The sequence below is a fragment of the Rattus norvegicus genome, chromosome Y (genome assembly GCF_021556685.1).
Source record: "Rattus norvegicus strain SHRSP/BbbUtx chromosome Y, alternate assembly SHRSP_T2T, whole genome shotgun sequence".
NCBI lineage: Eukaryota > Metazoa > Chordata > Mammalia > Rodentia > Muridae > Rattus > Rattus norvegicus.
The window spans coordinates 50,796,703-50,868,791 of record NC_141555.1 but is presented as its reverse complement, the minus strand read 5'-3'; the positions used below and the strand labels follow the sequence as shown (position 1 = coordinate 50,868,791).

General features: G+C 36.8%; 1 long non-coding RNA gene across 2 annotated transcripts; it reads right to left on the bottom strand.

Moving 5' to 3' along the window:
- Positions 1-12,613: 12,613 nt before the first annotated feature.
- On the bottom strand, positions 12,614-55,191 carry LOC134484393 (uncharacterized). Of its 2 annotated transcripts, none has more exons than XR_015647450.1 (4): positions 55,111-55,191; positions 31,691-31,755; positions 27,040-27,099; positions 12,614-13,098 (listed from the first exon to the last, which is right to left on the bottom strand). It is a non-coding gene; the product is annotated as an uncharacterized LOC134484393 (long non-coding RNA). The 2 variants fall into 2 exon arrangements; XR_015647451.1 differs by lacking the exon at positions 55,111-55,191 and adding an exon at positions 32,045-32,129.
- Positions 55,192-72,089: the final 16,898 nt, after the last annotated feature.

Here is a 72,089-nt window from a genome sequence, read left to right as displayed (position 1 = left end):
AAAAAAGAAAAAAAAACAATTTAGGGGACAATTTGAAGTTCGGAAAAGCTGGGACTTTTTAAGATCTGGCATCAAGTACAATGGTGGCACCGGCTAATGGTGTGACTGTCACAGAGGCTGGACTGCTGAGGACTGATTTCTGTCCCAGTTGTACCCTCAGCTTCCTGATAGGACTTAATAAGGTTTGACATTCACAGGTGTGCATTCTGATCATTTAAAGTAGATATGACATTTTTATAAAGATATTTAGATTTGTGCTTTTTAAAAGATTCTTATTAGAGTATATTTAAAGATAAATAATACAATATTAAACCATTCCTCTCTAAATTCAAATTGCTTACTTATGAAGTTACGCTGGCCTTGGGAGTAATTTGTTTTCTTTTCGTGTACTATGTAATATTTGTTCTCATACACTATTGGGTATCACTTTTCTCAGCATCAAGGACAAGAAGAAACTAGAACCTGATCACATTTGCAATTTTACATGGATTTAAAGATATCTCTAGGATATCAAAGCTACTTGTTGTGGTTTGCCATGAAGTTATCTGTATTTTGATGCTAATTCCACTACCCTAATGACAGCTGCCTACTCATGTACTCAGAACTCAGGTGACTTCTCCAGAACCACCTCCCATTGAATTTTAAAGTACAGGTGAAGGTCAGGTACAGGATAGAAGGAGGCCTGCCATTGAAGGAGAAGGAAGGATGGGTGAGAGAGATGTTTGAAGGAGGAGGAGGAGACTAGAGGAAAAAGGAGATATAGGAAGAGAGGGTGAGAAGCCATGGCAGGTGAAGTTACTATTATGCTCTGTGTATTTACAGGTTGTTATTAATATTCCTAAGGGATGGATGGTAAAGTGCTTTGTATATTTAAGTGGGCAATTATATCTTATCAATTGGGTCAAAATGATTGTGTTATGTGTTCTTCTATGTGAGAGTTTGAATATAGAAAAGTGTGTGGCGGCAAGGGAAACTGGACGGACAGGGAGTAGGGATGTGTTTTCACCAAGATATGTACCAGATATATTGGGACACTCCGGTGCTAGTGATAGCAGGGTAAAAAAAACAAGTTTTCTTTTTTCTTTTTTCTTTTTACAACAACAGATGGCAAACCAAGGTGATGGGCAAGAATCCACTAGTAATCATAAAAATAAAATTTTTATTTTCTAAGTAAGAGGACTCTGGTGCCCTATTAATTCTTGATAACTTAAGAGCAGAAAATCAAACAAAGAAATGGGGAAACATCCTGGGCTGACAGGATGTTGGTACCATTCTGTGTAATAAGTAATGGCAGCTCAGAGAGTTAAGATATTAAAGCTGCTTTTTAAATAAAGTTGTTTAGAATGTCTTTCAGGATACTCATTTTCTTTTTAACGTGGGCTCCACATGGGAATTTTGGGTGGAAATCCTAGTTACACAAGGTATTTCTTCTTTTCAGGTATTATTAACAAGTGATTAAGTTTGTTTTTAGAAAGAAGAGAGTAGAGAGATTACCTGAATTAGGTGGGGATTTTCATCTACTGCTCAGAATTTAGGGAAAAAAATAGGCACTACCAAGTAGAGAGTTGTGATGAAATGTCTGTAACACCAGGGAAAGTGAATGCAGACATATATTGTAGAAGTTATTAAGGGTAAAGAAAAATCTGTGGCTTCCAGTTAGAGAGCTTAACAGATTGAGATATTTTGGGCAAAAGTCCTGGTTTAAAGTGTTCCTTATTGATATTAGAATTGATAGAAGGTATGAATTACCCCACTATATGGCTCGTTGATGACGTCTAGCGATGGTTTTCGGTTACTTTTGATATTTACGACAATAGCAAGCTCAAATTCTCTTAACATGGGCTCCATGGGAATTTTGGGTTTATTTCCTGATATCACCAAGAACGGATTTATATCAGAATCATTTTTACATGAATTCCTTTTTTAAAAATTGTTTAATCTTTATGATGGGTGTGAATTTGAGTTTTATGCTTATATTATTACTCTGGGAGGGAGTGTAAGATACAAGCTTCTCTTGTTTCAGATTAAGTAACAGATTATTTTGGGAGAAAGATTTTGTCCTTGTGTTTTTAAAAATTTTGCTTAGGATTCTGGAAACCTCACAGAGTCATACTGATCAGGTTTGATAGTGGTAGACCGCCTGAAAAATATATTCAGGAGAATCAAACAAAAAGATATCTCGATTCTAAACCTTTGTCTTGAGAGTTGTGTTTTGCAGACTGTGACTACTTGGAATCCTGGTCTCAATGACTTTCAGCTGGGACCAGTCAGGACATATCGGCTATTGCATTTGCTTCATTCTTCCTACCCCCTACCCCTAAGGACATCTCAACGCCCATGTACAACTCATTTCCCTGGAATATTTGGGGTGGGGCTGGAAGTGTTTATTCTAAAGTTGTTTTTTATGAAGAATTGAAAAATTGGTTGAAATTTAGCAAGGAGTAATAAGCTAGATTGAGTTATACAGTCATAATCGCCTTTGGTAACTAAGCTTAATCTTTTCTTTGTTTAGGTATAGAAATTATTGGACAGAAAAATTTAAAATTACAAGAGACAGTCCTATCATTGTTTTCATTACAGACTTCTGAGGTGCTTACACCTGTGAGTTAAGATTCAAATAGCGAAGTCATGGCTCTGACTTTGTAAGAGTACTATCAAAACAAAATTAATATATAAAGACAACAGTCCAGATTGTCTTAGATAGATAGATGCTTTTCAAAAATGTCAGAAATCCACAAAATTTGAGATTTAAAGTTATTACTTATCTTTTGTTATTACTTATCTTCTCCTAACTGTTCCCCTTTGGCAGATTTAATGATGAATTTGAACATCTCTACCTCCAAGTGAGGCAAAACTTTGTGGCTAGGCAGTCACTGGAAAAAATGCCTGTTTCATCTGCAGATTAATACTATCCAGAAAAGGACAAATTATCCAGAGGATTTGACTGATAAACCCTGCCAATACAGGACAGTGAGCCCTTCCGAGTCTACATTTCAGTAGGCTGTCAGTTGATCTTGTGTCAGAAGGCTGAAGACTTAAACTCACCTGTTGCTAACAGGGGATTGTGCTAGTGGAGATTTGTCTCTACAACCTCTCAGTTCTAGAAGTCCTCTTAGGCTTCCTATGTGTATAGATATTTGGTCATTCTCAGATTTCTGACAGGGTTGGATACTGATTATAGTCTCATTGTTTATCAGGCTGTATAACTCTGACTATACATATTTTATTGGATAGTTATCAGATAGTATACAAGCTAGCCAAGACATAATATAGATTTTAAGCCTTGATGAAGCTGGAATGAAAAACTGAATGTACTTTCTAACTGGTATAGTTTTGGACTGGGTGTTGAGTATATCAAATGCTTTATAAATTGCAGAACGGTAATTATCTTACTCAATTGATATATAAATGACAAGTCTGTTTAACTGGACAAAAAGGGAGAAACGTTGTTTACAGTGAAGTTATCTGTATTTTGATCCTGATCCACTGCTTCAAGGACAGCTGCCTTGTCCTGTACTCAGAACTCAGGTGAATTCCCCAGAACCACTTTCCCATTAAATTTGTGAAGTACAGGTGAGGGGCAGGTACAGGATAGAAGGAGGCCTATCATTGGAGGAAAAGGAAGGATGGGCAGGAAAGAAGTTTGAAGGAAATAGAAGAGACTAGAGGAAAAAGGAGAGACAGGAGGAGAGGTGAGAAGTCATGGCAGGTGAGGTTAGGATTCTGCTCTGGGTATTTACTGGTTGGAATTAATGTTCCTAAGGTATGGATGGTACCAGGTTTTGTATGCTTAAGTAGGGTATTAAATCTTATCAATTGGATCAAAGTTTATTGTGTTGTGTGTTCTTTCATGTGAGGTTTTGAGTGTAAGATCATGTGTGGGACTATGAGACACTGGGCAGCTGAGGAGTGGGGATGTATTCAACCAAGATATTTAGCAGAGACTTGGGAAACTACAGTGCCAGAGATAGCGGAATATAAGACAATTTTTGTTATTTTTATATTTTTGCAACAACACATTCACTTCTGTATTTGACATGCTCTTGGTGTGTCCCTTAGGAAAGATCTATATCTGGTTCCTGACAGAATGTGCTTCTTAAGATCATCAATCTTATCTAGTTTTGGTGGCTGATTATGTCTAGCTACAGGAGGCAGACTCTAGTGGTTATATCTCTTTGTTGCTTGGTATTTCAACTACCATCATCCCATTAGGTTTATCAGAACCTCTTGCATACCTGGCACCTGTGACTTTTCTGGGGATACCCAAGTTCACCCCCAACCACTTATGTTTATTGTCATTTATTCCACTTTTCCTACAGCTATGAGATTAGATGGAATTTAACATGGACTCTGAGCAGGTATATCAAGAATGTAGAATCCACAAATGGCAATGCCAAATAGACTCGCTCCTGTTCTTATGATACTAATAAAGTTGAGGTTTCATTGGAATTCAAATTCTTCCCTCCCTGGCAATCCTCCTGTATCTTATCTTTGGCCTGAAGAAAGAATCATCTTAAAACATCCAAAATCCTGAAATCTCACCCTTGGAACAAGGGAAGGTAGATTTTACAGAAATGATATCTAATGGGACTACATAGTCCACGCTGTCCTTTGATTTACTCAGGCAGTTATTTTTTTGCATAAAATAAAAATTTGGGAGTTTATCATTTTATGTAGGTACACAATATTTACACTGTTAAATTCACCTCATAGTTTGGCCATGTTTGTTTCCAAAATCATTGCCAAAAAACTGGAATTTGAAAACAGTATATTTGAGTACACATTCAGGAAAATCTATAAAGTCCCCTTTCAAGGAATGAACAATTAGAGAATGAAATTAAAAATTCACTCAATTAAACATCTGTAGAGAAAAAATAGCCTGTGGGAAACAGGGAAAACCTAGGAAATTGAACTGTTTGTCACAGGAATGGACCTGGGAATAGAATTATTATCCAGAAGAATCTCCTACATCCCATGTTTCTAGATCTTTTCTACTCAATACAAGCCCGTAACTGACTTTCTCCATGTAGATCCTGTAACCACTGATGAAGCAAGAGAAGTTTCCAGCTGTAGAGAGGTGTAGTACATAAATGTTACCACTGTGTCACAGTAGACATTCCTGGAAAAGGCAAACTCGAACCTGGTGAATGTAAAGAAAGCTGTTTAGCAGGTAGGTCATGGCAGTTCTAAGTGACATCATCATTTGGCCCTCCCTGAAAAATATCTTGTACCCTGGAGAGCCCTAGCTTTTGTGATGTCACAAAAAAAAATGCATAACATATATTCCCGCAGTACCTCTAGGGATTACTAAATGGCCTCTATTTCAGTGCAAACAGCCATTTGGGAAAGAGAACAAAGACGATGTACATAACAAAATGAGTAGAAGAATGTTGGCCTTCTGTTTCAGTTTAAAAAAATGAAGAAATATGTGGAAATATTTGGGAAATACATGGGAAAGCGCAGTGAGTGCTGAGCAGGGTTTGTGAGGGTTCACTGAACACACAACCTTGATTTGAGCCTTTCACATATGGGATTGAGGAAGTGGTAGCCTTTTAGTAGCATCTGGATTTCCTTGTTTGTTATGGTTCCTGGAAGTCAGAGATTTTATTATCATTAATTTCATTATTACAAAAGCCAGGTGTTGGGATGGGTACAGTTTTTTTTTTTTTGTTTGTTTGTTTTTTTGTTTTTGTTTTTGTTTTTGTTTTTTCTTTCTGAGAGTGCATGGGTTTTATTTTTTCTCCCAGAATGAAAAAGTCCCAAGGAAAGAGGGAAAGACAAGTATTGTATCCTCAGCTCATAGTAAACTCCTCCATGTTTTTGATTCCTACATCGCAGTTTGTGTCTGACACAGATATCTGGGAGAGAGAAATACTTCTAGTTGAGAGTTCATCATCTCAGTCTTTCCACTAGTGTTATGCTGACTACCATTCCCTGACAGTGTCCCTCTAGATTTATGAATCAATATGTCTGATTACCTTGCAGTTTTATTTACTTTTATTTCTTTCATTTTTTTTTAAATTTTAAGCTAATTTTAATACTTTTTGGATATTTCTATATCTATATTTAAATGTTATTTCCATTCCCAGTTTCCTCTCCGTAAGAGACCTAAATGTTTCCTTTCCTTTACACTTAAACCACCCTTACTACCCGTTGAAATTTCCTTGAACTGGGAGTCAAACCTATGGAGAACCAAGGGCCTCTCCTTCCTTTGGTGTCCAACAATGCCATCCTCTGCCACACATGCAGTTGGAGCAATAGGTCTGTCCATGTACAGTCTTTGAGTATATTTATAGTACCAGAAGGTTCTTGTTCATTCGCATTATTCTTCTGATGGGGTTGATAATGTCTTCAGCTCTTGTAATCCTTTCTAAAAATTTAACAACAAGAGGTCCGTTACACTTCTCTGGTTTGCCACTAGAATTCACTTCTGTAATTGACATGCTCTAGCTGTGACTCTCAGGGAAGATATATAACCTGTTACTGGCAGCATGCACTTCTTAGCTTTATTAACCTTAATCGTATCTAGTTTTGGTGTCTGATCTATCTATCTATCTATCTATCTATCTATCTATCTATCTCTGTCTCTGTCTCTGTCTCTGTCTCTAGCTCTATCTCTTCTCTATCTCTATATCGATTTATCTATATTACATATATATATATATATATATATATATATATATATATATATATATATATATTTGGTGGCTTATACATCTATGAATTTAGTTGAAATTTTAACATGGATTCTGAGGTCCTAGGTCAAGAATGGAGAATCCACAAATGACAATATCAATCCTGGTCTTATGTGCCTATTGAAGTTTAGCTTTTACTGGACCTCAAGCCATTCCTCTCCCTTCCCATCATCCTGTATCTTTAGTATGGCTTGAAGAAAGAATCATGGTAAAACATCCAAAAGCTTGAAGCCTCACCCTTGGAACACAGGAAGGTAGATATTACTGAAATGATATCTAATGGGACTACATAACCGCATTGTATAGTCCATGCTGCCCTTTGATTTACTGATATCAGGTAATTTTTGCATAAAATAAAAATTTGGGAGTTTGTCATTTGAAGTAGGTACACAATATTTACACTATTACGTTCACTTTTTAGCTTTGCCAGCTTTTTTGCAAAAATCATTGCAAAAAACTAGAATTGCAAAACGGAATTTTTGAGGACACATACAGGAATATCTATAAAGTCCGCTATCAAGGAATGAACAATTAGAAAATGAAATTCAAAATCCACTCAATTAAATATCTGTAGGGAAACAAAGGCCTTTGGGAAACAGATAGAACTTAGGAAATTGAACTGTTTGTCACAGGAATGGAAATGGGAATAAAATTATAATACAGAAGAATCTCCTACGTCCCATGTTCCTAGATATTTTCTACACATGCCATACCCTTTATAGCTTTCTTCATTCAGAGCATGTAACCACTAATAAAGCAAAGAGAACTCTCTAGCTTTAGAGAGATGTTCTACATAAAGTTTTCCACTGTGTCAAAGGACACACCTGGAACATCACCCTAGAATCTGGTCGATATAAAGAAAGCTCTTTAGGAGGTAGGCCATGCCAGTTCTCAGTGACATGATCATTAGGCCATCCCTGAATAATCTCTTGTATACTGGAGAGCCCTAGCTTCTCCTGTTATGTCACTAGTGTTTTCCTGACTGCAACTTCCTCTCAGACATTCATTCAGTACCTCTAGATTTTATTAATAGGCCTTTATTTCAGTGTAAACAGCTATTTGGGAGGGAGAACAAATAGAATGTAGATATCAGAAATGGGGAGAAGGAAGTTGGCCTAGGGTTTTAGTTTAAAAAACGAAAAATATATGGTACATGGAAAAGCACAGTGAGTGCTGTGTAGGGGTTGTGAGGGTTCACTGAACACATAGACTTGATCTGAGCCTTCCACATATGGGATTCAGAAGGTGGGACCCTCTCAGTAACATCTGGATTTCCTTGCTTGTTATTTTTCCTGGAAGTCAGAGATTTTTTATCATTAATTTCTTTATTCCAAAAGTCAGGTATTAGGAAGTGTACAGTGTTTTTTCTGATAGCTCATGGCTTTCATTCTTTTTGCCCAGGATAAAAAGGTCCTAAGGAAGGAGGGATGACAAGTATTGTATCCTCAGCTCAATGTAAACTTCGCCTTGATTTGGATTCCTATACTGCACTTTGTTTCTGACACTGATATTTGGGACAGAGATGTGCATCTAGTTAATACATCGTCATCTCAGTCTTTCCACCTGTATTACTCTGATTACCATTCCCTGATACATACCCTTTAGATTTCTGCATCAATATGTATGATTCATTGATAGTTTTCTTTTCTTTTACTTCTATCATTTTTTTTAGGAATTTTTAATGCTTTTTTAATTGGATACTTCTTTAATTACATTTCAAATGTAATTTCCTTACCCAGTTTCCTGTCCATAAGAGCCCTAACCTGTCCCCTTCCCCTTTTTCTATAACCCATCTTACTGTCTCTTTACATTCCGTTGAACTGGGAATCAAACCTAGGGAGGATCAAGGACCTCTTCTTTCATTGGTGCTCACGAAGGCCATCTTCCGCTTCATATGCAGTTGAAGCCATTGGTCTGTCCATGTGCAGTCTTTGAATATAGATTTAGTACCAGAAAGGTTTCATTCATTGGCATTGTCCTTGTGGGGATTAAAGCCCCATTCAGATCTTGTAATCCTTTCCCAACATTTACCAACAAGAAGTCCATTTTCATTCAGTTCATGGGTTTGTCACTATCATTTACCTCTGTATTTCACATATTCTAGATGTGTCTCTCAGGAAATGTCTATATCCGGTTCCTGGCAGAATGCACTTCTTAGCTTCATCAATTTTATATCATTTTGGTGGCAGATGTATATATATATACTTTTGGTGGCTCCTACAGCCAGGTGGTTAGTTGGAATGATAACATAGAATCTGCCCAACTAGGTCAAGAATGTAGAATTCAGAAATGACAATGTCAAATAGACTCCCTCCTGTATTATGAACATATTGAATTTGAGGTTTGACTGATAACCATGCCGTTTTTCTCCCTGCCTATCCTCCGGTATCTAAGGTTTCTACTTAAGAAAGAATAATGATAAAACATCCAAAACCCTTAAGTCTGGCCATAGGGACACAGGAAGAGAGGTAGTGCAGAATTGATATCAAATGGGACTATAGAACCGAATTCTGTACCCCATCTTGCCCTTTGCTTTGCTGATGCCTTGTAATTATTACATAAAAGAAGCATTTAGGAGTTTAATATTAGAAGTGAGTACACAGTATTCATACCATTATGCTCACTCTAAAGATGGGCACACTTTGTTGTCAAAATCATTGCAGAAAATGGAATTGGAAAACAGAATTTTTGAGTACACCTTCAGGAATAATTATGAATTCCCCTGTCAAGGAATGTACAATAAGAAAGTGAAATACAATATTCATTTAATTAAAGGTCTGCACGGAAAATACTGGCCTTTGTGATACATAGATAACGAAGAAAATTGAACTCTATGTCTCAGGAATGAACCTGGGAATAAAAATATTATCTAGAATTATCTCCTACACTACATGTTCCTAAATCTTCTACCCATGGCAAGCCCCTGACATACTTTCTCCATCTCAAGTAACAGCTAATAAAGCAAAGAGAAGTCTCTACCTTTAGAGAGAGGGAGTACATAAAGGTTTCCCCTGTGTCACAGGAGACATATGTGGAATGGGCACCTTTGAATCTGGTCAATGTAAGGAAAGCTTTTTAACAGGTAACATCTCAATGACATAATCATGAGGCCCTCCCTGAAACATCTTTTGTAACCTGGAGAGGACTAGCTTCTTCAGTGATGTCACAAGTGTTGTTGTTACTGCAACTCCATCCAGATATCCCTTCAGTACCTCTAGTATTTACTAATTAAACTCTAATTCAGAGTATCCATTGTGGAGTGAGAAGAAAGAGGATGAAGAGACCAGAGATGGGAAGGAGGAAGCTGGTCTTCTGTCTTGGTATAAAAAAAGGAAGAAATACACGGTCCTTGGGAAAGCTCAGTGAGTCCTTGGTAGGAGTTCAGTAGGATCACTGAAGAGATAGACTTGTTCTGAGCCTTCCACATATGGGAATCAAAAGGTGTGAGCCTCTCACAAACATCTGGACTTCGCAGTTCTTATGGCTCCTGGAAGTGAGAGATTTTATATCATTCATTTCTTTATTCCAAAGTTTTTGGAAGGTCACAGATGTTTTCCTGAGAGCTCATTGCATTTATTCTTTTTGTCAATTATAAAAATGTCCTAAGTAAGAAATGAAAGACAAGTATTGTGTTGTCTGCTCAGAGTAAACTCCTCCATTCTTTGGATACCAATAGTGCAGTTTCACTCTTACACTAATATCCTGGAGAGAGAAGTGCTTCTAGTTGAAACATCATCATCTCAGACATTCCACAATTATTTCCACTGAATAAAACTTTAGATTTCTGAGTCAATTGGTGAGATAAGCTTGCAGTTTTCCTTTATTTCTTTTCTTTCCTATTCTTTCTTTCTTTTTTTAAATTTTTTAGCAAAACTCTCAAAACTCATCCTTGGTGATGATGTACATTAGACCCATCAGATGAAATGAATTGAAAAACTCTCTAGGGAATGAGAGTGGTAAGGAAATCACATTGATGTATCATAAATGCAGTGCTAAGAGCAATATACAGACTAGTCTGTGGAGATGCTGCCTTCATCAGAGACCACAGACCTTTAGTGGAGAATGATTCAGAATTAAACTGGGAAGGGAAAATGATGGTTGATATTGTTCTAGTAGATCTCACAACATTAAATAAGTGTTTCTTCCAGATCACTGAATGATTACTGTAAAGCAAATCCCGGAATGAACTTATGAGACCCACCATCAGAAATAATTTGTGAAAGAAGAAATCTGTGTCTCTCCAGGGACGAACTGTTGCTTTCAAACCAACAGTAAAGTGTCCATTCTATGAATGATACATAGATATATACATATTATAGCAGGATGGATACAGAGTTTCTTCAGGTCCATGAATGAAGTATTCAGCAATTGTCCTGGCTCAGAAATAAAGGTAATTTTTGCCAACTCTTGAGAACTGAGCTCCTTCACTAGGAGCCCCATGATTGAAGGAAAGAACAAACTTCAGACAACTTGTTTCAGATTTTTATGTAGTTCAGGTTTCCTGGTCTTGGTCCTCAGAAGGAAGGACATCTTGCTTTCCAATTCTTGTTTATCCTATAATCCTTCTCTCTGCTGCACTCATGCAAATAAATTACTGTGCATTTCTTTAATAGGATACAATGCTCTTTTAATTCGGTTGACAAGAACTATAGAATATAAGTATGACTGTATCAAAGCAGCGTATGAATATCAGACTAAGGGTATGTGGCCATTGGAAATTTGTAACTGAGCTGAAACTCTTGCTAGACTCAAACTGCACTAAAAGGTCTTCTCTAGATACCTGATGTAGTAGTTCGTGTTCCCTAAGAGATAGTAAAGGATGAATCTCTCTGTACAGAGCTATCGAACTAGTCACAATTATCACACACTATGGACCACATACTTTAACACTGGCTGACTATTTTTAAAGTCCTAGAATCCATTATTTTATTAGTTCAAAAGGCTAGATGTCACATCTGGTCATTTGTATATGGATACATCTTCAGTATGCAGGTTCTAATGTCTGTGAGTGTTTGGTAGCATTGTTAGTGCAAAAATGAAAAAGTAAATGCTTCTTTCTTCCATGTTTTCTATAGGGATTCAACTAGAATGCATGGTTTAGAATACATTGGGTTTGCCACTCTCAAACAGACCAGTATCTTCAACTGAACATTCTATTCTGGGAAGCTGCACCCTGTCAGCATGGCTCATGTGTATGTGAACTGCAAGATCTAGTCTGAGAAAGCGGTCCTGTTCATCGATCCCACCTGCCCCTATGAAAGAAATACACAAGACTTCCTCAATCAACTCCTTTGCAAACATGGTCTTCTGGGATTTGAAGACATTACATCTACTAACAACACCAATGCGATTCAAAATTACTTTCAACAGCTGCCTGGAGTGAGATTTGTTCCTTGGGTCTTTATATGTAGAGAAAGACTGCATAGGCAGACACAGTGATCTAATCTACCTGCAACAGAATTAAGAGATGATGATGTGGCTGAAGCAGATTGGAGCTCTGCAGTTATAAAAGGGATGTCAGTAAAAGCCCATGCTGACAGCAGACATTCAGACATCCTGAAACCATGCTGAGAGTTGATGTTTGTCACAGATGATTTCAGTATTTTCTTATGATTGGGATTTTCAACAAATTGGCTTTTATTCTATTCCTCAGTGCAAAAAATCTGTTGCTGTTGGCCTCAAACCATGGGTTAGGGAAACTTAAGAGACAACAGTGGTTTCATTATCCAGTCTTCATGTGCTGACATGTCTCTACCTCTAAGTCCATGTTTCACAATCCAGTGGATTTAAATCTCCAGGGAATCAGTTACTGTTTTTCTACCATGCTGGTCTGCTGAAGTCATTTTACAGAAGTTTACTTCCTAGTTATTATTAAAGTATTGAATATTGTGAAGTTGTTTATGATCTACACACAGGCCTTTCATGATCCAATCATGTACCATCCCACTTCTGCATTTGCAGCTCTCAGCCAGTGTTCTCAACCTATCCATCCAACGACCCACAGAAGTCCACAGTTGCATGAGGATGCTGTTTGAAAAACAGATGAATAGCTTTAGCATAGTTGTTCTTCACTGTAGCCATATTAACACATACCGCAGAGCACTGATTCATTCAGCTCTGTTTGTAGTATTTAATTGCCCATAAAGCCCCAAACAGTTGTGAGTTGATTTTGTCAGAGTACCAGCAAAGTCAAATATGAAATGCAAAATTTCAGAATTCTCCTTCCAAGGCTGTTTGTGAAAGAAGTTGTTTGCAAAACACTGTACTAATAAATTTATTCCATTCTCACTTTGATATTTTGATTTGATATCTTGAAGTGCCATTTAATTATCATTGAAGTGCAGGTTCCGTCTATTGTCTCCTGAGAAGGATTCATTCCTCAAAAGGTAGTATCTGCAGATGCCTGAAAAAATAAATATAAAGACGAGATATTGATGAAGTTCTAGGTTAAAGAAGCAACATCCCACCCCATAGATCCATATAAGAAATACATTTTACATTGACCTTATATTATGCAGAAATTATTCACATATTCCCTCTATCTCTGGGGTATAATTAATCTCAGATGAATAGTTGACAACCAAGAGTAGCCTTTAGTATCATTTTACCCTCTTCACTAATAATTTTGAGCAAATGGAACACTAAAAGATCACAAAGAAGAAATGGTTTTATCAAAAGATACATGTGGGTCAGCTTTAACTCTCATGGTCAAGGTGACTTTGGACACGGTCGTTATGGTCATGGATTGCTCTCATAAGACTCTGCAGAAATTGTTCCTACTGCCTCACTTTAAGCTCAAGGAAGTCCAAGCTCCCAGAGCTGATTAGGTTCCCTTATAATGCACTTGAAAGCCACATACGCTTAAGAACATTTGATGTGCTTTAGCTCTATTTTCAGGATTTTTAAGCCTCTACCAAATAGCAAACTGTCCTTTTTACTCCCTTCTCAACACCTCTAAATCTGCCCTATCTCAATTGCTCAGTTTTCATTAGTCATAGCGCAGCACCCCAAATATGAGCTTATCTTACTGTGTTTTTAACATCCTGCCTGCTACACCAATGGCCACTCCATACTAGATCTCACATGACTGGTAGCTCTTACTCCACCCTTAAATCCTTTCTCCACCCTTGTGTCTACTAGCCTGTTTGCAGGAATACTAGATATCCTCACAACTGGTTGGCCAAGAGCATCTTTATTGAACTATAGAGAATCAATTTGGGAACAGGACCTTCAGTGTTTGCAGGAAGATTCCCAATCTAAGAATCAAAACGTGACCAAACAAGACTCAATCCATGTCTCTGGTTTTGTGTGGGAGATAGAGGAGTTAGAATTTCAGAGTTGAAATTCAAATAATTATAATATACATGTAGTATTAATTATGCCAGGATAAAAGGATCCAAAAAGTGGAAATGGGCAATATGAAAGGCAAGAGAAAAATCCCTAGTACAGCAAACAATGTGGACCTGTTAGAGAGACTGGGCTCTTTCCAGCCATCTGAATTTGTACTTGAAATTCTTCTGACCACTTCTTGATCTCTGCATGTAGAAAAGAACAAAAAGAAAAAGAAAACATAATAAAACAAAAAAAAATCACCAAAATGAAACTAAAAGCAAAAGCAAATGCGAATCAACCCCAATCCTAAAAGAAGAGGACCAAGTGAAGATTGCTTGAGGTCCTCATTTTTAACTACAACTACAAGCGACCTATAGCTTTCAATTCAAATTTTTTTTCATTATTTTATTTGAAACTTCTCTGTGGGTCAAAGAAACAAGGTTTATAAGCTGCAAAAACAGGAAACAGAAACAAACCATACTATAGAGCTCACCACTGGTATTACTATGGTGACTGTGGGCAATGCGGAGAATACTGCTGTTTGACAATGGGTCTTTTGGTTTTATATATGCTGGCAATATCTATGATTCTGAAATGAATTAGAGTCATCACCGAATCATGACTAAATCAACTGTTCCTTTTCTTTGGATAACAAGATATGGCAAACTGTTGACTATCATTTGTATTTTGGACCTAGCCTCTGTGGTAAAGCTAAGGTTTTTGATGGAAAATCCTCCACCAAAACACTGTTTTGTCAATGGTGCTGCCAGCCAAAAACCATTTCCTGAGGCTAATCTGCAATCTCCAGAAGAGGAGATTTTATTTCTAATAATAATCTTCTACCAGAGAAGATTTCTTCAAATCCCAGACATACAAGAGAGAAAAATTTAAAGCAGGTCCACTACAAGCAGCAAGAAGACAAGAATATACACTGGTTTCACAACTATGTATTACAGTCTTTGGAATTTTAGCTAGAGGAATATGACAACCGAAGATGATCCAGGGAATACAAATGAAAAATTAAGAAATCAAAATGTTCTCGTTTGCAGATGTCATGACACCATTTTAAAAACTCTAAAAATGTATCAGTCTCTTAAGACTGAAAAAATACGGTCATAAAATCAGAATATCATACGAACACACAAAATTCCTTAGCCTTCCTTTATTAATTAATCAAAAATTGACATTATTATACTATCTACTTATTCTTAAAACTATAAAAGTTTGATTTATTCAAGTCTTTTAGGTCCTTCAGAACATCAGCTGGAATGTTCTTATATGTTTTCTGGATGGATCATGGTTACTTCGTATGTCTTCTCATAGTATGCTTTATATCTATGCGAATTCAGGGTATTTTGTTATATATTTTAAGAGTGTTTCAAGTGGAATACTTCTCTTGTTTCTCTCCCGTGGTTTGAAATTGGAAAACAGAAACGATAACGTGTTTTGAGTTTTCACTTTGAATTGTGAATATATTTTCAGCTTTAAGAAACTTAAACTTTTAAAGAACAATTGTCTCTATTCAGGATCACGTCTAGCTAATTCATAGTGGTCTTTGCATTTTTAATATTTTCATCCACAATATTTTATTTTATATATTCAGATTATTGTGAGGGGAATTTGACCCATATTTCCTCAAAGTATGGTTTGGATTGGCATAAAGGAAGGCTAAGGAATTTTGTGTGTTCGTATGATATTCTGCTTTTATGACCGTATTTTTCAGTCTTAAGAGACTGATACATTTTTAGAGTTTTTAAAATGGTGTCATGACATCTGCAAACGAGAACATTTTGATTTCTTAATTTTTCATTTGTATTCCCTGGATCTTCTTCGGTTGTCATATTCCTCCAGCTAAAATTCCAAATACTGTAATACATAGTTGTGAAACCAGTGTATATTCTTGTCTTCTTGCTGCTTGTAGTGGACCTGCTTTAAATTTTTCTCTCTTGTATGTCTGGGATTTGAAGAAAGCTTATCTGGTAGAAGATTATTTTTAATGTTGACTTGAATCTGTTCACAAGTATTTTATTGAGAATATGTGTGTATAGGTTTAAATTAGTGTGTAAAATACTCCCTCTTCCTCTCTTTGTGTCAGTGGTCCGTACCTCTTTCTCCCTCTCTCATTACCTTCCCTTTTGCCAGATTGTCCCCCTGTCTCACTCTCTCTCCTTATTTTCTCTATCATTGTTAGATAATACCAGATTCAAAATAGAATTTTAATGTATTAAATCCTTTTGTCTACTTTATGAAATAGTCCTAAAAACTTTAAATGCTATTTAAATGTATATTCATTTCTTTTCAACTGAATACATGTGAATCTATGATATTTGAGGTGGGAGAAATTAAATACCTGATTCTATGTAATTATTTAGTATAGAGCTGTTTTAATTATGCAAAGTGAGCTGATTTAATATTGCTATATCCAATACATCTAGTATATACTCTCACTTCCAACCCCGACCAGCAGGAAAGGAGCAACACCACACGTTCTTCTCAAAGCAGTTTATTCAGGAACCCTTTTGTCTGCAAGCAGGAACAATGCCTCCATCCAGCCCCCGAGGCCACTCCCTTATATCCTCCCTCAACCACCTCACCAGTCTGTGTAACCTCTGTTCATAGGTCCACGTCATATAATGTTATGGTGCGCCTGCGCAGTTCTCACAATGGGGCATGGGCTTAATTTCAGGTGCTATTCGTGAGACGTGGCAGCAGTCCCGGACTCCATCTTGGGATTGCCACTACGCCAGGTCCCCACAGTAAATCACGAATGCTTTAAAAAATATTCTAGATTTGGGACTGTAAATCTAAATAATCTGTGTTTTCTCCATGTTTCCTATATTCTCTATCATTTTATTAATTCAACCCTTTCATTACCTAACATGGCCAGAGGTTATGACGATCTTGTTAATACTTTCCAAGAGTGACCCCTTCCTTTCATTCATTATATAGTTGTCTACATTTTACTGATTTCAGCCATGATGAGTTGGATATACATGTTATACACCTTCCACAAGGCCAAAAAGCCATTCTGAAACAAGGTGAAAAGAGACTCTAGGTGTAGAAAATTGTGGGAGGGATCAGACATAAAGTGTGTCTTCTGGATACAAGAAGTATTGCCCTCATGTCACATAGCAGCTGTTGTTTCCTGCACAGCTTCAAACCAGTCAACAGGGAAGAATGCAGGGAAAATGCCTGAAAACTGCTATACCTATCTGACATACTATGGACAGTTAGTATCTTCAGTTGGAGGATTGAAAATTATTTGTAAGGGTTTATCATAGAGTTATTAAACAGTACTTTAATGTAGAAGATATACACAGGAAGGATTCAAAGAAATAGAGTGATGTGGAAAAAATAAATGGAAAATTATCATCAACATTCATTGTTGGAAATTCTCAAAGAGTAAAATATATAAACTATATTCCTCAGTATAATGTATGTAGAAAATGTTTTATTATATAGGGATATTTCATGAAGCGACCTTATGTTAAAACAGATCTGCCAATTCTGTGAGTTTAATGAGTGCATTATGTAATATGATCTTAATGATTTTAAAGTGGCTATTTTCAAAAATAGTAAGCATTATTTACATGTACATGTTCAAAAACGTGCTTCTATAAATAATATTAGAAAAACTAAAACACTATATATCAAGAAACTAAATTAAATTAGGCTACATATCTAAACAAAATATTCAAAAGTGAAGAAACTCAAGTGACTAAGAATCGAAAGTGAAATATTTATCATCCTTATACAATACAGAAATGCAAAACAAAATTATTCTGAGAATTTTTTCCTCCCTTTCAGAAATTTTAGTTTTATAACACATGAGTCAACTTATGTTTGCTGTGTTATGGAGAGAGGGGAACATTACTATTCTCCTGGTTGGAATGCAAACTTCTACAGCACCTTTTGAAATCAGTATGATGTTTCTTCAGGAATCCGGAAATGGATGCACCTAAAGATATAACTCGAGGAAAATATATCCAAATTTTGATTCATCCTAGTGTAGAGACCCTTGAATAATTAGAAATATTCAAGTTGTTCCTTTACAAATGAATGCATGAAGAAAATGTGGGTCTTTTACAGATTGAAAAAGGAAAACATGTAATTTTCAGGACAATGAATGGATCTTGTGAAAGTCATCATAGATGAGATAATCCAGATCAAAAAAGAAAAATGGGAGACATTTTCACTTTAATCTGAATGTTAATTCTCCACACTATTTCGGTTTGATTAGTTTAGTGTAAATTCAAGGGATGCGGTCCAGACTGTCCTCACTTTGGGACGTACAAATGAACTTATGGATTGCAGAGGAACACTGTCAAGAACAGGAATGTCAAACGTGAAGAAAGAGGAAAGAGGATGACAATGGAGGGAATATAGAGATGTACAGTTAAGTTGGGAAACATTTGAGGCATGGAAAGGAATCCCAATGCAACAGAAATAAAAAATATTTTTTTTTTGCAGTGGTAACTAAAGATTTATAGCTATAAGGACAGGAGATAAAACATTGATTGGGTGTATCTATGTGATTTTCAATAGTAAGAAACTCACGAAAATTATGGATTTCAACTCTCAACAAACCTATAGTACAGAAAATGAAATATATAGTCCTTAAGGAGACAGATGTGAATATCTCTGTTGTAAAGATAAATGTGCTATATTGTACACATTATATGTATAAAATAATATATTTATTTGTTTACATTTCAAATGTCATTTCCCAAACTGGTTTTTCTTTCTTAAATTCCCTAAGCTATTCCGATCCTCATTTTTCTAATATGGTGCTCCCCACTTCGACTTTTGCCCTCTAACATCCCCCTTCTCTTTGATATGACATCTCCACAGGACCAATTGCTTCCCTTCCCAGATATGGCAGTTGAGGCAGTTGTCTTCCCCATATGCTCTGGTATCTATGTAGCAGAAGTCTTGGACTGGCCAAAGCATATACTAGAAGGTGGAAAATTTCCTGAACCTCTGAAGGGTAAGCTTAATTGATACTGTTGTTCTTCATATTGGGTTCCAAATCCCTCCAGATCCTTAAGTCATTCCCCTATCTCTTCCTTTGTGGCTGTCAGGTGCTGTCAAATGCTTAGGTGTTTCTGCATCTGTCACGGTCAGGTGATGGCAGAGCCCCACGGAGGACAGACGTATTAGGCTCTTATCTGCAAGCACATCTTGACCTCAGGAATAGTCTGAGGATTTGGAGTCTCTGGATGAAATTGTTCTTCTGGTCGGGTGGTCTCTGGATTGCCTTTCCTTCAGTCTCTGCTCCATTTTTGTATTTACATTTTTTAGATTGGAGATTTATAGGTAAAAAAATGTGAGCTGTGTGGGCAGCACCACCCCTTCACTGGGGGGCATGTCTAGCTACAGGAGGAAGCCTCTAGTTGTTCTATCTATTTTCCTGCTCGGTATTTAAACTACCACCATCCCAGTAAGTTTCTGGGATACACTTGCATCTCTGGCATCTGGGATTTTCCTGGGGATACCCAAGTTCACCACCCACCACTGACGCTTATTGTTATTTACTCCACGTTTCCTCTGAATTTCTCTCCTGTCTCTTTTAATTGGTGCACCTCCCACCACTTTATCCATCATTTTCCACATCTAGCTGGATTCTTCCACTCCACTGCATTCCATGACTATTTTGTTCTCCCTTCTAAGTGGGTTCCAAGTATCCGCCATTTGGCCTTCTCACATGTTACCCTTCATGTTATAAAAGATTTGTATAGTGGGTATTCTGTTAGCAGGGCTAACTTCTACTAGTCACTAAGTCCATCCCATGTTATGTCCTTTTCGATTTCTGTTACTTCACTATTTTCATGTTCCATCATTTGTCTACAGAGTTCTTGGTGTCCTCATATTTAATACCTAAGTAATGTTCCATTGTTTACATATAGCACACTTTCTGTATTTATTCCTGAGTGGAGATGAGGTATATCATGGTTCTTTCCAGCATTCAACTGTTATAAGTAAGACTGCTGTGAATATCTTCAACCACATGTCCACGTTATGTATGGATCAAGTTTGAGTATATGTGTTGAAGTGAGTGGTAAAGCTGGTTTTCAAGTAAAGCTGTTTGCAATTTTCTCTGGACCTCCACACTGATGATATCCAAAGTGGCTATCAGCTACTAATCCCGCAAGCAGTGGAGGAGTATTCCACTTTTCCTACATCCTAGCCCACTCTGCTACTGCATTAGTTTTTTTTTTTTTGTCTTAGCCAATCTGATTGTTTTAAGGAAGACTCTTATGTTCATTTTGATTTGCCTTTATGTGAACTAAGGATGTTAAACATTTCTCGATATGTTTTTCACCTATTGAGATACATCAGTTGAGAATTCTTGGTTAGCTCTCTAATCCAGTTTAAAAGTTGGGTTCTTTGTTGTGTGGGAGTTTACCTTTCTGAGTTCTTATATTTTTAATTTTGGCACTCTCTCAAATGTAGGGTTCATAAAACTCTTTTCCAAATGTGTAGGTTGTTGTTTTCCTATTGGTAGTGTACTTGGCTTTAAAGAAAGTTTTCAGAATTATGGGATTTTGTAAATTGACTGGTGATCTTAGAGCCTTTGGTGTACTGTTCTGAAAATTTTCTCCTGTGCAAATGTGTTCTAGGCACTTTCTGACACTGCCCCTTCTATTGGCTTCTGCATATGTGATTGCGTGTGGATTTCCTTGATGTGATTTGACTTGAACTTTGAAGAAGGAGATAGAAATTGTTCAATTGGCACACAGCTATATACAGAACAACAGTTAGGGTAACATCATATCTTAGAACGATTTGGTTTATGTATAACCTACTTAGTCATAAAGGAAATGCAAATCAAAACAACCCTGTGATTCTATCTCACATCAGTCAGAATGGCTAAGATCAAAGACTCAGGTGACAGCAGAGGCTGGAAAGGATGTGGAGAAAGAGGAACACTCCTCCATTGTTGTTGGGATTGCAAACTGGTACAACCTCCCTGAAAATCAGACCTGAGTTTCCTCAAAAATTGGTCATTGCACTTGCTGAAGACCCAACTATACCTCCCCTGGGCATATACCCAAAAGATGCTCCAACATACAACAAAGACAAATGTTAAACTATGTTCATAGCAGCCTTATTCATAATATCCAGAAGCTGGAATTAACCCAGATGTGCTACACGAGAAGAATGGATACAGAAAATGGCCTATATTTACACAATGGACTAGTACTCATTTATCAAAAATAATGAGTTCATGAAATTCATAGGCAAATGGATGCACCTAGAAAATATCATCCAGAGGGTGGTTACTCAATTACAGAAAAACAAAGTATGCACTCATTTTTAATTGCATATCAGAGCAAATGCTCAAGTTAACTATGATACAATGCACAGACCACATGAAACTCAAGAAGGAGGACCAAAATGCAGATGATTTACTCCTTCCTTGAAAGAGTAAATAAAATATCCATAAGAGGGGTAGGGAGATATTGTTCTTTGGAGACTGAAGGAATGACCATTCAGAGTCTGCTGGACATGTGACACACACACACACACACACACACACACACACACACACACACACACACACACACATATGCACCACAACTATTTTGGATAAAATAAGGCTTTCAGAGTTTATCATTTGAAGGAGGTACACAATATTTACACAGGGAACTAGGAGAATTCAGCTGAAGAACTTTTTTGTTTTCTGGCTGTACTGAGAGCTGAAAACCAGTTGGTAAGAGTGCCTACACACTTGAAGGCAGAGATAAGACCATCTTTTCTGCTCCAAGTTACCTGTTGTTTGGACTCAAGGACACAATGAGAAGATCGAGTGTTAGAATAAGAAGTATAAAAGAGAGTGAAGAATCCCAACTTATAGTGCCAGTAAATATCTTCAAAAAAATTTGAAGAAATCTTCCCCAACCTAAAGACAGAGATGCCGAAAAACATGCCAGAAGCCAAAAGAGCTCTAAGTAGATCTTACCAGAAAAGAAATTCCTCACATCGCATGATAGTCAAAACACTAAATGCACAAAATAAAGAAAGAAGTTTAAAGGCAATAAGGGAAAAAGGTCAAGTAACATATAAAGTCAGACCTATGAGAATTACACAATGTTTCTCACCAGATACTATGAAAGTCAGAAGATCCTGCAATGATATACTCTAGACCATAAAAGAACACAAAAGCCATTCCAGTCTACTATTGCCAGGAAAATTCTCAATTAACACATATGGAATAACGAAGATATTCCATGACAGAACGAAATTTATACAGTATCTTTCTACAAATCCAGCCCTACGAAAGATAATAGGTAGAAAACTCTAACACAAGGAGGGAGACTACACACTATAAAAAGCAACAAACTAATCTTGCTATGAAGCCAAAAGAAAAGAGACACACAAACATGATTCTACCTCTAACAACAAAAATGACAGAAGCAACAATCACTATTCCTTAATATATTTTAACAACAATGGAGTGAATTCCCCAATAGAAAGACGTAGACTAAATGAATGGATACATAAAGAGTACCCAGCATTTTGTTGCATGTAAAAAGCACAACTTAGAGACAAAGAAAGACACTACCTGAGAGTATTAGGCTAGAAAACAAATTTTGAAGCAAATGGTCTGATAGATGGAAGCTGGATTTGCCATTCTACTATGGAATATAATCGATTATCAACCAAAAGTTTTCCAAACAGGTGAGGAAGGAAATTTCATATTTATCAAAAGATTATCACAGCAATAGGAACTCTCACTCCTAAATATTTTTGCTCCAAATACATGGGCAACTGCATTCCTAAAGGATACCTTACTAAAGCTCAAAGCACCCAATGTTCCTCACATAATAATAGTGGGAGATTTCAACACCACATTCTCTTCAATGGACAGATCATGGAAATAGAAATTAAACAAAGATCTAGACAAACTAACAGAAGTTGTGAACAAAATGGACATTACAGATATTTATAGAATATTTCATCCTAAAACAAAATAATATGCCTTCTTCCCAGCATCTCATAGTATTTTTTCCAAAACTAATCATATAACAAGTCACAAAACAGGCCTCAACAGATCTAAGAAAACTGAAATATGTCCATTTATCCAATCAAACCGTGAAAAACAAAGGCTGATCTTCAATATCCACAAAACATCAGCGAGCCCACACATACCTGTAAGTTGAACAGTGCTCCACTCAAAGATAACTTGTCAAGCAAGAAATAAAGAAAGATTAAAGACTTTTTAGAATTTAATAAAAGTGATGGCACAACATACATATGCTGTACTCAACAATAAAAGAACCTCTGGGAGAATCACCATTGCTTACCTCAAGCAGTATTACAGGGCAATAGTAATTAAAAAAAATCAATGACAAAAAAAAAGTTGTATTTGTACAGATCTAGGAATGTTGATAAGTGGAATAGAATTGAAGACCCCAAGACAAACACACACATCAATGGTCACTTGATATTTGACAAAGAGGCCAAAACCATCCAATGAAAAAAAAAAATTAGGATTTTCAACAAGTGGAGGGCAGCATGTAGAAGTATGCAAATCGATTCATTTTTATTGGTCTAATCAAACCTTAAGTCTGAGTGGATCAAAAACCTCTACATCAAACCCAATAAACTGAAACTATAAGTAGAGAAGAATCTTGATCACATGGGCACTGGGAAAAATTTCCTGAACTAAACACCACTGGTTTGTACTGTAAGATCAAGAATCAGAAATGAGACTTCATAAAAATGCAAAGATTATGTAAGTCAAAGGACACTGTTATTAGGAGAAAACAGCAAACAAATGATTGGGAAAAGATCTTTATCAATCCTACACCTGATACAGATCTAATATCCAAAATATACAAATAACTCAAGAAGTTAGACACCAGAGAGCCAAATAATCCTATGAAAAATGGGGTGCAGAGCTAAAGAGAGAATTCTCAACTAAGGAATAACAAATAGCTGAGAAGTGTGTCAAGAAATGTTCAACATCCTTAGTCATCAAGGAAATAAAAATAAAAATAGTCCCGAGGTTCCACCTCACGGCAGTCAGAATGGCTAAGATCAAAAACTCAGGTGAAAACAGATGTTGGTGAGGTTATGGAGAAAGAGGAACACTGCTCCATTATTGGAGGGATTGCAAATCTGTATGATAACTCTGGAAATCATTCTGAAGTTTCCTGAGAAAATTGGATAATGCCCTAACTGAGGACCCAGCTGTACCTGTACTCTGCATACACACAAAAGATGGTGCAACATACAACAAAGACACATGCTCCACTATGCTCACAGCAGTATTATTTATAATAGCCAGGAACTGGAAAGAATCAAGATTCTCTTCAACTGATGAAGGGATACATAAAATGTGATATATCTGTACAATGTTCTACTACTCCACATTAAAATCAATGAATTCATGAAACTCATAAGAAAATGGATTGACCTAGAAAGCGTCACCCTTAGTGAGGTAACCCAATCACAGAAAAGGACACATAGTATGCACTCTCTGATAAGTGCATTTTAGCCTAAAAGTTCGAATTCGGCAAGATATAATCCACAGACCACATGATGTTCAAGAAGAATGATCAAATTATGCAAGCTTCACTCCTTCTTAAACGGCGGAACAAAAAACATTCACGGGAGTTTATGTGGAGGCAAAGGTAGAAGTAGAGACTGAAGGAATTCATGCCCCACCTGTGGGTCATATACATATATACAGTCACCAAAAGTATATAAGATTATTGACGCTAAGAAGTGCATGCTGACTGGAACTGGATATAGATGTCCCAGAGACACAGCCAGAGCAGGTCAAATTCATAGTTGAATGCTAGCAGCAAAACATTAATCTGAAAATGGAACACCAGTTGCAGGAATTAGAGAAGCGGTTGAAAGACCTGAAGGGGCTTGCAACCTCATAGGACAACAATGCCCAACAATGAAAGGCCCCAGGGAGTAAAGCATCACCCAAAGTATATACATGGATTGACTCATGGCTGTAGATGTATATGTAGCACAAGATGGCCTTTTTGGGCAACAAGGGGAGGAAAAGCTCTTAATCCTTCCAAATGTGGACTCTTAATATAAGGAAGGTGAGAAAGATTAGACGGGTGGATGATGTGGATGGGAACACCATTATCGAAGAAGGAGTGAGAGCAGATAGATGACGTATGAACAGGAAACCAGGAAATGGTATATTTGAAACTTAAATTAAAAAATCATATAAATGAAAAGAGGATCCTCAGATTCCTTTGAATAGGTGGAGGAATATCTAATTTCCCTGTGTGCAGAAGAGGAATTTTTGCTGTCCCTCCAGGAAAAGGTGATAGATTTTTGATGTTTTAAAGTATAAGGGTGAAATAGGATCTCCCCTGGACTGTATGGAATGTGCATAGCTCCTCTTCCTCTTATGTCTGGAGTACTATTGAGTGAAGGTTGATTGATACCTTGGAAATTATAGAACATTCCAGCCACACACTACTTCAGCAACTCCAAACTGAAAATCACAGTAAAGAATACACACCTGAATATCCATGGTAGGCAGTCAACAGTCTTAGAAGTCTTGTACGAGGCTCTAATGCAGTAGTCTTAGGTTCAGTATCTTATTCAAATATATGTCCATCTACACATTCCTCTGCATGTGAAAGGACACCTCTGTGTAAGGGAACACAATGAAGATAGTAGTCTGATTTGTGCTGGCTTTTAGACTCTTGTTTGAGAACTCAGTCCAGATTTCTCTGAGATCTCTTCGTCAGAACAGTGTTTCTCAGGACAATAAACTTAGAAATTTTAGAGAGGAAATGGATTTGGCATATGGGGAATGTGTCGTAATTCCTTGGCCTTCTGGAGTCCTCTTAATTGTATAAGTCTAAATCTTACTCAGTAAGATGGTGGAGGTAGGGAACTTGCACAGAAGTAGGATTGTTGTGTCAGTCATCAAAAAGGTAATATACCAGACTTCATGGGAAAAAGTTGTTATTGCACCGTGGACATCACCGGGATTTCTGAGAAAATGTGCAAAGGAGATATTGTATACCGGTTTGTTAGAAGTTTAAAATCTCTGGCTACTTCTAAAATTATAAGAAAAAACATTTTATTCTGGAGAAAATGTTAGTACCTCGTGGAGCAGAGGAAGATCCAGTATTGCTTGATCAGCTTCCTATTCTTTATCAGTATTTAGAATGTCCATATATTTTCATGGCATTTGAACGTCCAGGTAGCAATTCTTCCATCAGTCCTATAGGTTGCATTTCATTCCAGCAGTTGTCTTTGGGCTTTGAAGACTTTTGTCAGACAAGAAAAGATCAACACCCCTTCCTTCCATGGAGGAATGTCTCAGAATACATGTAGCAGAAATAAGTTTGTATGTAATCCTAAACAGTTGGGATATAGCAGGCTCACAAAATCAAGAGAAGAAGTGCTAATGATGGCCACAAGAGAGTGCAGGCATGAGTACGCCTTGGGCAAAAGAAGATATTTCAGGCCAATGTGGGCCTTTGGTGAAAGTGCTCTTGTCCACTATACAGAGAAAAAAGGTGAAATACTTGTGAGTAGATGTGGAGTGTTGATGCTCCCATAGGAAAAGGAGAGACACTGAAGTTCTTCTATGAAACGGTGACATTACAGACCCCATGGACAGAAGATGTGAATTTGAGAACAACTGGAGCAAAAGGTATCATTCTGATGTCCCTCCTAGAGGAAGTTTTGAATGTGAGACACAGTTAAGTGTTAATTTTGTGACATCTTTCATCAAAAGTAGCATGGTTCAGAATCATTCTTTGTCAAATAGGTTAGCTGCTGAGGACCTTTTTGAGTGGAAGTGGAGTTTGAGACCTGGGTGCCAGAGATGACTTCAGGAATTGTAAGTCTTATAAGACAGATATCGGACACTCTTATATACAGAATGTACATTTGATATATACTGGACATAAATCGATGATCTAAAGTAATGACGTTTAAGAGTAGAATATTAAAGAAACGTAGAATCTGCTTAAAGTGACAAATTATTTAAGGATAATGGAGTGTTCAAGCCTACCTTGAGCAGGCAAGCTAGGGCTACTTCACATATCGTATCTTCAGTTACACCATGGGAGGCCTGTCAGGGATCCAAGCATTAGTATTATTCAGCAGTCATGATTTTCAGTCTCTAAATCCTCTTGAAGCTAATCATCGACGACGGTTATAAGCATGAAGGATGGTATATAGGACAAATAATGAAAGTTTCACGATTTACTAACATAGATCATAATTAAGTGAAGTGCCTTTGGTCACATCTGTATTTTCTTAGTGGCCATAATTAGATGGACATGATCTAAAACTCCCTATTAGAGGGTTACATTTGATCTAAACATCCCTATTAGAAGGTTGAGTATGCTCTAAGGACTCTTTAATCTTGGTCCTCTTGGGCATAAAAAAAAAAAAATTCTGAGATCTCAATAGTAAACTATAGTCATTCTTATAACTGATCTTGGACAGAAGGGGATGGTGTAAGGTATTATTTGTCAAAGAATAAAAACCTGAAGGCTACCAATCAAAGTGAAGTGCTGATTTCCCTTCATCTAAAGTGGATGGTGTTGAGATGGCTTGGAAATAGGTGCAGTTTGAGTAACCTGTGTTCATAACTGCAACTTATGGGGTCATACTGAACTGTTTTGCTAAACAAGAAAGTGCCTGGCCATTTTTAACCAATTACCAAGATCCAGTCACCTAACTGTGAAGAATGAAAAATTCTAGCTCACCTTTGGTGGTGGGAAAACATATGGTATTGCATAATTTTCTTCCAATTATTCTTTCCAGCTTCCATTAGTCAGCATGCTCTTCTATCAGGGTGATTGTCTGAACTGTGATGCTCCATTGATACACACACACACACACACACACACACACACACACACACATACACACACACACATATGTGTGTGTGTATGTGTATCTGTACGTGTACGTATATGCATATGTATATGTATATGTATATATAAGATGTATACATGTATATATATATCATATATGTATGTATATGTGATGTATATATGTATACCTATGATATATATATATATATAATGTATATATACATATATACATATATGTGATGTATATATGTATATATGATGTATATATTTATAAGTGTACATGTGTACACATCCATAAATGGGAGATGGAAAAATTGCATTTCTGAGAACCTTCTGTAGTAAGGTTGCATATATTTTAATTTTAGCTATCTGTACTCTGCCCTCTGATCTACACCAAGAATCTTATGATGTCCCACTGGGAAATTGGAATTATGATTGCCTGGCAATCTTGGTCAAGTTTGGCAATTAAGAAAAATGAAGTTAAATCAGGTATAAGATGTCCTTGTAATTAAGTGATGCTCTTGGGGCATCCAGAGCTAGAGGCTACAACTGAAACTCCTCACAAATATAGATGGAATCAATGAGACTTGCCCATAGGAGCCAAACCTGAGATTTCTCTGTGAGCATCAATCCATACCAATACTCCCTTGGCCAGGAACTGGATGTCTATAGTTTTTGTGGATGAAGATCCCATTTTGTACTACATTGAACTGCATGTTATTGAATCTGATTCTGGCTTCTACAGAGGTATGCCATGAGACCATGGGGCCTCTTTCGTCAGAAGTGAAGTGAATTGAGCCCACTTTCAAATAATCAAAGTTTGGGGGTCTTTCCTTTATATGAGTACTTGAGAGGACATAAGGCAACCAGGGAATGTGTAGAGTAGGCTCAGTTGTAGGAGGGAGGTCTGACATTCTGTTCAATGACTTAGGTAATTGATGGAAAAAGGAAGATCTTGACGCCTTTAAGAAAGAGAAAACTTTGAGATCTGATTGTGCAAAGGTATGTGTTAGAAAACCCTTGGAGTTGGGGTTGGTAATATGAAACATCCTGTGAAACATGAATGTCATTATTACCTGATTTGGTAAAGGATTTTCCCCAACAATGCCGTTCAATTTCTATACTTCTTTAGTTGGTAGGAATTTTACATCTTGTATTTAATATGGGGAAGTGCAGGCAACATCCCAGGCCTTTTTTAAACAGCCTGCATGACTGTCTCTGGATCTTTTGCTCATTCAGTTTGTCTTAATATGTCCATATATTGGCAGCAACAAAGGGTGCTCTTGATTTCTAGTGATTGGATTGATTCCATCAATCAATGATTCTATATATAGGAACTGGGACCTCAAACCCGAGTGGAAGAACATATTTCTCTACCCACCATGGTAAAAGGTAAAAGCCTTGAATTTCTATTATTTAGAGTATATCCATGTGAGGTAATTCAAATTCGTGAGGGACTGCTTTAGAATACAAGGTATGGCATACTATTTTTTGGAAAAGCATGTCTCATGTCACCTTGTGAATAAAGGAATGTGTGAATTTCCTTTGGTCAAAGGAAGTGTACTCCATCAAGAGGTGAGAAAGATCCGAGGCCACACTGATGGGGAAGGAGTCACATCATCATTCAGGGTGGTTCTCATGGCCTCGTCAAAGAGGAATGAGTCTAGGACGTATATCAGAACAGTAGAGTTCTGAGAAGAGATTCACAGAATGGGAAGTTCTGAGAAGATCTTTAGCAAAAGTGAAGTCCTGAATGTATTGGTTCAGAATGTGGAGGTCCCTAGTCATATTTTGAAGAAAAGAACTATCCACTTCACCCATGGTCAGCAGGGGAAGGTTATCGGCTACACTGGGTCTTGGAGAAATGTTCTGCCTCTATCTCAGTAACTTCTAAGTATGTTCTCTATATGTATACCCTATATATCTTTTAGTCCAGGCAATGGTCACAACAACAGTATAAGTGGTTCAGGAAGCGGTGATGTTTCTTCATGGATGTGTTCAGCTACACACATATGTGAATAAAATATAGGAATGGTGTATATTTTGATGACCTACTTTAAGGCACATAGTATAAGAGTCAATTTAGCTTTGTGTCTTCTGAACTAGGATTTAGAAGCAGAGAAATATAAGATACCATTGTTTGCATATGTGTTGTATGAATACCTTGAATAAAGAGGTTAGTTTTAAGCAAACTTTCTTAATACCTGTGTTCTGTGGCATAGGACGAAGGGCAGCTCTAGTGATTCTTTAGTTCCACAGGTACTCCAAAATTCCCATAGTACACAGGGAGGAGGTCTGAGACAATTGATGTGCACTGGGAATAATTTTTAGAGCCCTTTCAATAGAATTTGATTTCCCAAGCCCCCATTTGCAGAAGCTGAGGGTCTAAAATCTACTGGGTGGATTGAAGTAGAAAATTGACCCACAATCCTACTGGAAAGACAGGGAATGTTAGATGATCATTCATGTAGGATGCGTGGTATAACACTCCCTTGGTCTGGCAGCTCTTTAAGGAGAAAAGACAACACCACTTGATGGGAATAGGAATATAAAAGGGCCATGTAAGTCTTCAAGCAGGTTTTAAGCCTCTTTACCATAAAGGATCTAGGGCAATGCTGTACTTTGGCGAGTACTGACATGCTCTACAATATAAGAAGAAGGAGTAAGTTAACACTGGGTAAAGTGAACCCCATGTAAGAAGGAAAACTCTAAAGCACTATTGAAAATGAAGAGAAATTTCTTCAGGCATAGTGTATATAGGTGCCATACACACTTCTGTCAACAGAAAAGGTCCCTGGTACCTTATACCAGGATAAAGTTTCCAGCAGTAATCATAAGTTTCAAATTCTCATTCAGAGTTTTATATATTCATAATTTCTGTTAATGCAAGAGAAAAGACAGGAACATATTTCTTCTGCCAAAGGCTTTGGATAATTGTTTCTGGCTAGGTTAATCCTTCTGGTTCGTTCAGCTGTTAAGATCTAAGCAGAAATGTTGAAATTATTACATTTCTATTGATTTGCCTGATTGCAGTTTGCAAGGGTTATATACTCTGATTCCAAACTTCGACTCTGGGACTTCAAACCGGAGTAGAGTCGAGTCCCTGGATTATAGAAGGAGTCACTTTTGAAAATATGTCTGATCAGTTAGGTATACAACTACTTTGTTGGAAATTCAAGGGCCCAATATTCAGAGAGAACATTTAGGAGGACTGGAAAGAGCGAAAAGGTCACAGAATCCTTCAGGCAAAGGTTTACCTTGGGTACTGGGAGAAGAGAGTCAAGTGCAACTGTTTTCACAGTCCAGAATAACCATGTGTCTGGAGACTATGAGGCGTGCTTGCCAGAAATTAGGGAATTTGCTCTTACATATTGGGTGGTAATCTCTGGATTTATCTTTTCCTCAAGCAGTTAAGCAGCAGGATAATCATGGACAACAAAGATGAAACTGCTCCATTTTATGTTACAAACCTTAAAGGCAGAACGTAGGTTAGGGCTCAGATTTGCACTGACATGTCTGAGGACATCATGTCCATGTGGTCTGCCATTCCTTCAAACATTTATGTATGCCTGGCCACCCAGGTCAGAAGGAAAAATTAAGACCTCTTAGAAGAATAGAACTGAGATTCTCTGGATAGAGGTGGATTCTCGGAAGAAACCATTTTCAGGGGATATTAATTTAAAGTTTCCTTAAGAAAAAATAAACATCTGTATGAGAATTCATTTCATTTGCTTCTCTGTATGTTCTTTATCAGAAGAATTTGTATTAAGCCACGTTCAACTTTAAGGGTATGTCTAGATTTTCTTATTCAAAGAAAGGGGAATATATTCATCTTACTTTGAAGAATATGCTTGTCAGGGGCTCTTCATTGCATCCCAAGTGAACCTCCAGTTTACCTTGAACTGACAGAGAAACCAGGGAAAAATTAGGAAACATATCTGTGGCATAGTCCATAATATCAAGAAATAGTGTGGGTTTCCTCACCCTAAATTAATATCTAAACTTCCTTTGGACAAACTAGAATGATATGAAGTAACCTTTCTTTCAGGGATAACATATGACACCTCCTTAATCAAAGAAAGAATAGATGAGTACCCCCGAGTAAAGAAGAGTTGCTGATGTCCCTGTGACAGGAAATTGTTTTGAGTATTCAAATTCCCCTAGTATTTGAGAAAAAATTAAATTGCTTACAATAGCTCAAGAGGTCCTACATTGCTTCATCTTCTAATGGTACTTCACAGTCTAGCATATACACATCTTTAGCTGAATCTGCAAGAGACTGAATATAGATTCCATGATTCAAGAAAAGTTGGGGGTGTCCTAAGCCTGATTGCCTCCTAAAAACTATATTCAACCAAAAAGAAATGAGCACCAGACTGATGACTTCACAACATATCATGTGACCTTACACAAGGAAGTAGCATGAGATTCCAGGATTTGCTCCCTCCTTTTGGATTTCAGTGAACCTTCAACAGAGGGATCAATGCTCCATGGTCTGAGGTAAAATATTCCATGGGCCCCAAGCAAAAGGGATGGTTCTGAGAGACCATTTGGTCAAATGAGTAACTCTAAGGCCTAATCATCCTGAGCAGAAAAAAATACCAATGTTTTTGAAAGGAGAAATGTCTTAAACCAGTTTGAAAGTAAGGGACTATTCCTGATTACCTTCTATAGAAGACTATGGTCCCAGCACTCCAGGGCTCCATATTTTCAGAGAACTCAAGAAAATTCTTATCTCCAAGGCCTCCACTACAGACTTGACAGCAATCTGAGATTTATTCTGAAATCTTGTGTCAAAGTCACTGGATCTAAACCCTATTTAAACTTACTATAAGCCGCACAGGTATGGGTGTGAGGGATATTGGCCTTTCTGGTGAGAATCTTAGATAAGTGGCCTTGGATCCAGGCTGGGATTTTTATTCATTGGCCAAGGGACCTCAATCCATTGTTCTTGGAGATTTTTTGGTGGTCAGAGTTGTATTGGCTATGCAATAAGGTTTGAGGAACAAGTTCTGGTCAGCCACAAACAAAGTGAGAATCTTCTATGGATTCTTGTTCACAAGGATTCAGTTTCAGGTACACTACAGCAGAGGCTGAATGTTTGAGACACTCCTCAGTCACAAGGTCAATTCTAGATTTTGGTCTATCAGATGGCCATGTCTCTGACCCCTCCATTGCAGACAGAGGAAGAATAAAGTGTTTTTATTCCAGGGCAGTTGACTTCTAGTGTTTGTCGTTTTATAGGTATTTGAGTCCTTTGATGTTTAATGATATCGGACAAATGATTGGTTTTGTCTATTATTTTTCTTGTTAAATGTCGAATTATGTTTCTGTGGCTACCTACTTTATCTCTTTTTTGTGTTTTTTAAAAGTAGATTGTGTTCTTTCTTTTTCTGGGTGTAGTTTCCTGCCTTGTACTGGAATTTTCCATCTATCATCTTTTGTAGGATTGGATTTGTGGAAAGATATTGTGTAAATTTGCTCATGACATGGCATATCTTGGAATCTCCATCTATGGTAGTTGAGAGGTTTTACAGTAGCCTGGGCTGACATTTTTTTTCATTTAGGATCTGTGTGATATATGCCCAGGATTGCTAGCTTTCACAGTCTATTTTAAGAAGTGTGGAATACTGATTGCTCTCCCTTTTTATGTTACTCGACCTTTTTCCCTTACTGCGTTTAACATTTTTTTCTTTGTTTGTGCACTTTATATTTTAACTATTATGTGATGGAAGAAATTTATTTTCTGCTCCAATTTTTTTGGAATTCTTTTTGCTTTTTGTACGTGCAAGGTTGTCTCTTTCTTTAGGTTAGGGAAGATTTCTAGTATAATTTTTTAGAAGATATTTACTGACCCTTCAAAGTGGGAGTTTCATTCTCTTCTATACCTATTATCCTTAGGTTTTATCTTCTCATTTTGTCTATGATTTCCTGGATGTTTTGGGTTAGGAGTTTTTTGTTTTGTATTTTTGGACAATTGTGTAACTGTTTTCTAGGGAATCTTCTGCCCCTGAGATTCTTTTCTATATTTTATATTCTGTTGGTTGATGCTTGCGTTTATGACTCCTAATATCTTTCCCAGGTTTTCTATATTCAGAGTGTTCATCTTTGTGTGGTTTGCTGTTGTTGTTGTTGTTTTTGTTGTTGTTGTTGTTGTTTTCTGTTTCCATTTTTACTTCCTGATGGATTTTTCAATTCCTCCAGCAGCTTGGTTATGTTGTAATGTAATTCGTTAAGGGATTTTTGGGTTTCCTCTATGAGGTCTTCTATCTCTTTACATCTGTTGTCTTGTATTTCTTTGATGGAGTTATTTATGTCCTTCTTAAAATCCTTTAACCTCATCATGTTCAGTGATTTGAACTACAAACTTTTCTATCTCTTTTCTGGTGTGTCAGGGGTATACTGGGCTAGCTTTGGTGGGAGAACTGGTTTCTGATGATGTCTAGTAACATCAGTTTATGTTCCTTAGGGAATTATACTTGCCCCTCACCATCTGGAGTTAGCTGGTTTTGCTGTCTCTGAAAGTGGCTTGAATTCTCTCTTAGCCTGTGTGTCAACAGTAATGGGACCGTTGTTCTCTCTTGAATTATCTTGTGTGCCAAGAACTGTGGATAAATTTCAGCTATATGGAATAGATAGAAACAAAGTATGCTGTAACAGACTGCACCTCTTTTCGTGGGTTCTGAGCACTCCAGGAAGTTACCTCTGAGAAGAAAAAGTCTTTCCTGTGCTCTTGAGTGTGTCAGCACTCCTGGAAGTCCATCTATTTCCTCATTGGATCTGGGGACAGAGAGCTGAGGTACAGGTTCAGCTCTGGGAACACAGCTCTGGGTCCTCTTGGTTTTTAAACTTTCACTGGAACAGCTCAAAAAAGAAATTTGACTCCCTGATAAGTAAGTGCCTAGGAATCATCATCTCTCTGTCTCTTCAGAGATGGGACCACAAACATATGGCAGCTGGCATTTTCACATGGATGCTGTGAATTAAACTTAGGAATCTCATTCTTTCATATCAAATATATTCCCAGCTGAGATAATTGTTCAGTGAACAAAGTATTGTTTTGAATATGACAGAGACTATCTGTGACAAATTAAAATGTTTAGGCAATGTCAACTAGGTCATTGAATTGAAGAACTCACATAATTACTACATGATGGTCTAACCAATGCACGGGATGCATATTCATTAAAATGAAGAATAGTATAAAGTTTATTTATGCAACTTACTGAATCATGTAATAAATAATAAGTCTCCACTAATGTACTATGTCCATAATAGTGTATAGATTAGGAATGAATAGAAAGTATTATGAACTTTCTTCTATAAAGATTGCATTATAGTACAAGAAAAAAGAAAAAAATGAATGCATAAATCAGTGTGTTGGAGTTGATAGTATGCAAGTAGTTGAAGAATCTATTTTAGAAATAAGGTCATGGAGATTGTCATGAGGAAGTGACATTTAAGTTAAATTAGATGAAAAATAATTGATCTATATTTTGGGCAAAATTACAGTAAATATAAGGATGATAAGAGGACAAAGACCTTGACATATCCAAAAAAGTAAATATGAGAGTAGTTTGTATTGATTAAGAGATAGAAGAACGGTCCAAATAAAGCTGAATCTCAGGCAATGTCTCATATGGGAATATAGAAACAATGTTAGACATATAATTTTTATTTACTGAAAATGTCTTAGAAATCATTGAATAGTTTTAAATAAGTTTGTTTAACTCACAATGTATATAGTAAGGGACTCTGGTTACTTATGAATTATGATATGATACAGAGAATGATTTTAAGGATGTTTTTGAAGTCTATCTGGAAGTAGTGTCAATGATAATGAAAAAGAGTCATATCAGAGAGCTATGATGGAAATTGTTGTGTTTGGTAGTAGAATGAGGGTGGGTTGAGTAGGAAGAAAAGAAACCCAAAGACTTTTTTTGAGAAAATGAAAAGATGTTGGTGTTATTTACTCTGATGTGGAATGTTTCATGATAAGTGGATTTAGGAGAATTATAAAGGAATTTATTTTAGACCCTTGAAGATGCTTGAAAGAACCTCTAACTCACTAGACATTCCTACCTACTGTTCATGGTTTGTTGATTTAAACCATTACTCAGACCATTATTAGCTGTTATATAAAAAAAAAACTTACATTACTATCTGTATTTTTTCAAGGTGTATCTGGGAGTACTTATTTAATTAAGAGCAAACCTATGATTATACTACATGCTTATTTAGTATATTCAGACAAATTATTTGCCCATTTACTTACTACAAACAGTTTGTATTGCAATTAGAATTTAATCCAAGTTCATTGGTGCTGACACACTGTTTGATTAGAATATAATAGCTCATGAATGTGAATTTCACAGAAAGAAATCATTTGCTCAGATTTTGTAAACTTACAAACCCTAGAAGAGTAAAAACATGTAATAAATTCTATCTCTTCTACTTTTAATCTTTAGTATTTTAGTGTGTTATGATATACATGCAAAAATTCCTAACCCAGATGATTTTAACTATAATATCCAGTACTATTAAACATATCAATAGTATTTTACAAATATGAATAATCTATGCTTTCAGAAAATTTTCATCAAAGGAGCAAGAAATTCTTCATAACTTCAACACAACATGGCCTTTGGGAACAGAATAAAACACAAATAAGGAAAGGCGGAAAATGATTGACACATGCACTGTTCTTGGTTTGAAATTTAACAATCATGCTAGTTATAGGATACAGCTTTGAAATTCGAGTCAATGAGAGGATGAAAAATACTGAGGAAGAGTAGGTAAATTGAATTCTTGCTACATGAACAAAAACACTGGATCTGAAGGTAAGGTACATTTTATATAATGACCCTCGTCTTCTGACACTATTTATTCAATGCTTTGGTATTTGTTCGTATATTATGTTCCAAAAACATATCAATGATTCTGGTTATTCTTAATTAATGAACATGCATTTCAGCTGATTTAATATTCCACATTATCTTAATATTCTTCTGTATTTTTCAGTATGAAAATATAATTATTTTGATTAGAGTAAAATTTTATTTTTTATCTTATGAGAGAAGAAATTATTAATCAAGAATGGATATTTGATATTTTCTAAAAGATTATAATAGAGGTTGAAACTGTATATATAAGATCAACCATTTATACCTTTTCCAAATGAAGCTCATTGAAATGTCAGTACACATGTAGTACATAAATGGAATGATACATAGGAATAAAAACATCCCCTATGTATCCAGAATCATCTATTATCACCATGATGAAAGCCAATATTAGGAAGAGAAGATGGTACAGCCACTTTGCAGGAAAATCAGCTTCATTCAAAATGAAGATTGAGCTGGGAAGTGATTTGACTAAGTGTAGTTAAGAATAATGTAAATGCCCAAAAATTGCAATCTCACTAAGTGGTATTTCCTCGTTGCAGGAGGTATGTTGTTAGGGGTAGGCTTTGAGGTTTCAAAAGACTGAAGCTATTTCAATCTAGTTTTCTCCACCTTCTGCTTATGGTCTGAGATGTAATCTTTCAGCAACCTCTGCCTGTTTATCTTTACTCTGATATCATCCATCACTGACTCTGATATTCTGGATTATAAGCCCAAATAAAGTATTTCTTTTTTAAAGGAAAGAATAATATTAATGAGTTTAATGTTATGAGAAGCAGACCTTGTTTACCTGATATGGTTGCCTTTTCCTTTCTTAGCTTGTGCCATCAAACTTCTGCTATGTTGAATGAGAAATCTCCATATTCTCTACTCTCACATATTGCAGTTTGTCACTTGGCCCTCAGGACCCCCTTATACCTGGGGCTGTATTTTTGTTCTTGGAAGTTAGAAAGTTTGGACTTCCTGACTTTGGAGGCAGGGTTAAAAGTAAAAGAGAAGTGAGTGATATACATACCACAACTCTTCTATTTTAGTATGTAAATGGGGGTTATTAGAGGATGGGATTACTGAGGTGAGCATAAAGGAAAGGTGCTGCTTTATTTGAAATGTTTTCTTACCTCATTCTGTGCCCCTGTAAAGGACCAGTCTTATCTCTCAGGCCTGGCCATGTTCCTGTCACTCCTCACCTGCCTATCTCTTGCAGCTCTTAATTCTAGTTCCTACTTCTCACTCTAGGTTTCATCTTGACCAGATTTAGTTCATTTTTCAGTGCTCCTGCTCTGAAACGTACACAAGTTCTTTTTCTTTTGTTTTATTTTCAAACTTTCAAGGTTTATATTCGTTTTTGTTTTACCTCTTTTATGGAAGCCTTAGAGGAGAATCATTCATGGATGTCTCTTTTGATTGGAATGAGAAAATAATGAAAAAAATCTTTTTTTTAAATTACAGGACATTTTCATGTCTAAGTTTTTCTCTTACATACACCTGCCATGCTAGTTTATCTCCCTGTCTTGTCTTTAGTCCTTTCCTCCCCTTGCTATTTGGATACTGCCTCTTAGGACTTACTGCAGAACCATAAATGCTGGCATACACAAGGGAGGTGTTGATTCTTCATCACTTTTCTAACTTTTTTTCTCCCTTCTCTCATGATCTGTTTGAATAAATTTGGATCTCTGTACTCAATAGTATATTGCTATAGTGCTTGGGCCATGAAAATATCTGTTATTGTTGCCTTGTCATAGTTTTACAGCTCAGGTTTGGCCTAGTTACACTTTGGGATCTAAGTCCAAGAAGTTTGAGGACTTTAATAAAAACTTGTCAGGAGCTAAAAATACCTTTAAATGATTTCTTAATACATGACACCTAGAAAACCCTTTCATAAATCATGGATAAAGCAATCTGAGATTCTTGTTTCTGTAAAGTACTTAAAAATATGAAAGGGAGAAAGGCCATGGCTTGCTCACTCTTGTCATTAGATAGGGCGCTCAGATATGAGTTGTCCTGCGATTTCTGGTTAGAACATAAAGATGTCTTTGGTAGTTTGCATTACCAGATTTCTTATGTTAATTCCCCCTTTTGCTATTGTTTTGGTTTTCTGTCTTCATTGTTTCCAATAGGACCATAGCTCCCCACTCTGTGTAGATAAAAGGTGGGTCCAGTACAGCTGTTATTGTTCTGGCACACAAACTACTTTTTGGGAACAAATGTTCACCACTGTATAGTTGACAGTGGTTTGAAATTCTTTCCTTGTCCTCAGTTTCTTGTAACAACATATTCTTTACATCTTCTTTAATTAATTGTATTGACCTCCCTGTAATCGTATTATGTATCTGTGTGTATGGAAGAAAGATTTTCTTTAAATATTCTGTGGTTTGTGTGTTTATTCTTCCATAAAGTATTTCCCAACACCACATGACCTCAGGCCATTACTAGGAATTACTGTATGCTGGGAACATTGGGGGAGGATAGTGTGAAATTAATCACTGTCCTTTGTTTCAGAGATTTTTATTTTTTAATAAGTAACCAATACTATACAAATAGCTAACAAACTCTTCTGTTCCCCTTCCTGTATGGCTGCTGGTGTAAATAAAATGCATTTTTTCATTGATAAACAATAATAAAATCTCATAAAGGCACAAACATACTTAAAGACAGAAAATATTCACAAAGGAAAATCCATTTAAAATGGAGATAAAATATAAACAAAATGAGATCAAAAGACCCATTCAGAAACATGATATTAAAAATGTCATTGTCAAGTTACAAATTTTTAAGATGAGATAATAATAATATATACTTAAGAAGAGATGAAAACCATTAAATGCAGTGTGTGCCCAAAATGTTCACTCAAAATATAGTATATACCAAAGAATGGAATGGAGCTCTCATTCTTGCTACTATAGAGGCAAAATGGAAGAATTACTATTAGGCTAAACCCAACCTAGATTTCATAGTGCCAAACTATCAAGAAAGCTAGTGTTTCAAAAATACCACATTAAGCAAATATCGATAATAAAAACAAATATAAAAATAAGAAAGTATTGAAGACCAGCACTAGTCCATGATAATCTGATAGGGTGCATGGGATTATTTCAATATTCTGGTATCTATATGGACCTGTTTAGTGACACAGTATATGGTAAGTTTGGAGAAGTTACTTTTAGGTGCAAAGAAAAAAGGTATATTCTCTAGTTTTAGGATGAAATGTTATTTAAATATCTGCTAAATCCATTTGGATGATTATTTCTGTTATTTTTAATGTATCAGTTTAGTTTCAGTTGCCACAAACGGTCAATTGATGAACTTGGGTATTGAAATCTCCTACTATTATCGTGTTGGCGCCAATATATTCTTTGAGGCTTAGTGATTTTCTTTTGGTGAATTTAGGTGCCCTAGCATTTGAAACATAGTTGTTCATAATTGATAGTTCATCTTAGTATTATTTTTTCTTTGACAATTATTTTGTCCTTCCTTATCATTTTTGATATCTTTGGTTGAAAGTCAATTTTATTCAATGTAAGAAAGGCTATTTCCGTTTTATTTCTTGGGACCATTTGCTTGGAATTTCTCTCCAGCCTTTTACCTTGAGATAGTGACTGTCTATATAATTAAGGTATATTTCCTGTATGCAGCAAAATGTTCGGTCCACTTTATTTATTCAATCCCTTAGTTTATATATTCTTATTGGAGAATTAAGTCCATTGATGATAAGAGATATTAAATAAAATTTATTGTTCTTTCCTGCTATTTTTATTGTTAGAAATGGAATTACTTTTGTGTGGCTATCATCTTTTGGGTTTGTTGAAAGATTAATTCCCAAATTTTTCCTAGGGTGTAGTTCCTTTCTTGTGTTGGAAGTGTCCATCTACTATCCCACGTAGGGCTAGATTTGTTGAAAGATGTTTTGTAAATTTGGCTTTGTCATGGAGTATCTTGGTTTCTGCATTCATGGTAAGTGAAAATTTTACCAGATATCCAAGCCTGGAGATCCAGAAATAAATGCAAACACCTACGGTCACTTTATCTTTGACAAATGTTCTAAAACCATTTAATGGAAAAAAGACAGAATTTTCAAAAAATGGTGATGGTTCAACGTGAGGTCAGCATATAGAAAAATCAATTATTTAAACAAACTCACAGGGTGGGGGAACAAATGATCACATTGTTAGATGGAGACAAAAAATGAAAACAATCAATACCTCTTCATGTTAAAAGATTTGGTACATATTATAAATTCAAGGTCCATACATAAACTTAGTAAAAACAATATTACAAAAAGAGTACCCAACATCAACATAAATGGAGAGAACCTTGAAGCAATTCAACAAATATCTGGGAATAGAAAAGGTTGCCCAATCTCCACTTACTTCTTTAATATAGCACTAGAAATCTTATTCACAGAAATTAGACAACCAAAGGAGATAAAGGGAATTCAAGAAGTCAAAATATCATGATTTGTATATGATATGATAGTATGTTTTAGTGACCCCAAAAATTCAACCAGAGAACTCCTTCAGCCAATAAACAACTTCTGTAAAATGGCTGGATATAAAATTAACTCAAACAAATCATTACGCTTCCTCTACTTCAAGGATAAACAGGTTGAGAAGAAATTAGGGATATGACAATTTTCTCATTAGTCACAAATAATAAAAAATACCTCAGTGTGACTCTAACCAAGCAAGTAAAAGGTCTTTATGACAAGAACTTCAACTCTGTGAAGAAAAAAAAATGAAGAAAATCTCAGATGGAAAGATTTTCCATGCTTATGGATTGGTAGAGTTAATATTGCAAAAATGGCAAACTTGGCAAAAGCAATCAACATATTCAAGGCAATCGCTATCACAATTCCAACTCACTGCTTCATAGAGTTAGAAAGAGCAATTTGAAAATTCATTTGAAATAACAAAAACCCCATGACAGAGAAAACTCTCCTCAACAAGAAAAGAACTTCTTTACTTTTTCTTTTTTTTCTGCTTGTAAAGTTTATTCACCACAAGGGCACCCCTAAAGGAAGAAGCAGGAGCTGATATCTGATCTGTGTTCTTCTTGAAAGCCTTGCATCGTAACACAGCATAAGGTTAGCAAAAGGATGGGAAGGTTTGCTTTTCATTTGTGGAACATTGCGTACATGTAATACAATGTGCTCTGATCAAGTGCACCCACAATCCCTCCTGCTCCTCCTAGACCTGCCCGCATCTCATCTCCCTTCCAAATTTCTGTAGTCTTTCGCTTAATTTTTTTTGCATATTTCTAACACTGGATCCTTTCATTTCTTTTTTTTAATTAACTTGAGTATTTCTTATTTACATTTTGAGTATTATTCCCTTTCCCGGTTTCCAGGCCAACATAACCCAACCCCTCCACCTCCCCTTCTTTATGGGTATTCCCCTCCCCATCCTCCCCCCATTGCCGCCCTCCCCCCAACAAACATGTTCACTAGGGGTTCAGTCTTAGCAGGACCAAAGACTTCCCCTTACATGAGTGATCTTACTAGCATGTTCAATGCTACTATGAGGTCAGAGTTCAGGGTCAGTCCATGCATAGTCTTTAGGTACTGGGTTAGTCACTGGAAGCTCTGGTTGCTTGATATTGTTGTTCATATGGGGTCTAGAGCCCCTGCAAGTTCTTCCAGTTATTTCTCTGATTCCTTCAACGGGTTTCCTGTTCTCAGTTCAGTGCTTTGCTGCTGGCATTTGCCTCAGTATTTGCCATATTCTGGCTGTGTCTCTCAGCAGATATCTACAACTGACCCCTGTCTGCCTGATCTTCTTTGCTTCATCCATCTTGTCTAATTGGGTGGCTGTATATGTATGGGACACACGTAGGGTAGGCTCTGAATGGATGTTCCTTCTGTCCTTGTTTTAATCTTAGCCTCTCTATTCCGTGCCAAGGGTATTCTTATTCCCCTTTTAAAGAAGGAGTGAAGCATTCACATTTTGATCATCCATCTTGAATTTCATGTGTTCTAGGCATTTAGGGTAATTCAAGCATTTGGGTTAATAGCAACATATTAATGAGTGCATACCATATGTGTTTTTCTGGGATTGGGTTACATCACTCAGGTTGATATTTTCCAGTTCCATCAATTTGCCTATGAATTTCATAAAGGCATTGTTTTTGATAGCTGAGTAACATTCCATTGTGTAGATGTACCACATTTTATGTATCCATTCCTCTGTTGAAGGGCATCTGGGTTCTTTCCAGCTTCTGGCTATTATAAATAAGGCTGCTATAAACATACTGGAGCACGTGTCTTTTTTATATGCTGGGGCATCTTTTGGGTATATGCCCAAGAGAGGTATAGCTGGATCCTCAGGCAGTTCAATGTCCAATTTTCTGAGGAACCTCCAAACTGATTTCGAGAATGGTTGTACATTCCCACCAACAATGGAGGAGTGATCCTCTTTCTCCACATCCTCGCCAGCATTTGCTGTCACCTGAGTTTTTGGTCTTAGCCATTCTCACTGGTGTGAAGTGAAATCTCAGTGTTGTTTTGATTGGCATTTCCCTTATGACAAAAGATGTTGAACATTTCCTTAGGTGTTTCTTAGTCATTTGGCATTCCTCAGCTGTGAGTTCTTTGTTTAGCTCTGAACCTCACTTTTAATAGGGTTATTTGTCTCCCTGCGGTCTAACTTCTTGAGTTATTAGTACATTTTGGATATAAGGCCTCTATCTGTTGCATGATTGGTAAAGATCTTTTCCTTCTTTGGGAATCACTATCCCTTACCTCAAACTGTATAACAGAAAAATAATGATAAAAATTTAATGGTTATGGTACAGAGACAGATACCCACATCAATGGAATAGAATTGAAGACTCAGAAATGAAGGCACATCCCAGGCACTTGATATTTGACAAGGAGCCAAAACCATCCAATGGAATAAACATAGCATTTTCAACAAATAATGCTGGTTTGACTGGAAATTAGCATGCAGAAGAAGGGAAATCAATCAATTCTTATCACCGCATACAAAGCTCAAGTCAAAGTGGATCAAGGGTCTCCACATAAAATCATATAACCTAACACTAATAGAAGAAAAAATGTGAAAGAATCTTGGACACTTGGGCACTGGGGAAATTTCCTGAATATAAAACCAATGGCTTATGCTCTAAGATCAAGATTTGACAAATGGAACTTCATAAAATTGTAAAGCTTTTGTAAGGAAAAAGGCACTGTCATTAGGAAAAAGGAGCAACCAATCGATTAAGAAAAGATCTTTACCAATCCTACATATGATAGAGGGCTAAATTCAATCTAAACAAAAACTCAAGGAATTATGTTACAGGGAATCAAATAGTCCTTTCAAAATGGTGTATAGAGCTAAACAATGAATTCTTAACTAAGGTATATCAACATCCTTACCCATCGGGTAAATGTAAACCAAAAAAAAAAAAAAAAAAAAAAAAAAAAAACAAAAAACCTGAGGTTCCACAGCACACCAATCAGAATGGCTAAGATAAAAACAAATTCAGATGACAAATGATAATTAAAAGGAGGTAGAGAAAGAGGAACACTCCTCCAATGTTGGTGGGATTGCAAGCTGGTATAACCACTCTGGAAATCAGTCTGGAATTTTCTAACACAATTGGTAATACATGGGGATCCTGCAATACCACTTCTTGGTTATTTACCCAAAAGATGCTCCAACATGTAACAAGGACACATGATGCTATATGTGTATAGCAACAATATATATATATATATATATATATATATATATATATATATATATATATATATATATATATAATTATATGTGCATACATACATATATATTGTATTATAAACACACACACACAAACATATTCATAAGAAAGAATCCACAGGTCATATGAAGCCCAAGCATAAAGAAGACCAAAATGTGGATGCAACATTGTTTCTAAGAAAAAGGAACTAAATATTCATGGGAGGAAATACAATGATAAATAGTCAAGCAGGGACTGAAGAAGGGTTAACCAGAGACTGCCCCACGTGGGGATCCATCCACTATGCCGCCACCCAATCCAGACTTTATTGCTGATGCCAACAAATCCTTACTGATAGAAATCAGATATGGATGTCTCATGAGAGGCTCTGACAGATCCCTACTGATATAAATGAGGATGGTTGCAGCTAACCATTGGATTAAACAAGGGGGTTTCAATGGAAGTTTTAGAGAAAATACTTAATGATCTGAAGGGATTTGCAAAACCCCAGGAAAAACAACACCACCAACCAACAAGATCCCACTATAAATTCGGGGGATTAAACAACCCACTGGTGAGTACAGATTGAGGAACCCATGATACCAGCCACATGTGTGGCAGAGAAATGCACTGTCGAGCATGATTGGAAGGAAAAGCCTTTAATAATGTGAAGACTTATATCCCCAGTGTAGGGTAATGCCAGAGGATTGAGGTTGAGGTGGGTGGGTGGGAATGGGAACATCCTCAAAGAAGCTGAAGTGGGGGTTTATGGGAAAGGTAGGAAAGGATATACCATTTGAACTGAAAATACATAAAATATTCAGGAAAAATTATTAAATAAAAATGACACTATGTCTCATTAAATTAATAGTAAAATATCATTTCCCATTTCTGATATTGGCTCAAATATTAGAGTTTAGCATTAATTTCTTTGGTCTCTTTTGCTGTCTATAGCCAATATGTCCCTTTTTTCTATGCCTTATTTTAAAAGAACTGTATTTTACAATTTAAATAAATATAGAATGGAAAAAATACTGACATCATTTGTGATTCAAAGATAATAACAATTTTACTATATTTCCCTTTAGTAAAAGTTAGACATCTCCGTGAAGACACTTTGATGGATAATATCAAAATATGTTTATAGGAATGGTACATCAAGTACTTTTTGTTAATAGCGTCAGTCAGGAAATGGTTCTAATATTTATGCATTATGGTAGCTGATTATGGAAGAAACTAAATGTTCTTAGATTTTGTAATAATGCATATAAATAATTAATTCTTAATGTTTGTTGACAGAAGGAAGTTATCAATGAATATATATATATATATATATATATATATATATGGCACACGTTTCTAATATAAATAGAGCAAATTAAATATATAATTTATGAACTAAAGGTGAGTAAAAGTAAGATCTATCATTGATTCTACCTACAGTTGGAGTTAAGACATGATTCATGGATCCATGTATTTCTTTCTAGACATCAATGAGATAAAATTAGTGTGGAAAAAGAAAAAATGCAATTAGCATGTGTGATCTAGTGTACATATTTAAAAATTGCTTTTGAAAAATACTCAGAAAATATTTTCAAGGTTATATATACATCATATACAAAAATTAACTGTGTCCATAAATTATCAATATCACTCAAGCTACTTTCTCTGGTCTTATTATATTTGAATTATCAAATGAACATGTATATGTATGTATGTATACTCAAACAGGCACACTCACACACACACATACACACACACACACAAAATACTTCTAAAAATTTAAAACAAATTAGTAAATAACAGTCTTTCAGAGAAAATAATGAAAAAGGATGAACTAAATTCCAGCACTCCCAAAAGTGTACATTCTAGCATATAAAACTTTGCCTTATAAGTTTTAGAAAAATACATATGTGGCCAATATATGTAATCAGATCCCATTTGGACTTATTACTCAGAGTTAAAGTAGATAATAAAATGGAGTGGGAAAAATATTAAATAACAAGATTTAGCTATACTTTTTCAATTATACAAAAAAATCTGAGAAACAGTTAAATGACACAACATTTAAAATTGCTTTCTATTAAGCATTGATATCTACGTTTAGTCTTCATAGTCTAAATAATAGAGAGAACTAAATCTCACAAGTTGTGTCCTGGCTTAAATACAATTTTCTTTGCTTGTGAATGTACACAGAACCAATTAATATAATAAAAATGGATAGATGTTGTGTTACAAAAAGTAAAAGACCTTTTGTTTATTTATTCGGTATGAATTTATTTTTGTAGAATGTCTTCCCATGTTTCTGTTGGATATTTTATAAATCCTTACTTTGGTGCGGTTGATGCTTAAATTTAACTGAACATGGCTGCATATGTCAATATAGTAGAAATGGATTCTTGGGGCAGAGATTACCTTTGTGTTAAACCTGATTAAAATGAATGGTGGTCACAGTGTGCACAACCAAATAGAAGGTAATAAACTGTGGCTTCGGGTACCCATCTTTTTATGAGATTTCACTTTGTAGTGTTGGAAGAATTGTTCTGTGATATAATGAGATTGTGCAGTAAACAGTCCTTTTCTTTATTCCTGTAATGAAAGCAAACATTTATTGTTTTCAGTTCCTTCAGAGAGCTTGCTAGGAGACTAGATCAAGGAGGAACTTGGGAAGAGGGACTTAGATATGCAAAATATATTTTTGGTATTGGATTTCTTCTAGGTACTTTAGGGAACTAACTTCATAAGATTTGGAATATAATCAGAAAAGAGCTTGTTAAAGATGTAGAAAAGCACGTGGTGTGGTTGCACAGGCCTTTAATCTTAGTACTAGGAAGCAGAAGCAGGCAGAACTCTAAGTTCAAGGCCAGCTTGGTCTACAGAGAGAGAAAGAGAGAAAAGGTGAGAGAGAGAGAGAGAGAGAGAGAGAGAGAGAGAGAGAGAGAGAGAGAGAGAGAGAGAGAGAGAGTTTTCTGGTACTGCCAGGGATATAAAAGAAACACTGTCAAAAAAATGTTCAAGAATAAGTTCCGTATTATACAGAGAAAAAAATTCTCATTTTATTTTAGTAAGATGTTAATAATTCTTTCTTCATTCTAATGAAATGACTTAGCTATAAAATAATCTGAAGGCACCGAAAATGTAAGAAAAGGTGCTTTACATCACTATTCCCCTTAAACTATAAGTTGAATTTTTATTAAATAAACCTATGTAAATACACTTTGAAGGCTTTTCTGTGATTAGCTAAAGGGCTTTTACATTGTGAATTAAGAATGGTGAATTTCAGGCCAATCTTGAAAGGTCATCACTAAGGTGTAGAAGCATATTAAGCATACAAAATCAAATATAAAATTTTGCACAATAAAGAATGAGAACCTTTAATTGGTTTTCCTCTAATGTAAACACTTTCTTTTTGTTGAGTGAAGATTTTATGATTTGAACTAATTTTATGAGAAATACCACCTGCTTTCAGAAGATAAGAAACAGAGAAAGATGAGGAAAAACATATGCTAAGGAACAATGAACTGGGATAGAGTATTCTAGGTAATATATAGATCAATAAATTTGACCCGTCTGTTACTGGTAAGGTGGGGACTTCATTACGCATATTTATGTACTTAAAAATGTTTTCTTTTCTTCTTAAGTTTGTATGGTTGCTCTGAAAACACTGGGTTTTGTGTTAAGATCTTTGCATATTTAATGATAGTTTTGAAATATTATGTTATAATCAAAAGCCGTGCTTTGTACAAACTTTTTAAGCAACAAAAAAGAGAATTGTCCGCTGGAGTTTTATGAAGAAAGTTAGTATGTTAAACATGAATAAATTTTTCTGATATATGCCTTCTCTTCATATACCATGCTTATTGATGAATCCTTAGCACATAGAAATGAATAGTAACCATCTTAGTATAGTTTCAGGATTTTATAGTATATTGTTTGACACGTGCATTTCTATTAAAATGCTATCATTTTTCTAATTCTCTTAATTTAACTGAAGAGGTTTTCCATAACTTCTAGTCCGTTTTTAATTAATTTAACAGGTCTTTGGTGTTATTATTGAATTTTATGACAGTATCTTCTTAATGTTCTTTATTTTTAAGGTAAATAGGTATATATATATATATATATATATATAACAAATAGGTATATATATATAACAAAAATATTTTATAAAAAAATTAAATTATTAGTGGAAAATCACTTAGTGATGGACAATTTTATAAACATTCTCTAAAGTATGAATATTCTACAATTTTAATTAGTATTAAAACATTATATATACCACAACCTTTATTAACCTTAGCATACACTGATCTACTTAACATAACCACAATTTTTTATCTGTAAAATTTTTTTCTTAGTTTGTCAGTAATTAATCTTGACTTCTCTATCTGAGCTTTCTCATCATTATTCACAAAAAAATCTACTGTTGTTTTATTGAGAATAGTAAGGAATGTTCATTGATATGTAGATACATAAGAATATGACAATATACGAAATGGTATTTCATTAAGCCCTAGGAAAACTAAACTATCATGGTTTCAGGAAAATAAACGTAACTAGAAAATATACCGAGTAAGGTAGCAAAGACTCAGAAAGGCAAATACCACGTGTTCTTCCTCATATAGATCATAGAATCTCCTTTTAATATACTTGTATTTATGTGAAGCTGTGGATGGTTTGAGTTTATTTAACTGATATAGGTCGCAGACATTAGAAAGTTGGGTTTTAAACAGTGTGCCATGGAAGATATTGAACATGTGGGATATGGATGTAGATGTAAGAATAATGAAGTGAGACTAGTATAAGTGGTGAGGGACATAGGACAGGAAGGAATAAAGAACTGAAAAAGCGAGGATGAGGTTGAATGTCAACAAGAATAAAATAAGACAACCTGTTACTTTATAGGTTAGGTTAAAATAAATATTAAAATTTAAATCTAATACCATTATGTTTAATGCTATATACATCATGTTTGAGGAAAAGTGCCAGCAAGTGATATCAAAATGGAAATAGTATATTTATCTTATTTGATCTTAGTCAAAATATCCATAATTATTTGTTAAAAACATCATTTGTCTGCCAAATTTATTGTACCACTTAAAAAATTGCCTGTGATATAATCAAACTTTATGATAGTAGACAATTTTATTATTAGGTCAACTTTTAAAATCTGTGATTTGATCTATGTTTTAAGTTTTTTTTTACTTAAATTTGTTCCTCCAGACATTCACACATATTAAATTATCATTTTCAAAGTTGAATACTAATATAAAAATATGATCCAGCAGGGTTTTTGAAAATGCTCAATTATAAGTGATATTATCCGTAAACTACAGGACATTCTCCACTAAGCTCATAGATACAAAGAAGATACACAAGAAGAATGCCCCAAGTGCATATGATTGAGTCTCATGTAGAATGGGCTTAAAATTGTCTAGGAGGCCGATTGAGGGAAGGAACTAGATGGGAGATGGAAGGAAGAGGAAAATGGATCCTGTGTGGGAAGGGAGAGGAGATATGACCCGATAGTCAGGAGAAGGAAAGGATATCTTGAACTTTTAGAGATGAGGAGGTAGGGGAAATCTCCAGGAAGAGAAAGAGTCCGGGATAATGAAAGTACGCACGAATCAATGGGGTTTAACGAAGCTGTGACTTACATTGGTGATATGGAACATTAAGAGGCCAACTCCTGTAGCCCGGAAGGACACCAGTGGAGGGATAAAGACACAAATACAACTACAAAACTTTCTAGGCAAAATTTTTCAAGCCTAAAAGAAATTTAGAACCGTATTCTAGGGTCTATGTTCTCCTTTGCTTTATTGATGGCTGGTAATTTTTGTATAAAATAAGGATTTGGGACATTATCATTAGAAGTAGGTATACAATATTTATATTGTTATATTCACGCTTTAGCTGGGCCCACTTAGTTGCCAATATCATTACAAAAATATAAAATTATAATTATTTTTATAATTATAATTTTATAATTAGAAAACAGAATTTTTGAGTACACATTCAGGAATATATATAAAGTCCTTTTTCAAAGAATGTACAATAAGAAAATGTAATACAATATTCATTCAATTTAACGTCTGGAGGGAAAATATTGGACTTTAGGAAACAGAGAAAACCTAGGAACTTGAATTGTATGTCACAGGAATGGACGTGGAAGTGAAATTATTATCCAGAATATTCTCCTCCACACCATGTTCCTAGATCTTTTTTACCCATGCCAAGCCCCTGACCAACATTCTCTATTCCGAACATGTAAGTACTAATGAAGCAAAGAGAAGTCTCTAGCTTTAAATATATATAATATGTAAAGGTTTCCAGTATGTCACAGGAGACACTCTTGGAAAGGGCACCCTCAAATCTGGTCCATGGGAAAGTTCAGTGAGTCTTGGGTACGTATTGAGTGGGATTGCAGAAGAAGTAGCCTTTATCTGAGCCTTCCACACATGGGAATCAGGTGCTGCGATCTTCTTAGAATCATCTGGACTTCCCTGCTTGATATGGTTCCTGGAAGTCAGAGCGTTTATGTAATCAATTTCTTCAATACAAAAGCCAGTTGTTGGGAAGGGCACATTTGGTCTTCTCAGAGCTCGTGGCTTTTACTCTTTTTGCTCTGAAGAAAAAGGTTCAAAGAAACAAAGGAAAGAAAAGTATGGTCTCCTTAGCAGTGTAAACACCTCCATGCTTTGGATTCCTATTGTGTAACTTGTTTATAACACTGATATCCGGAGGAGAAGAGCTTCTAGTTGAGACTTCATCATCTCAGTCTTTCCACTTGTATTACTCTGAATACCATTCTCTGACAGTGACTCTTTAGATTTCTGAGTCAATAGGTATGATTAGCTGGCAGATTTCTTTTCTTTCTTTCATTGATTTTATTTTTTATAAAATTTTATTGCTTTTTTAACTGGATATTTCTACATTTGAATTTCAAATGTTATTTCCTTTCCCAGTTTCTTTTCCATAATTAGCCTATACAATTCTGCTCCCCTTCTTCTATAACCCACCTTACTGCCCCCTGACATTGCCTTGAACTTGGAGTCAAACCCAATGACTTCTCCTTCCATTGGTGACCCCAAGGCCATCCTTTGCAACATATGCAGTTGGAGCCATAGTTCTTTCCATGTACAGTCTTTGAATATTGGTTTATTACCAGAAATCTCTGTTGCATTTGCATTGTTGTTCTTATGGTGTTGAAAGCACCTTTAGCTCTTTTAATCCTTTTTCAAACCCTACCAACAAGATGTCAATTTTCAGTTCACTGGCAGCATAGACTCCTTAGCTTCATCACTCTTATCTACATCTGGTTGCTGAATGTGTGTGTGTGTGTGTGTGTGTGTGTGTGTGTGTGTGTGTGCGTGCGTGTGTGTGTGTGTGTGTGTTTCTGTGTCTGTAGAGCTAAACAATGAATTCTCAAATGAGGAATATCAACATCCTTTGCCATCAGGTAAATGGAAATAAAGAAAAAAATCCTGAGTTTCCACAGCACACCAATCAGAATGACGAGGATATATTTGGTCCCTTGTACAGCTATGGTGTTTGGTGGATTTTTAACATGGATTCTGCACTACTAGGTTAAGATTTTAGAATCCACAAATGACAAAGCCATATAGACTCCTTCCTATTCTTATGAACCTACTGAAGTAGAAGATTCACTGGACTTCAAGCCACTCCTCTCCCAGCCCATGTCATGAACTTTATGTTTGGACTGAATAAAGAATCATGGTAAAACATCCAAAACCCTCAAATCTGGCCATGGAAACACTGGAAGGTAGATATTAGAGAACTGCTATCTAATGCCACTGCAGAACCACATTATATAGTCTATGTTGTCCTTTCCTTTACTAATGTCAGGTAATTTTTGGATAAAATAAGGATTTAGGAGTTTATCATTTAAGTAGATACAGAATATTTACACTATTATATTCACTTTAGAACTGGGCCCCCTTTTTTCTAAAATCAGAGCAAAAAAATGGAATAGGATAATAGAACATTGGAGTACACATTCAGCAATATATATAAAGTCCACTATCAAGGAATGTACAATAAGAAAATGTAATAAAATATTCACTCAATTAAAGGTCTGTAGGGAAAATATTGGCCTTTAGAAAAGAGAGATATCTGAGGAAATTGAACTATAGGCCAGAGGAATGGAACTGGGAATAAAATTATTATCCAGTAGAATCTCCTGCACTCCATATTCCTAGATCTTAGAGACCCAAGCCATGCCTCTGGCTAACTTTCCCCATTCAGAGCATGTGACCATTAGTGGAGCAGAGATAAGTCTCTACCTTAAGAGAGATTGAGTACATAAAGGTTTCCAGTGTGTCACAGGAGACATACCTGGAAAGGAAACCTTCGAATCTGGTAAATGTAAGGAAAGCTGTTTAGCATGTAGGAGATGGCCGTTCTCAGTGACATCATAAATAGGACGTCCATGACAAATTTTTGTAACTAGTAGAGCCCTAGCTTCTTCTGTGATGTAACAATTACTGTCCTGACAGGAACTGCCTCTCACATATTCCCTCAGTAACTCTCCGGTTTGCTAATTGGCCACTAATTCAGAGTAAACAGCCATTTGGGAGTGAGAACAAAAAGGATAAAGAGATCAGAGATGGGGAGAAAGAAGCTGACCTTCTGTCTTTGTATGAAAAAACAGGAAAAATAAGTGGTACTTTGAAAAGTTCAGGGAGCCCTTGGAAGGGTTGGAGTGGTATCGCTGAAGAGATAGACTTGATCTGAGACTTACACATATGGGAATCAAGAGCTGGAAGCTTCACAGAAGCATCTGGACTTCCCTGTTCTTATGGTTCCTGGATGTCAAAGGTTTTATATCATTCATTTCCTAATTACAAAGCAAAATTTTGAGAGGGCACAGTTGTTTTTCTGAGATCTATGGCCTTTTTTTTTTTTTGCCCAGAAGAAAAAGGTCCTAAGGAAGGAGGTAAAGACAAGTATTGGGTCCTCAGGTCAGAGTACACTCCTCCAAGCTTTGGATACCTATAGTGCATTTTGTGTCTGACACGGATATCTCGGAGAAAGAAGTGCTTCTAGTTGAGACTTCATCATCTTTGTCTTACTACAAGTATTACTCTGAATACCAATTTAGATTTCTGAGTAAATAACTGTGATTAGTTGGAAGTTTTCTTTAGTTTTATTTCTTTCTTTTTTTTAATTTTTTATCAATTTAAGTGAATTTTAAACTGGATGAGTCTATATTTACGTTTAAAATATTATTTCCTTTCTCAGTTTCCTGCCCATTAAATCACAACCTGTTCACAATCCCTTCTACTCTAACCATAATTCTGCCCATTGACATTCCCTTAAACTGGGAGACAAACCAAGGTAGAACCAAGGGCTTCTCCTTCCATTGGTGCCAAAAAAGCAATCCTCTGCCACATATGCATTTGGAGCCATATTTCTGTCTATGTTCATTCTTTGAATATTGGTCTAGTACCAGAAAGCTCTGGGTTATTGAGAATGTTGTTCTTTTGTAGTTAACAGCACCTTCAACAATTGTAATACTGTCTCAAAATCTACCAACAAGATGTCCGTTTTCAGTTCACTGGTTTGCCACTAACATTCACTTCTGTATTAGACATTCTCTAACTGTGTCTCTCAGGAAATATCTATATCCAGTTCCTGGTAGAATGCACTTCTTAGCTTCATAAATCTTATCTAGTTTTGGTGGCTGATCACCATATATATATATATATATATGTGTGTGTGTGTGTGTGTTTGTGTGTGTGTGTGTGTGATATACATATGATATATATTTATAATGATATATATGTATATATACATATACATATATATAATGATATATATGAATATACTTTTGGTGGCTCCAACAGTTATGAAGTTAGGGGGAATTTTAACATGGATTCAGTGCAACTAGGTCAAGAATGTAGAATCCACAAATTGCATTGGCAAATAGACTCCCTCCTGTTCTTATGAAACTATTGAAGATGAGGTCTCCCTGGTCCTGAAGCCATTCTTATCACTTCCTATCCTTCTCTATCTTATGTTTGGCCTCAAGAAAGAATCATGGTAAAACATCCAAAAACCTCAAATCTAGCCCTGAGACACTGGAACAGAAGAACCGAGATCAAAACAGACCTGAGAACCAAATTCTATACTACATGTGGTCTTATGCTTTACTTATATGTGGAAATGTTAGGATTTAATAGTAATTTGGTGTTTACCACTTGAAGTAGGTACACCCAATTTACAGTGTTATAATCACTCTAGAGCTGGGTGCCTTTGTTGCGAAAATCATTGAAGAAAATAGAAGTGGAAAAAAGAATTTTCAGTACACATTTAGGAATATGTATGAAGTCACCTATCAAGGAATATACAATAAAAATTGAAATACACATGCATTCAATTAAAGGTCTGTAGGGAATAACTGGCCTTTGGGAAAATAGAAAACGAAGAAAATTGAACTGTGTCACAGGAATGAACCTGAGAATGAAAATATTATCTAGAAGAATCTTCTACACTCCTGTTCCTAAATCTCATCGACCCATGCCAAGACCCTGAATAACTTTGTCCATTCAGAGCATGTAACCACTAATGAAGCAAAGAGAAGTCACTAGCTTTAGAGAGATGGAGTATGTAAACATTTCCACTGTGTCACAGAAGACATACCTGGAAAGGGCACCCTCAAATCTAGTCAATGTAAGGAAAGCTCTTTAGCAGATAGGCCATGGCAGGTCTTAGAGACATCATCATTAATTCATTCATGAAAAATCTCTGGTATCCTTGAGAGCCAAAGCTTCTTCTGTGATGTCACAAGTATTGCTGTGACTGCAACTGATCTTCAGATGTTCCTTCATTACCTCTAGGGTTTACTAATTGGCCTCTAATTCAGAGTAAACAGTTATTTGGGAGTGAGAAAAAAGAAGATGAAGAGATATGAGAAGGGGAATAAGCTGGCTTTCTGTCTTGTTTTTTTTAAAAAAAAGAAAGGCATATGTGGTCCTTGGAAAGCTTAGTGAGTCCAAGGAAGGATTTGTGTGGGATCGCTAAAGAGATAGCCTTTTTTGAACCTTCCACATATGGGAATCATGAGCTGCAAGTCTCTTAGAAGCATCTGAACTTCCCTGTTCTTATGGTTCCTAAAATTCAAATAGTTTATATCATTCATTTCTTTATTACAAAACCCAAGTATTGTGAAGAGCACAATTGTTTTCCAGAGCTCATGACCTTTACTGTTTTTGTCAAGAAGAAAGGTACTAACGAAGAAGGGAAGTACAAATATTGTGTTGCTATCTCGAAGTAAACAACATGCTTTGGACATCAATAGTGATTTTTTTGTCTGCCACTAATATTAACGTGACAGAAGTGCTTCTAGTTGAGACTTCATCATCTCAGTCTTTCCACTAGTATTACTCTACCACTTCACATTTACGAGTCAATATGTGTGATTACTTGACAGCTTTTACTTTCTTTTATATCTTTCTTTTTTATTTTTAGCAAATTTTATTGTTTTTTTTAACGGGATGTTTCTATATTTAAATTTCAAATATTATTTCCTTTCTGAGTTTCTGAGCATAAGATCCCTACACATTCCCATTTCCTTTTTCTCTAACCAGCCTTTCTCCCGCATGACATTCCCTTGAACTGAAAGATGTACAAGGGAGGACAAGGGCTTCTCTTTCCAATGTTGATCAAAAATTACATCCATTGCCACATATGAATTTGGAGCCATTCCTCAGTCCATGTACTTTCTTTGTGTATTCGTACAGTAAGAGAAAGCCCTGGTTCATTGGCATTGTTGTTCTTATGGGGTTGAAAGTACCTTAAGCTCTTCTAATCCTTTTTTTAAGTTTACCAAGAGCAGGTCCGTTTTTAGTTCACTGGTTTTTTACTAGCATTCACTTCTGTATTTGACATGCTGTATCATTGTCTCTCAGGAAAAATCTTTTTCCGATTCCTGGCAGAATGCAATTCTTACCTTCACCTATCTTATCTAGTTAGGTTGGCTGATTATATATATATATATATATATATATATATATATATATATATATATATATATGCTATGATTTTGGTGGCTCCTACACCTATGTGGTTAAGGGGAAAGTTAACATGGGTTCTGCCCAACTATGTCAAGAATCTAGAATTCACAAATGACAGTTTCAAATAGTCCTCTTGTGTTTACCTATTGAAGTAGATAATTTACTGTTCCTCAAGCCATGTTTCTCCCTTCACATCATCCAATATCTTAGGATTGGCCTGAAGAAAGAATCATGGTGAAACATCCTAAACCCTCAAGTCTGCCCATGGGAAAACTGGAAGCTATGTAGTCTAGTACTGATATCAAATGGGAGTAGAGAACTGAATTCAACAGTGAAAAATGTCCTTTGCTTTCCTGATGTCTGGAAATTTTTTGATAAAATAAGGATTTGGGAGTTTATCATTTGTAGTAGGTTCACAGTATTTACACTTTTATAATCACTCTATAGCTGGAGTCACTTGTGACCAAATTCATTGAAGAAAATGGAATTGGCCAACAAAATTTTTGAGTACACATTGAAGAATATTTACAAAGTCCCTTATCAAACAATATACAGTAAGAAATTGAAATACAATATTCATTCTATTCAAGGTCTGTAGGTAAATGCTGACCTTTGAGAAACGGAGAAACCCTCAAATATTGAACTGTATGTCACAAGAATGAACCTATGATATATAGAATAAAAATATTATCTAGAAGAATCTCCTACACTCCATTTTCCTAAAACTTTTTTACCCATGCCATGCCCCTTAATAACTTTCTGCATTCAGAACATGTAACCACTAGTGAAGCAGAGAGAAGTCTCTCCTTTAGATAGATGGAGTACATAAAGGTTTCCTCCGTGTCAAAGGAGACACACCAGGAAAGGGCACCCTCGAATCTTGTCAATGTAAAGAAAGATGTTCAGGATGTAGGACATGGCATTTCTCAGTGACATGACCATTAGGCCCTCCCTGAAAACTCTCTTGTAACCTGGAGAGCCCTGGCTTATTCTGTGATGTCATAACTGTTGTCATGACTGCAACTGTCTCTCAGATATCCTTCAGTACCTCTAGGGTTTACTAATTGGCCTCTAATTCAGAGAAAATTGGAGAGTGATAACAAAGTGGATGATGAGATAGGATGGGGGGAAGGAAGCTGGCCTTCTGTCTTGGTATAAAAAACAAGGAAGAAATATGTGGTCCTTTGGAAAGCTCAGTGAGTCCTTGGTAGGAATTGAGTGGGGTCTCTGAAGAGATAGCCTTGATGTGAGCCTTCCACATAAGGGAAATAGGAGTTGGGAGACTGTCAGAAGCTTCTGGACTTCCCTGATCTTATGGTTGCTGGATGTCAGAGGGTTTATATCATTTATTTCTTTATTCCAAAACCAAGTGTTATGAAGGACACAGTTGATTTCCTGAGAGCTCATGACTGTACTGTTTTTGTCAAGAAGAAAAGGTCCTAAGGAAGAAGGGAAAAACAAGTATTGTGTCCCTAACTCAAGTTAAACTCCTCAATGCTTTGGAAACCTATAGGGCACTTTGTGTCTGACACTGATATCTGGGAGAGAGAACTGCTTCTAGTTGAGACTTCATCATCTCAGTCTTTATACTAGTATTAACCTGACTACCACTTCAGATTTCTGAGTCAATATGTGAGATTGCTTGGCAGCTTTCTTTTCTTTTATATCATTCATTTTTTTTTATATTTTAACAATTTTTCTTCTTTAAGTAGATGTTTCTACATATACATTTAAAATATTTCCTTTCTCCATTTCCTTTCCATAAGATCCCTACCCATTCCATTACCTTCTTCTCTAACCAGCCTTTCTGCTGCATGAAATTCCCTTGAACTGGGAGACAAACTGTGGAGGACAAGGCCTCTCTTTCCAATGTTGCCCAAAAAGGCCATCTCAGCCACATATGCATTTGGAGCCATAGGTCAGTCCATGTACTTTTTTTGTATGTTGGGCTAGTACGAGAAAGCTCTGGTCATTGGTATTGTTGTTAGTATGGGTTTGAAAACACCCTCAGCTCCTCTATCTTTATTCAAAATTTACCAAAAAGAGGTCCATATTCAGTTCACTGGCTTACTACTAGCATTAACTTATGTATTTGAAATGCTATATCTGTGTCTCTCAAGAAATATTTATATCTGGTTCTTGGAAGAATGCACTTCTTACTTTCGTCAATCATATCTAGTTTTTTTGACTGATGTATATATATATATATGTATATATATATATATATATATATATATATATATATATATATATATATATGGCTCCAACACCTAAGTGTTTAAGTGGAATGTTAACATGGATTCTGCCCACCTATGTCAAGAACATAGAATTCACAAATGACCATTTCAAAAATACTCCTTCCTGTTTTTATAAACCTATTTAAGTAAATGTTTAACTGTTCCTCAAGCCATCCTTCTCCCTGCCCATCATCTGGTATCTTATGTTTTGCCTTAAGATAGAATCATGTTAAAACATCCTAAAACTTCAAGTCTGGCCATAGGAATTCTGGAAGCTCAATAGTGTAGTACTGATATCAAATGGGACAAGAAAACAAATTCATTAGTCCATGTTGTCCTTTGCTTTCCTGATGTCTGGTAATTTTTTTATAAAATAAGGATTTGGGAATTCATCATTTGAAATAGGTACACCATATTTACAATGTTATACTCACTCATTACCTGGGTCCCCTTTGTGACCAAAATCATTGCAGAGAATGGAATTTGAAAACAATATTTTTGAGTACACATGGAGGAATATTTACAAAGTCCCTTATCATGCCCAACCTCGACTAACAAGGAAGACATGACCAATGAAGATCTTCTTCAAGCAGTTTTACTCAGGAACCTTGATACAATTTTCAGACACTAGGGAACCCCCGGAGCACACTTAAATAGCTAGTGCTGGCCAATCCCAGCAAGCAACGTGGGCCATGCCGGTAGGCTGTCACTATGCAGAAGCTAGCAGACCAGGCAGGGATAGACAAATAAGAACCTGCTTACTACAAGGAGAGCGCACCATTGGGAGGGTGGAAGGTGGAAACCAGTGCCATGTTTGAGGCGGACCAAACACCGCTGCCTATAGTTCCCCCTTTTATTTAATTAACCAAGCAGGCAAAGGAACCACTGAGCATGGTGACCCCCCCCCAACCACGTGTCTTAGGATCATCTCTTCATTAAACCAGTCTTAGGACAACTCATCTTCCACAAGTTTCCATGCCATAGATAGAAGGTAGGTTGCCCATCACTGTGCACAGTCACTCACACATACGCGGGCGTGAGGTACAACAAGGTCTTCTGAATGACCCTTAGACAGGCTTGAGGGGACTGTCCTGCTTCAATGGCTGCAAACTGTGTGCCACCTCTGAACAAACCTCATTCTAAAATAGAAACCACAGGCACACTAGGGAGACCAGCAGCAAGAGTCCAGCTAGGGTTTCCATACCCACCCATACCCTCAGATGATTCATAGCATTAGCAATCCAAGATGACAATCTTGTAGCCAGTCTAGCATCTGCACGTGTGGAGTTCATCTTCAGGATTGCTACATGTAGCTGATCCATTTAGGAGTCGAATTCTCCTGCCCAATTGCCTTGAAGATAACGTGACAACTGTTTAACCAAATTAGAGGAGTGGGCTTAAAAGTCATGACGTATCGGCATGAGTCTTGGGAACACCGGTAGTGTCCCCCACCAGGGCTCTGTTTGAACCAGCATTTGGGTCACACCGAGGAGTGTCAGCAACAGCAGGATCATCATTCTTGTAGCACCTCCTGGTCAATCTTTCAGGGACCTACAAAGGATCTTGCAGATCCGGAGGAAACACACAAACAGACCCTCTTGCCCATGCCAACATGGGATCTGGTCCATGCTATAAGCCAGTGATCACATCTTTCCCTTTCACATAATTTTCAATGTGCCCGCCCGACACTGATGTCGGTCAGCAGCAGAAAGGCCATCATCATTCAAAATTAAAAAAAAAAAAATTAAGAATAAAAGGGGCTAAGGATATCTGTTCCTTGCGGCTTCTACCATGGCCTATTCCCCTTTTTTGTTTAATTATGCATTCCTTCAAGGTACGATGTGCTTGCTCAACAACACATTGATGTTGGGGATTATAAGGCAGGTCATGGCACATTCATCTGTTTATAAAAGGATTTGAAAGATTTGGCAGTTTATGCTGGGCCACGATCAGTTTTTAAGTGTTGAGGGTTTCCCCAAGCAGCCCAGGCTTAGAGGCAGTGTCCAACAACATTGGGTCCATTTTCTCCACTCGTAGGGGTAGCATGAATGACACCTCAACAAGTATCCACAGAAACATGAATGTATTTTAGGCTCCCAAATCCAGATATGTGAGTTACATCCATTTGCCAAACCTTTAGGGGCAAAAGTCCTCTAGGATTAACCCCTACACTATGGGGATGGTGAAAAGTGATAAACTGTTGACATCCTAAAACTATCTGTCAAGCATCTGCTCAAGACAAGTGAAACTTCTGCTCTAAGGTCTTAGTAAGCACATTAAATTGTTTATGAAACTGTTGGGCTTCATCCAATGATGAGCTTAGGAATATGAACTCCATTCGGGTACATCTATCCACAAGATCATTTCACTCACTGAGAGGAGCAGGCAAACCTTTATGTGCTCTAATATTTTGGACAAAAAACTTGTGACCTCTTTCTCAGATCAATTCCTGAAGTTCCCTCAGCAGCTGGCATACCGTGCTGCTAATTTTAATAGGGCCAGCCACTTCTAATATCTTAACTGCATTAACATATATGACGAATCAGAGAGAAAATTAAAGCAAAGGAACAATTTTGTACACTTCCTGCACAATCTTGAATTCAATTATTTGTGGAGAGCCGGGTTGATATTGGCACAAAATTGTCTCTTGATGGTTAATCACATAAGCTCCACAGCCATTTTTGGATCCATCTGTAAAAATGTTTGGCGCCCCCTATATAGGAACACTGAAAGATCACGGGATGTTCTTTAAAGAAGGATAGCAAAGAGTGTTTTGGATAATGATTATCTATCTCTCCATGGAATCCACAGCATGATATAGCCCAATCATCCACAGTGCCACACAAGATCTTCATCTGCTGACCTGTATAGGGCACAATGATTGAGGTTGGGGAAACAACAAATTATTGTACGCACTGTTGGATCGCATTCAGGGCTAATCATGCAACTGCTGTATGGTAACACTCTACTGATCTAGCTGGAGAAGCCTTGGGATAAACCCAAAGCAGAGGACCATCTTGCCACAACAATACTGTGTGCTGCCTGTGGGTGGCTAGAATGCATAGCACCCTCCTTCCATCGATGTAAAATTGTGCCTTGTAATCCTTTTTCAACCTTCTCTAAAGCTTCCTTTGCTTCATCAGTCAATTGTCTTGGAGATTACAAGGCCGAATCCACAACTAAAGTATTATACAATGGTTTTAATTCATTATTTGGTAATTTTAAATGACATCTGACCCAATTAATATCTCCGAGTAATTTTTCAAAATCATTAAGAGTCTTAAGGTTATCTTTCCTCAATTCAACCTTCTGGGGGATAAAGGTATAAGGACTTAGTTTTGTTCTTAAATAATTTACAAAATTTCCCTTTTGTACCTTTTCTGGGGCAGTAATCAAATCCCCTACCTTCTAGCAATTTAACTAAATTTCCATATACTAAATCTAAAATCTCTTCATATTTTGCAGTTAAAAGGATATCATCTGTAAAATTGGGTGAAGGAAACTTCTGTCTTATTGGGGCAATGGCATTGCCCACAAAAAGTTGACACACAGAAGGGCTATTGGCCATACCCTGTGGTAAAACTACCCATTGTAGTCGTTGATCAAGTTCTTCATGATTGCATGATGGAACAGTAAAAGCAAATCTTTCACTATCTCTTGGACAAAGAGGTATGGAGAAAAAGCAATCTTTTATATCAATCACTACAACAGGCCAACAGTCTGGCAGAGAGGATAAAAGAGGAAGCCCGAGTTGCACTGGGGCCCATGATTTGCATCTGTTCATTAATAACTCGTAAATCATGCAACAGTCTCCATTTCCCTGACTTCTTTTTAAACACAAAAATTGGGGTATTCCAAGATAATACTGATGGTTTTATAAGCTTGGCACCCAGCTTTAGTTGTAGCAAACTTCTCAGAAGAATGCAGCCACTGAGGAACCCAAACCGGCTCCTCTGTTTTCCAGGTAATGGGAACCCTTCTTCAGTGGCCCCATGGAAAACCCAGGACCTGATTCCTTTCTCTCTGTTGGGCAGTTATAGGGTTAGTCATACCCTGCAGGTGTTTCCCTATTCCAATACCAGGAAAATAGCCAATATGTTTCATAATCTTTAGTGAAGTTTCAGAATACTCAGTGGTCAATTTGAAACCCATATCTTTCAGCAAATATCTCCCCCAAAGGGAAATGGGCAAATCCAACCCATAGGGTTGCATAACTCCTGAATGCCCTTCCTGATCTCTCCAACTCAGTTGTCTTGCCCTCATATCAGGAGCTTTTGTCTAATGGAGACCTTGTAATGTTTGAGATGAGGCCTGTACTGGTCTTCCAGAGGGCCAATCTTTCTTAGCTATTATACTTCTATCGGCCCCTTTATCCAACACTCCTAGGATCCTTTTACCATCTACCCTTAGCTCCATTACTGGGCGTTGGTTTAAACCCAAGGCTAAAAATGTAAGGTCGGGGACTGTGGAACGGAAACCATTCTCTCCTCTCCCTCTAGAGTGGGCTACAAATCTTTCATGAAGTCTAGGCAAAAGTAATATTTGGGGTATTCTGTCCCCAGGGGAAATGGTACCAATACCTTTCAGTGATTCTACCATGATCTTGACTACCCCAGTTTAATCTGGGTAAATAACTCCTGGATGGACATGTAGTCCTTTTAAATATGTAGATGATCCTTTAAAATCAGATTCTATCAACTAGACCCCCATTCAAGGCCTTAGTACAGGTCTGCTGGTGGAGCAGAGGTCCAGTCCTGTGGAGCACTTAGTGGCTCACCTTGTCCTCTCGGATGGCGAAGGGACGGCCATATCTCGTGACTCTGTTATATGTCCTGATTCTCCACTGGCCCATATATTTGTAGGTCCTGGAACCGGCTGTCCATTTTTTGGACCTGCTCCACCAAAACCCGAGCTAAGAGGCTGCCCATTGATGTCTTTTACCGAGTGGCACTCATGAGCCCAATGGTTCCCCTTTTTGGACTTGTGGCACAGACCTTGTTGCCTTGGGCGTTGGCCAATTCCTGTACTGAATAGACTTCTCCTTTCTCAACATTGCCTTTTTAGGTGCACCTGTTGATCACACTTAACACACACTCCTGAACTTCCTCCTTTTCTCTGCGTCTTCTGCATAACAGCATCCACAAGTCCAGCATTAGACAAAGGTCCCCTTATTTCTCTACAGACCTTCATCCAAGCTTCAAGTCCCTTATTCTTGTAAGGAATGATAGCAGCTCGACATTCCTTTGTGCACTGTTCATAGGCCAACTGTTTAATCAACGCCATAGCCGTATCGGGGTCGCCAAAGACTCTCCCCGCTGCTTCCACTAATCAGGCTACAAAGTCAGAGAATGGCTCCATAGGTCGTTGAAGGATCTTGATTAGGTTTCCACTCACTTCTCCCTTATTAGGTAAGGATTTCCATGCCTTTGTTGCAACTTCTTAATCTGCTGGTAAACCTGTCCTGGATACCCTGTCTGAGCATTGGCAAAGCGTCCCTGACCCAGCAGCATATCTCTATCCCAGACAGACTGGCTGCCCCTCGCCCTGCTGCCAAGTTAGAGTCAGCGTGTTCATTGGGAAAATCAATAAGACAAGTTCTCCAATACAAATACTGTCCCAGTCTAAGACAGGCCCTAGTAAGTTTAATCCAATCACTAGGAGTCATGCAAAATCTGTGTCAGACCTCAACCTAAGCTATGGTAAATGAGGCCATAATGCCATAAGTGTTACTGATTCCTTCAGGGCATTGATCACCTTAAAGTCTAAAGGCTCATGATACCTTTGTTGATTAGCATCCATATAAACAGGATAGGCCAGATTCACTTCTGTGCGGACTGGCTCCCACACTTCTGGGCAGAATGGACTACCTGTTTGTTGCATGCCCAATGTCTCGCAAGAAGAAGCCATGGCAACAGGATTCCTCTGCGAACAAGCCTTTATTGTACAGCTCTCTTGAACAGGGACAGTGGGACCTCAAGCAGCAAGAGTGCTCACCTTATATAGACAGCAGCAGAGGCTATGCTAATTGTCCTTCAGGGATTGGTGGAGCAGGAATTACCTCATTAGCATTGTGCTGCTCCCTCATTAGCATATTACTAGCCAATTGATGCCGGGTGAAAACCCTGCACATGTACAGTGCCATTGTTAACCGCAGGAGGACCCCCTGCACCTGAAACTTTATTTTCTCCCTCTACAACTTTGCAGGGAGGAGGAGCTGAGGGGACCCTCCTACGGAGTTCGTCCACCATTTTAGACTTTTTCCTTTTCTTCCTCTTAATCTGTTTCGTCTGTTTCTTCCTCTATATCTGTCTTTTCTGAGTCTGTCTCCTTTGTACTTCCCTGGTTTTCTGTACTTTCCTCTTGAAGAATTTCATGGGCAGCTTTCCCCTTCTCTATAGTTGCCTGACAACATTTTTGATCCTCAGGACAACTATGCAGTAAATGCCACACTGGATGGACCCCAGGTCTTAGAGTCCCCTGTTCCAATGCAAAATCAAAGTCTTTCCCTATTTTTTCCCAACTTGCCACAGTAAGGTTACCAGAGTCTGAGAACCAGGGAGCAAAGACATGGCATTCACACAAAAATCTCTCTATGGTGCTCCTTTTTATTTTTAGTTTCTTATGCTCAAACAGCTCTTGAAGAGCCAGAAAAATTGGATGAGACTGTGAGGTCCTCAGGATCAAAACTTTCTAGGCTGCTGTGACTAAATTTACCAAGCGTCTTCCTAATTTCAGTTTGTTTCTACCGAGAACTTACTTTTTAACTACCCTGAGAATTTATAACCACTTATTTCCCACGGTCCTTATGGTCCCACCTTACCTTGGGAAATTTCCAGCGATGCCCCGACTGCAAGAAGTTCTGATATCAGATGGTCCATTTACGGGTCACCACTTGCCGTGTCCACCCACGACCAGCATGGAAGACATGAATAGTGAAGATCTTCTTCGACGAGTTTTACTCAGGAACGTTGATACAATTTTCTGACCACAGGGAACCCCCAAACCAAACTTAAATAGATAGTGCTGGCCAATCCTAGCAAGCCAAATGGGTCATGCAGATAGGCTTTCAAAATGCAGAATCTGGCAGGCCAGGTGGCATAGCCAAATAAGGAATAGTTTACTAAAAGGAGAGCTCACCATTGGGAGGGTGGAAGGCAGAAACTAGCACCAACTTAGAGTCCTGGCACGTCGCAGCTGCCTACAGTTGCTTTTCAAGGAATTTACAATAAGAAATTCAAATACAATATTCATTCAATAAAAGGTCTGTAGGGAAAATACTAGACTTTGGGAAACAGAGAAAACTAGAAAATTGAACTGTATGTCACAGGAAAAAAATCTGTGACATACAGAATAATAATATTCTCTAGAAGAATCTCCAACACTCCATGTTCCTACATCTTTATTACCCATGCCAAGCCCCTGAACAAGTTTCTCCATTCAGAACATGAAACCACTAGTGAAGCAGAGAGAAATCTCTAGAATTAGACAGATGGAGTACAAAAAGTTTTCCACTGTGTCACAGGAGACATACTTTGAAAGTGGTTACTGTTTGACATGTAATTCAGAGAAATTGGGGAGTGATAATAAAGAGGATGAAGAGATTGGAAATGGGTAGAAGGATGCTGGCCTTCTATCTTGGTATAAAAAAACAAGGAAGAAATATGTGGTCCTTTGGAAAACTCAGAGAGCCCTTGGTAGGGGTTGAGTGGGATGGCTGAAGAGATAGCCTTGATCTGAGCTTCTATATAAGGGAATAAGGAACTGTGAGGCTCTTAGAAGCTTGTAGACTTCCCTGTTCTTATGGTTCCTGGAAGTCAAAGGGTTTATATCATTTATTTCTTTATTCCAAAAGCCAAGTGTTGTGAAGGGCACAGTTGTTTTCCTGAGAACTCATGACCTTTACACTTTTTCGCAAGAAGAAAAGGTCCTAAGGAAGAAGGGAAAAACAAGTATTGTGTAACTAACTAAAGGTAAACACATACATGCTTTGTATACCTATCATGCACTTTGTGTCTGACACTGATATTTGGGAGAGAGAAGTGCTTCTAGTTGGGACTTCAATAACTCAATCATTCCACTAGTATTACTCTACCACTTCAGATTTCTGAGTCAATATTTGTGATGGCTTTGCAGCTTTCTTTTCTTTTATATCATTCATTTTTTTTATATTTAAACAAAATTTATTGCTTTTTAATTAGATGTTTCTATATATACATTTAAAATATTATTTCCTTTCCCAGTTTCCTGTGCATAAGATCCCTACCTGTTCCATATCCTTCTTCTCTAACTAAACTTTCTGCCGCATGACATTGCCTTGAACAGGGAGACAAATTAGAGGGGACAAGGGCTTCTCTTTTCAATGTATCCCAAAAAGGCCATCCTCTGCAGCATATGCATTTGTAGCCATAGACTACTCCATGTACTTTCTCTGATTATTGGTCTAGTTATAAAAATCTCTGGTTCATTGGCATCATTGTTCTTATGTGGTTTAAAGCACGTTCAGTTCTTCTAATCCTTTTTTTTTTTTTAAATTTAACCACATGTCTGTTTTCAGTTCACTGGTTTGCTACTAGCATTCACTTCTGTATTTGACATGCTGTATCTGTGTCTCCAGTAAATATCTATATCCAGTTCCTTGCAGAATGCACTTCCTACCTTCATCAATCTTATCTAGTTTTTTTTTTTTTTTGGTCTGATGTATACATATATACTTTTGGTGGCTCTTACACCTATGAAGTTAATTGGAAAGTTAACATGGATTCTGACCAACTAGGTCAAGAATATAGAATTCAAAAATGACAATTTCAAAGAGACTCCCCCTGTTTTTATGAACCTATTGAAGTAGACTTTATTTTTTCTCTTTTATTCAGAGCTGGGGAAGGAACCGAGGGTCTTGCGCTTGCTAGGCAAGCGCTCTCCATTGAGGTAAATCCCAAACCTGAAGTAGACGTTTAACTGGTCCTCAGGTCATTCTTTTCCCTGCACATCATCCAGTATCTTACGTTTGGCCTGAAGAAAGAATCATGGTAAATCATCCTAAACCCTCAATTCTGGCCATGGGAACACTGGACGCTAGAGAGTGTAGTACTGATATCAAATGGGACAAGAAACAGAATTCAATAGTCAATGTTTTCTTTGTTCTCCTGATGTCTGGTAATTTTTTGATAAAATAAGAATTTGGGAGATTACATTTGAAGTAGGTACACAGAATTTACACTATTATACTTACTCTATATCAGGGCCCCATATGTGACAATATCGTTGCAGAAAATGGTACTTGAAAACAGAATTTTTGAGATCAATTTCTGAGAAAAATTTACAAAGTCACCTAACAAGGAATTTACAATAAGAAATTGAAATACAATATTCGTTCAATTATACATCTGTAGGGAAAATACTGGTCATTGTGATACAGAGAAAACCTAGAAAATTTAATTGTGTGTCACAGGAATGAACCGGGGATTAAAAATATTATCTAGGAACATCTCCTACACTCCATGTTCCTAAATCGTTTTCACCCATGCCACGCCCCACAGCATGTAACCACTAGTCAAGCACAGAGAATTCTCTAGATTTAGAGAGAAGGTGTATATAAAGGTTTCCACTGTGTCATAGGAGACATACCTAAAAAGTGCAAACTTGAATCTGGTCAATGTAAGGAAAGGTGTTCATCAGGTAGGCCATGACAGTTTTCAGTGACATCATTGTTAGGCATTCCCTGAAAACTCTCTTCTAACCTGGAGAGCACTAGATTCTTCTGTGATGTCAAAGTGTTGTTGTGACTGCAACTTCCTCTGAGATATTCTTTCAGTACTTCTAGGGTTTACTAATAGGCCTCTACTTCAGAGCACATTTGGGAGTGATAACAAAGACGATGAAGAGAAGAGAAATAGGGAGAAAAAAGCTGATCTTCTTTCCTGGTATAAAAAACAAGGAAGAAATATGTGGTCCTTTGGAAAGTTCAGTGAGTCCTTTGTAGGGTTTGAGTGATATCGCTGAAGAGATAGCATTGTTGTGAGTCTTCCACATAAGGGAATCAGGAGCTGGGAGACTCTCAGAAGCATTTGCACGTCTCTGTTCTTATCTGGACTTCTCTGTTCTTATGGTTCCTTGAAATAAGAGAGTTTATATCATTAATTTCTTTATACCAAAAGCCAAGTGTTGTGAAGGGCACAGTTGTTTTCCTGAGAACTCATGACCCTTACTCTTTTTTTCAAGAAGAAAAGGTCCTAAGGAAGAAGGGAAAAACAAGTATTGTATCCCTAGTTCTGAATAAAGTCCTCCACGCTTTGGATACCTATAGTACAGTTTGTCTCTCACACTGATATCTGGGATAGAGAAGTATTTGTAGTTGAGACTTCATCATCTCAGTCTTTCCACTAGTATTACTCTGAATAACACTTCAGATTTCTGTGTCAAGATGTCTTTTTACTTGGCAGCTTTCTTTATTTCATATCATTCTTTTTTTTTATTTTTTACCAAAATTTATTGTTTTATAACTGGATGTTTCTATATTTACTTTTAAAATATTATTTCCTTTCCCAGTTTCCTGCCCATAAGGTTCCTACCCGTTCCATTTCCTTCTTTTCAAACCAGCCTTTCTGCCGCAATGCATTCCCTTGAACTGGGAGACAAAGTAGGGAATACAAGAGCTTCTCTTTCCAATGTTGCCCAAAAAGGCCATTTTCTGCCACATATGCATTTGGAGCCATAGGTTAGTCCATGTACTTTCTTTGTAAATCTGTCTATTATAAGAAAGCGCTGGTCACTGGCATTGTTATTCTTCTCGGGTTGAAAGCACCTTCAGCTCTTTGAATCCTTTTTCAAAATTTACCAACAAGAGGTCTGTTTTCAGTTAACTGGTATGTCCCAGCATTCACTTTTGTATTTGACAGGCTGTATCTGTATCTCTCAGTAAATATTTATACCTGGTTCCTTGCAGAATGAACTTCTTACCTTCATCAATCTTATCTAGTTTGGTTGGCTGATGAGTACAAATATAATTTTGGTGGCTCTTACACCTATTTTGTCAAGTGGAATGTTTACATGGATTTTGCTGAACTATGTGAAGAATGTAGAATTAAGAAATGACAATGCAAATAGATTCCGTCCTGTTTTTATGAACCTATTGAAGTAGACGTATAACTGGTCCTCAAGCCATTCTTCTTCCTGCCCATCATCTGGTATCTTACATTTGGTTTTAAGAAAGAATCTTGGTAAAACATCCTAAACCCTCAGTTCTGGCTATGGGAAAACTGGAAGCTAGATAGTGTAGTACTGATATCAAATGGGATTAGATAACCAAATACAATAGTCCATGTTGTTTTTGATTTCCTGATGTCTGGTAATTTTTTTGTTAAAATAAATATTTGTGAGCTTATCATTTGAAGTAGTTTTACAGTATTTATGCTGTTATACTCACTATATAGCTGGGCCCACTTTGTGACAAAAATCATTGCAGAAAATGGAATTAGAAAACAGAATTATTGAGTACACATTGAGGAATATTTACAAAACCCCCTATCAAGGAATTAAACATAAGGAATTGAAATACAATATTCATTCAATTAAAGGTCTGTAGGGAAAATACTGGCCTTTGGGAAACAGAGAAAACACAGAAAATTGAACTTTATATCAACGGAATGAAACTGGGAATAAAAATATTATCTAGAGGGGCTGGGGATTTAGCTCAGTGGTAGAGCGCTTACCTAGGAAGCGCAAGGCCCTGGGTTCGATCCCCAGCTCCAAAAAAAAAGAACCAAAAAAAAATATTATCTAGAATTATCTCCTACACTCCATGTTCCTAAATCTTTTCTACCCTGTCTAATTTTCTCCATTCAGAGCATGTAACCACTTGTGAAGCAGAGAGAAGTCTCTAGCTTTAGAGAGATGTGTTATGTATAGGTTTCAACTGTGTAACGGGAGACATACTTGGAAAGTGAAAATTCGAATCTGGTCAATGTAAGGAAATGTGTTCAGCAGGTAGTCCAAAGCAGTTCTCAGTGCCATAATCATTAGGACCTCCCTGAAAACTCTCTTGTAACCTTGAGCGTCCTAGCTTCTGTGATGTCACAACTATTGTCGTGACTGCAACTGCCTCTCAGTTATTCCTTCACCAATAGGTTTTACTAATATTCTCTAATTCAGAGCAAATTGTGGTGTGGTAAAAAAGAGGAAGAAGTGTTTGGAAATGGGGAGAAGGAAGCGGGCCTTCTCTCTTGGTATAAAAAATAAGGAAGAAAAATGTGGTCCTTTGCAAAGTTCAGTGAGTCCTTTGTAGGGCTTGAGTGATATCGCTGAAAAGATAGCCTAAATCTGAGCCTTATAAATAAGGGAATCATGAGCTTGGAGACTCTCAGAAACAACAGGACTTTCCTTTTCTTATGGTTCCTGAGGGATTATATCGTTCATTTCTTTATTCCAAAAACCAAGTGTTGTGAAAGGCACAGTTGTTTTAATGAGAGCTAAGGACCTTTACTCTTTTTGTCAAGAAGAAAAGGTCCTAAGGAGAAGGGAAAAACAAATATTCTGTCCCTAACTCAAGTTAATCATCTCCTCTGTGCTTTGGACACCTATAGTGCAGTTTGTGTCTGACACTGATTATTGGGAGAGAATATTCTTCTAGTTGAGACTTCATCATCTCAGTCTTTCCACTAGTATTACTATGACTATGACTTTAAATTTCTGAGCCAATAATTGTTATGACTGACTTTGCACATTTATTTTCTTTTATATCATTCATTTTTTTATATTTTTGCAAAATTAATTCCTTTTAACTAGATTTTTAAGTAGATATAAACATTTAAAATACTATTTCAATTTCCAGCTTCCTGATCATATGTTCCCTACGCATTCCATTTCCTTCTTCTTTTTTTTTTTTTTTGTTCTTTTTTTCTGAGCTGGGGACCAAACCCAGGGCCTTGCGCTTCCTAGGCAAGCGCTCTACCATTGAGCTAAATCCCCAAACCCTTCCTTCTTCTCTAAACAGCCTTTCTGGCTCGTGACATTCCCTTGAATTGGAAGAAAAACTAGGAAGGACAAGTGCCTCTCTTTTCAATGTTGCCCAAAAATGACATCCTCAGCCACTTATTCATTTGGAGCCATAGGTCAGTACATGCACTTTCTTTTTATATTTGTCTAGTACAATAAAGCTCTGTATCATTGGCATAGTTGTTCTTATGGTGTTGAAAGCACCCTCAGCTCTTCTAATCCTTTTTTAAGATTTAGCAACAATATGTCCGTTTTCAGTCCACTGGTTTACTACCACCATTCACTTCTGTATTTGACATGCTGTATCTGTGCCTCTCAGTAAATATCTATATCTGGTGCCTGGCAGAAAGCACTTCTTACCTTCATCAATCTTACCTAG